The sequence below is a fragment of the Leptosomus discolor genome, chromosome 3, assembly GCF_034619465.1.
Source record: "Leptosomus discolor isolate bLepDis1 chromosome 3, bLepDis1.hap2, whole genome shotgun sequence".
Classification (NCBI taxonomy): domain Eukaryota; kingdom Metazoa; phylum Chordata; class Aves; order Leptosomiformes; family Leptosomidae; genus Leptosomus; species Leptosomus discolor.
The window spans coordinates 6,216,452-6,287,809 of NC_141393.1; the positions used below are offsets into that span (position 1 = coordinate 6,216,452).

At 48.7% G+C, this 71,358-nt stretch overlaps 1 protein-coding gene across 1 annotated transcript; it reads right to left on the minus strand.

Moving 5' to 3' along the window:
• Positions 1–23,550: 23,550 nt before the first annotated feature.
• On the minus strand, positions 23,551–41,470 carry LOC104340002 (potassium channel, subfamily K, member 16). The gene is made up of 5 exons (XM_086463396.1): positions 41,276–41,470; positions 38,739–38,859; positions 35,952–36,118; positions 30,557–30,725; positions 23,551–23,879 (listed from the first exon to the last, which is right to left on the minus strand). The coding sequence occupies exons 1-5, from the start codon at positions 41,468–41,470 to the stop codon at positions 23,551–23,553; spliced, it is 981 nt and encodes a 326-aa protein (XP_086319522.1).
• Between the last annotated feature and the right edge of the window lie 29,888 nt (positions 41,471–71,358).

The window sequence follows — 71,358 nt, forward strand, 5'->3', positions numbered from 1 at the left end:
CTGCTCACTGGAGAATGTTTTTAAAGGGATTTCCTGTAGAGGAATAAAAGATGTTTGGGAAATATTTTTTGAAGCTTGAAAACAAAAATTTTAAGTTTCAGTTCCTGCCATGATCTTTATAAGTCTTTCATCAAGTGTTTAGGGGACTGGTAAAGGATGCAGGAAGTGGGCTGAGGAAGAGAAAAGATCATAAAAACACAAATATTTCTCCTGGAAGCACGGTGTGGCTTTATATATGTAGCAAGCTAAGGGGCTCTTCTTATAGCATGGTGTACTCAATCAATCCTGCACCCGTTATGGTCATGCTGGGTGCCAAAATTAGTGTTGAGGGAGCTGGAACCGGTGTTTTCTATGTCAGAGGTGGCACTTGCATCATCTTCAGCCCTGGCAGTGTCTTTTCTCACTAAAACTTAGTGTTGACTCTGGAGATTAGATGAGATCTCCCAGCCTGTGGCATGTCTGGTGACAGACGTTTCTTCGGGTCTGTGCTTTCTGCTTGGATTTCGTTTGCTAACATCAAACAGCTCATCTTTGGTGTTTTCCTAAATGTTACCTTGCTTCTTTTTCTGTGATATTACCCTTCTAAAGAATGCTGTTCCCCAGATCTGCCCCAGTTCTGAAGCAAATTGCATTTCTTGGGGTTTGGGGCATGCAAGAAAATGTATTTGGTATACTACCGTGCAGTTCCTCCATCTCTGTGCCCATTGTTAGGGTCAGAACGAGAAGAGACTAGTGGGATGCCAGTGTCTTGTATCATTCTCTCTGCCATCCTGTGGTCTGAATCAAGGGCAGCCTTGCTGAAACCATTTTCCATGGGGCCCTCACCTCAGAAAAGGGATTATTTGGTGGTAAACTTCATTTCCTACCATTAATTTCAGTGACAGTAAAGCACAAGAACTCAGCTGGGAGTCTCTGTTATCACTACTATTTAGTCACCAGCACCAGCTGAGAAACTGGCCCATGGTTTCATTTTCTCCAGACTGACACAGAAGCCTAAAAACTTCAGCTGCAAAGACACCTTCAGAGCCATCACTTGGTTGATAGCACTAAGTATATCTTCTGCTTAGACCTGCATATTTCACCTGTCTGCTTCCCATGGAAAGCTTTGCAAGTGGCTTCCTAAGATGAAAAAAACCAGTGTTATTTTCCTCCCATTGCACGTAGACTCAGATACTATTGTTCCTTTTGACCTGATTCCCTGCCTCCTGATCAACAAGCCAACATTTTAGCTAGTGGCCCTTTCCAAAATGTTTTCCTGGCCACTAGAGATTATGTAATTTACTCTAACAATTGCCCTGGTAAGAGCAGAAATAGGCAGTGTGGTCCCAGCCCCGTGCAGTGCAGACGCATGGATAACTCCATGGTTACATCTGGGTAAAGCTTTGCTGGGTATAGACCTATGTGCCGGCCCCCAAAGTGGGAACATCTTCTCTGCGACTGAGTTGCACTTAAGACTTTTTCACGTGTAAGTTTTATTCTGGATGCCTGCTGCTTAAAAATATGATGGCACGATAGCAAAGCCCACACTCTTCCACATATTTTGACTAGTTGCCTCAAAACATCCTGTGATAGATTCAGGCTGTGTTTTACACCCACGTCATCCCCATTCTCTTGTACATTTTCTTTCACTGGCTTTCTGAAGCAAGGTTGTGAGCTCCCTAACTCCTCGGAGACAAATCAGAGGTCAGAGTCTGCATTGCTGCTCCCGAGTGGCATGGAAAAGGAGAAAGCCCCAACTGTTCACTGCCCTATGGGACAGCCCCTGTGTAGCTTCGAAAAACTCCATTTGCCAAGAGGATAAAGCAACTTCATACTGAATTTGATGGAAAACATAATTGATCGGTGTAGGAGGTGATTGAAAACTCCCCCTCAAGCTCTTCGTACAGGGTTTGGAGAGGCATATCACTGTTGGGTGCTGTCCTGCATATTCCTGGCCATGAAGCCTGTTTTTTCCCCAGACCTGAGTGTCAGCTGAAGGGAGACTTTCAGAAACAGACACTTCAGGGCTGTGCCAACTACATAGCTGCTGCTTACCTTATTGATGCTTTGTACTGAGATTTAAATTCTTTTTGAAAGATTGCAATTTAAGCATCAGTTTTATTGTAGCTGCAGAGATTTCTTAATAACTTCCTGTCAAGTACAAAATGCAAGTTAATTTCTGATCCTAAAGAAGTGCTGTGACAAAAGCAGTTTTAATGACAATGTTTGGTACAGCCAAGCCCCAAGCCAGTCTGCTCCTGCAGGTCAATATGCACAGCTCATGCTCCTGTAACTGCAGCCCCGATGCCCTTCACCCCCTAAAAGCAGCACTGTAATTCCCACATGATTGGAAAAAGTCAAGCCAAGCTAAGAAAGGTTTTGTTTCACTTGAATCTTGGAGTGATAGATTTGGCCTATTGGTTTCAGAAAGTGAAAATGTGATCCCGCCCCAGGTGACAGCTTTTAGGAATATGCCTCACAGCTTCATAGAGTGACTTGCTTCAGCAACCTACGTTTCTCCACGTGCGCACTTGTCTCTGCCTGCCGTGGTATTAATAACACCTTCGTTTTCACAGTGCGTACACCAAGACAGCAAGACATCGTCCCAGAAGCCAAACATCTCTTATGATTCATAAAAGAGTTAACAGGCGATCCTGCGCCTCGAAGGGAGACCTTTGCTACACATTTTTAACGGCCTGGGCTCTTGGTAGGTGAAAGGAAAGTTCCAAGCAATAATTCAGGTTTAAAATACTGTCTCAGTGCCAAGTAATCAAACTAGTTTTAAGTGAAACAATTAGCAAGCATTAGAAAGGCAGCTATTTCCTGCTTGAAGGTGGTAAACTCTGTGTCTCTTATTATGATTTCTCTAGGGATGTGAATAATGGGCTATGGGTTTTTTTGGGGGGGGAGTGAGGGGCTTTTTTTGCATGTGTGGAAATACTGGCAATGTCCTAACTCATTGCCAATTTACTAGACACGAATGACGATGAAGGTGGAACAAAGTCCTTACTCTTTTCTAGTGGCTTGAGCAAGAGGTGGTTTTCTCATTAGTTGCTTAAACACAGGTTTCCCATTGTCAGTTCAGGCTTGCTGCCTCACCAGGTCACCATCTTTGGGACCAGGCTAGCGCTGGTGGCTGGAATGAGCAGATTGGGCAAAATCTGGTCATTCTGATGCATTTGCTACATTTTGCTGGGGGCCTGATGAAATGCAGGTGGGGACCACATCCCCCTGAAGGAGAGGTTTTCTCTTTGAAACCAGTTTGATTTTTTTCTTCCCAAGGGAGCTCTCAGAGCCCGCATTTCCAAGGTCTGCAGCAGTGGGGTGGCTCCTGGTGGGTGCAGCTGAGTCAGCAGTCTGTTTTAACCTAAGTGGATGCTTTTGGAGCCTATCTGCCACTTGTCCTAATTTCCTGCACTTTACTTTGTAATGGAGAACCACCCTGGAGAGCCAGATCAGGTCTCTCGCCCATCTTCCTCAGTGCCTCTCTCCTCCACCACAGCTTTATAAACTTGTATCCACATCTAAGGCTCCTTGGATTAATAAGAAATTCCCCTGTTGGCTCTGCTGGGCTTTGAAAAAGGCCTTGGGGGCTTCAAGTGAACAGACATGCAGCCAAATAAATGTGAGAAGCAAGGCTAACACCTTGCAAAAATGCCTGAGGTGCAGGAACATGTCCCTGAAGGCTCAGCATTGCATGGGGTAAAACCACAGCCCCAAAGGGAAACCTCTGCGGGACATGGGAGGTCCAGAAGCAGACACCCCACAACTGTTTCATTGCAATTTATTCTTCTTGTTTCGACTTTGGGGAAAACCCCCACTTTTTCTAAGTGAGAAGCATGAACATTATGAAATACTAAAACAAGTTTGCTTTCTATGGTTTATGTTCCTTCCCCACCAAATCCAGGCAGGATGGCAACAGGCTAGAAAGCCTGGAAACCAAATTCTTCAACAGAGTTTCAGATTTGTGTAAGCACATGCCCTTATCTAGTACCAAGTCTGATGAGACTGGTTTTATTTTAACAAACTTGGATCAGAAATTTGATCAGATGGCAGTTTGTGCTAGCACCAGCTGAAACCTGTACTGGTAGAATTATTGCGGAGTATAAGAGAAAAGGAAAGCACACAAAAAACCTGGAATCTTACTTCAGCTTAAAGAAACAATGGGAAGTTTGGCAGAAAATGTGGAATTATGCCCTTTTTAAAAAGTCTTGGGTTTTTGGGTCCACAGGAAGCAGAGGGATAAGGTCCAGAGGGAGAAGGTCCCCCTCCCATCCCCTGGATTTTCAACCAATTTGTTCTTAATTCTTTCTCTGAACATATAAGACAACTCAGGCTTTTCTGACAGGGCATCTAGACACTGAAGATAACCACAACTGTGCTTAAACTAATGGATTTTCTGGCTGAATGCTGGCATAAAGAGCAGAGAAGAGGAAGAAACAGTGTCCCCAACATGTAGGACCTTAATCCAGATAGGTATTGGCAAAAGAAAGTCCTGTTTTGGAAAAGAGGGAAGCTAATTATCTCCTTTCCATCTGACAACTCAGCTAATGGGTCAATTGGCTGGTCAAAAAGCCCCTTGCCCGCTCTTTATTATTATCGTGGCATCTGTGCAAAACTTGGCGTTTGGCACAGCTTTGATTTTCACACTCGGGTTTTTCTGGTGGAGGCATGAATGCCTCTACAGCAAACTAGGCACCATCCTAGTAGGCTTGAACTCATAGAGAAACAGGCCACAGGTTGAAAACTATTAGGCTGCAGCTGATAGCCTAGATGTGATAGCTTCCATCAGAAGACCCAGCACTCATTTTTTTTAGAGCTTCTCGAGCCCAGCCTGCTTCAGATGGGAATTTTGCTGTGTGTCTCTGGTCAGGTCAGACTCCTCAGAGATGGGCACTAATTGCGTGCTGCTGGTCGCCTCAGTCCCCAGCTTATGACCCTCTTCTGCCAAACACGAGGGTGAAGCTCTCATGATTGCAGATGCAGTCAAAGGGGACCTGTACTGCGACCATGTAAAGTGCTATGGAAATAAGTACTCTGAAAAATCAAGCCTTGTGCATTCTCAAATTAGTAGATGCTTTTAAAAATGTTGACCTTCCTATCTCTGCAATTCCGTTCCCCGTCTCTGAAAACAGGGATAATAGTATCATTTCGTGGCACAGGGCTCTGCTGAAGATAACATCCATTAGTGCTGGTGAGGTTTTCACTCTCAAAGAGAGAGTGCTTCACAGGAAAGCTCAGCCCAGGATTTGAAAGATAAACAAGTGAATGAGGACGAGAGGCTGTTGTGATGAACAGGGAGAGAAATATGCAACGACCACCTCGTTTGGGGATGTGGATCATGACGTATGGAGCAAAGCGGGGTCTGATGGAGGGCAGAGGAACAGGTCTATGATCATGTCTTTCTAGACCACGTTACGGCATATGCAGAGGAGACTAAATCAAAGTGGATGGCATTGTGTGTGTGGGCATGTGTGTGTGCGTGCATGCACACGTATACACGTGCAGGATCTAATTTTAAATTAACAGCTGAGGTGAGGCAGTAATTTTTAATGGTGAGATTCACAGGAATGGGTGTGAAGTTGAGAGTAACTGAAATCTATACTTATCAATAAATAAAATAAAATAAGGGCATTTTCTAATCATGCTGTGGGAAGATCCTCTGCTGCCATGAAAGCCATCAGAACGACAAAAAGACAACCCATGGTAGCCACAAAATCTTAAGGCACCACATTGCAGCGCAGGGCAGACTCCCAGGCATTTCAGGATGATAATAACCAGGGTGGCTAAGGCAAACCTCAAAGGCTCAGGACTTCACCAGGCACCAAGATCCTTCCAGGGTGTCCACCCACTTGTCTGGACCAGGAGACCCTCCTGCCCTGGCCGTGCACTGCCATCTGCCCGTGTCTGGGGTCTCCACTGCTTCCTGATCAACGGCTGCCTGGCTGCCCTTTAGCTGGGACCTGCTCAATGTTAAGGTGGTATTTATTTGTTGTTTCTGCAGCCAGATCTCTTCAGGGCTGGGATTTGAAAGGCAGAGAAACGGTTGTGCTGCGCAGCTGGTGGGGTGGTAACCTCTGGCCGGCTGGATGGGGCAGCTGGAGCCGAGAGAGGGTTATAAACCTTTGATGGGGGAGGAATGGTCACTGCAGGCGTTGGGATGTGTAACACAAGCTGCTCCCGCAATATCTAATTGTTTCCGCATCAGGGTTCGAAGGCGGAACAGCAAGATTTGCTTCTTACAGCGTATGTCTTGCTAGCAACTCTCCAAACTCTCCTCACTCCTGCCCCGTCCCCAGTACAAATGTCTCTTTATAGGTATTTTGTTTCCAATCTGAGCATCTAAACTTCTTTGAATATCCTGCTCGAGTTCCCTCGTTTGAAGACTGAATCCTCTATATCCTCTATTTACTCCATTTTCTTTCAGACAGGCCTGATTGCTGCTTGAAATATTCCCATTACATCCGACTGATCAAGATTTTTCACAGTGGAGCACAGTGCATTCACCCGGAGTGTATCCACCTGACTTCAGCAGTGCTGCATTATTAGCTTGGGAAGCTGTGACCTTGAAGGCTTTATATTTAATTTATTTCAACATTCCAGTCATAGAGATGTTTGCTCTGATTAGACCCAGTAAATTACCCTCCAAAGATGAATTGTCAGGGGATTTTATTCTGTTTTTTTCTGCCCATTCTCACACTACTCAGAATGAGCCCTGGTACATAGTTGTCTGTGTCTGGATAGCTTAAATGACTCCTTTTCAACAGCACAGGTCTCTAAACAGTTTACAGTGAGTTTTCCTGAATGACTGGTAATCATGTATACGCCATTTATGGTGTCACCCAGTGGTTAATTTGACGATAAAAACTTTTCAATAATTAAATAAATCACACATTACTTACAGTTTTGGCCGGTGATTAGCAAATACATAAAAGATCCATGGGGATATCCATATCTGCACCTCAAATAAGGCACAAGCAGCCATTCTCTTGCGTTCTGGGAAGGAGAGGATCTTTCTTATCAATTTAGGAAAAGGAGACATACAAATAATGAATGAACAACAGAAGGTCTGAATGAAAGTCCACAAATGCTGGCTTTCTAGAATTAAGTATCTTGCTTTATATAGTCTACTTTTGCAGTGACCATGGCTTCTGTAGATGAATAACATTGCTTGCAGCAATGTTCGGTATTCTGGTAATAAAAAAATGGGAATTTGGTCTTTGTGTGTGAACTTGAGTCACACTGACCAGCCAGGAGAAGAGCTGAGTCAAATCTTTAATATTTTCTGGTTCCGTATGAGCAAGAAGTGCACTTTTTCTGCAACATTTTTCCACCAGAGATAGTAGCAAGTACTTGCAAGCAATTGAGTTACAGGAGCTTAATTCTTTATCACTTTTGCCCTAGCAAGAAGGCTTGTGCAACTCTGAGCCAAATGCAAATATAAAGTAAAGCGTATTAGCTCCAGTCACCCTGCAGGGACGTTTTGTTTTGCATTTGCAGGAGGCTAAAAGTCTGCACATGGATAGTCACTGCAGCTCGCTTTGTTAGCAGTAACTTTTGCTGAGCTTCCCTAATTTGTTCACCTGCAGCTACATGAATATATCCTTAGGGAAGAGATGGTTATATCAGTATTTAGGAAAGGGCTTTTTCCAGAATGACTCATCTTAAAGGCTAAAAATAAGGGTAGATGCACGCTTCTGAAGGTATTTTTTTTTCTCCTTGGGGGACATCTTTTCTTCGAGCAGGAGCCATAGCATGTGTAGAGGCCAGGTCTATGCTGGTGTGCTTATGATTCCCAGCAGAGCAGTCAAAAAGCCTGTTAGGACAAGTGTTCACTCTGCAGGATCCAGGGCCGTGCTACCTTACCTGTCGCCTGCTGAGCTTCCTGCAGGCTCCTCAGCTTCACCTCACATCTGGAACAGTGACGAATATTGCCTGCTCCCCTGCACCTCTGTCCTGGCGTGCTTCCAGCACTGAGCTTGGGGACTTCATCAGGAGCTTATTGCATTCGCAGGACAAGCTATCATTACAAAAAGCATTATTTTATACAATATCTCTGCAGCTCCATGAGAAGTTTTTCCCCCACAAACTCATTTTCTATTTTGGACAAGGCTGGAAATGACGGGAGCTGGTGGCTCCCTGTTTTCCTGCAGTGTTTTGGATAGTCCTTCCCAACTCTGAGGGAAGGAAGGCTGGATTTTTTTTGGTTTTATACTGAGGACTGGAAATTGTGATTTAATCCTTGAACTGTGTAAATAAAATTCTAAATGCAGAATTACTGGAAAAGACACGGGGGCTACTTCAGTCAGGAAATAGCTTCATCAAATGTTTTTTGGATCAAAACTGCTCGAAGTCTATTTTACACTTTTCATATCCAAAAAGAAGTGTTGCAATAAATGAGGATGCATAATTATTTGAACTCTAGCATAAAACGCTAACATAACATTCTCTTGCACCATTAGCTCTGTTTCTTTGGGGTATGTATAGCTACAGGCAATTCAGAGCTTTGGCAGGTCAGGGTAACATTTGCTTAAAACATGTTTAAGCCTGGGCTCCAGTGACCTCACTAACCAAATAGATGAAGCTAAAAATAAACGTGAGATGTTGTAGACACACAGGAGCCCCTGTTCCCCCAACTGTTTGCAAAAGGAAGACACTGATTCTCTTGGTTTCAGTTTGTCGTTGGAGATAAGAGCTCACATCAGACAGTTTGGGTGGGGGGTCCTTTGGTCTCATTTTCTCAGACAGCAAATACTGCATAGAGATCCTCCAGAAATCCCTCCTGCTCTCTGCATTCCCATTCCCCAAATACTTCAGGCCCTTACGTTTTTATGGCTAGATAATGAGGCCAGACCAAATCTGTCATCTGATCTCTCTGCTAATGTAGCAGACAGTTTTTCAATCCCCGCTTAAGCCGATTTTACTTAACTGTGACCTCTGCAGCCGATGAGAGCTGAAACAAAACTTCAGTTCAGGTCCTAGGTTTTGGACAATATGTGACATTTATTCTCTACAAGTCCATTTGAAAATCCATATAATTAGCAAGTCAAGATGCTGAATTCAGGGTAACAATAAATTACCTTAAGCAAATAATTAGCTTCGATCACAGAAGTGGAATTTCGTATTCACAAAAAATTTGAGAATCAAATGGAGCCGGTACAGAAAGATTCCAATAGACAGCAGACAGTTGTCAGTTTTCCCGTGTAACATGGACATAAAATGGTTTCAACAAAGGTTTGGATGTGCTGTGCAGCGGCTCATGAAGATGGTCCTCCATGAGTCTAGATGAATCCGATTCTTCTGAAGCGACAGGAAGCAGAGGTGGGTGATGGTAGCTGGTCATGAAGGTGAGAAACCTTCGTGCTGACATAGCCAGAGTTGGCTCCTTTCGTCATCGCTCCGAGATGAGACTGTGAGGCACGTTTCTGTAGGCTAGTGGAGCACTGGGAGACTTTGCACTGGTTGGTGCAGGCAGACCCAGGCCACTTGCAGCACTGAAGGTGTAACTGGGACACCTAACCAGGCTGAACTTCCCCTAAGAAAGTCCCATATGCATCCAGCCACACCATGACAGTTAACATTGGCATGGGTCTGCACAGACATGACCACCTCTGCAATGTGTCATGTTGCGGGAGTAGAATGTACCTGTTGTCCCTTCCCCTCATAATTAGACGCGGCCTTTTAATAACGAGGCTGTCAGATGCCAAGGGATCTGGGTCCTGTGGGCTGGGCAGGGAGATCGGCCATGCCCACCGCAGCACCATTCCCCAGATAGAGGTGATTTCCCCCTTTTCTTTTTTGGAAGGGGATTGGAGCGGGGTGGGGGAAGGGCAGGGTTCTTTAGGGAGTATTTTAAATGATTTTTCCTGCTGGCAGAAGGGGAGGAAAGGCTTCCAGACTGAGACCTGACCTTTCGCGTGCTGCGGCACTGGCTCCCAGAGAGGCCCGTTGAATTCTTCCCTAATGAGGAAGAACTTTGTTTTTGTGCTGTGGCTGAGTTCACTGAGAACAGACCCGTTTTCCTGCCGATCAGCTGGAAAACTTCCTCTTTTGGGGCTCACATGGGCTCCTCTGGCTGACAGCTCATCCTATCCCCCTGTGTTCAGGGAGCCCACTGCACACCAGCCTATGGGACCTTCTGACCAGGAGTGGCTTGGTCTCTTCAGCACTTTTCCCGTGGGTGACCCCAAGGTCCTCCACAGCCAGCAGTCATTTCAGGGAGGTCCAAGAGATCTGACTAAACCCCGAAGCCCTTGCGTAAATCTGATCTGCCTCTAACATTTCTTAAAAGAGCCTCACAGCCACAGCTAGTCCCAGTGGAAGGAGAGTTTGGGATGTGCAGACAGATCTTTTCCTCCAGGAAAGGAAGAGATGTCTCCACTGCTTGTTCCCTGCCCTGTGCCCCAACCCCCCCTTTATACAGCCAATTCCCTTTGCTTTCCACTGTACCTAACATCCCCTTATCGCTCCATCCCTCTTTCCTTGCCCTAGAGCTGGCAGCTATTGAGGAAGATGAAGGAAAACTGCACATTTCAGCAGAAGGGAAAAACGTGGTTTCCCTTCCTGGCTCCACACTGAAATGCAACTCCGCTTCTTTTTACCCTTTGCTCTCCTATATTCATGTTCGATTAACTTTACAGGCTAACCACAGTGTCAGTTCAGCTCTGTCCAGATCTGTAACACAGGTGTGTAAAGAAAACCCCCAAATATGTCCCTTTTTGTAATTAAAAAAAAAAAAAAAAAAAAAAAAAAAAAGAAGAAAAAAGACTAATGTGTCAGCTGCAACAAGGGGAAAGGGAAACTGTTGGAGCTGGGGAGTGAAGGATGAAAAGAGTTTCCATCAGGGATACCCTGGGATGCAGGGAAGGTGAGAAGGGAGAGGATAGGGCTGAGGACACTTGACAAAAGGGAGACGGGAGAGGAGGTTCAGTCTCCCATTTGCTCCCTGCTTGTGGGGCTCAGCAAGGAAGGGCTGGAGTTTGAGATTCGCACTTAAAACTTTGCTTCCTTGGCCTCGAGTCCCAGTTCTGCTTTTGGCCAAATCACTGAGCCTGGCTGCATCCCGTCTGCTAGAGAGTATTCACTGCATGGATTGCACACAAATAGCTGCATTCACAGCCCCGAAGGGCTTGAGCACAGCAGCACCAGTGACTGCGTGCACACCAAAATCTACCATACACCTTTTTCTTTGCCCTGTTTGTGAAGAACAAGGCTGAACCGTGTTTGCTATATCGCAGCACCTCTGAGGGGGCTGACACATTTCACCAAGCAGGTACAAATAATTGCTTTATGCTGCACAAAGGCAGCTGAGGGCCAGAGACTGGCTGTTAAAATGTTTGCGGTGACACTGTGCTAGGCTCTGTGATGGGAATTCACCTTCATGTAATTAATTCTGAGGCTCTGTCACTGAATCTAGTTCTCCTCAGATAAAACCGGTGTTAAATAGGCTCAAAAACTTGCCATGTCAGTCCGCTTTGTACTTGAGAGGAGACATGTACCTCAGGGTAGGGGGAAGGGAGGGAAGGCAAATATACTGATGACTGAGAGACACTAAGATATGCTGGTAATGGGGCCAGCCAAGAACCAGAGAGAGAATAAATAAACATAATTTGGTAGTGACACTCTGTCTGGCATTGTACTGCGGTCTGCTAAGATTTCTTTTTTTAAAGGATGCAGTAATTTAGTGAAAGCAATATGGTGAAAGTGCTCTGTTATTATCGATTAGCTTTGATCCATAAATTGCTGCTGAGCTCCTTGAAAATGCATGAGATAAGGACAGCCATGCAGGATAGACTGGGGCTGGATCCGGACTGATGTACAGGTCTCGATGGTTCTACCACCACAAAATGTGACCTTAAAGTCAACTTGAGTGGGAGTGAAGAGGCTTTTACTAGTCTGTGGTGGGTCTTGGCTGGGTATAAAGCCAATGAAACTGGCCGTACTCAAGCTTTTCAGGTCCTCCTGGTTTAGGGAGACTGTTGGGATGCAGTGACAGGGAAGCCTGTTCGAAGGTGTCTCAGGATGTGTGTGAAGTAAGCCCTGTGGAGATGGCGCGGGATCTGGGAGATGGAGGGGGAGCAGAGACAGCCCAGATTGGTGGCTAGCAGAGCCTGATGCAATGTGTCCCGTCATGAATGATCATGAGCACTGGGCTTCACCAGTCTCCTAAGGCACCCTTTCTATCCCACATTTGCTGCTGGTTTTACGTGAGATGCTAAACCCATAAGTGGGCTGCAACCCCTATGGGAAATATGCTGAAACGTTATCCTTTGTGACGCTCTCTCTATGCAAGGTTTCTTTGCAAGCTTAAGCTGGGCAGCGTCATCAGGAATGCTTGTTCCCACGGACAAATTTGAGCATCTGAGCCCTGTTTGGAGGAATTTTGACTAGATCACTTTCTGAGCAGTCAAACAGCTACGTTTCATAGGGCCCTAGCCCCTAAACAGTGTAAAACACTCATCTCCTCTGTGCAATTCTTGCTGGCCTGACTTCACAAAACATGGTTATGTCTCAGCATTGCAAGGATTATTGCGTGTTTCTGAATACACAGCTTAGATCCCTCAGACACAGATTTCCTATGGCTGTTAAGCCACTGGCACCATGCATAGGGCTGGTAGCAAAGAGTGGACTCATGCAAGGATCTTTTTGTGTAGGGACAGGCTTCCACAGAGCCTGAAACTGGCAAATGCATTCCAAGTTGCCAGCAAGTCTTTGCTGCCTTTGCCTGACAATCCTCTAAGCAAGCACATACTCAACCTCTGGTGATTCATGGCTGACATTTTTTTGCATCAGGGATCAGATGTGGTCAGATTTGGCAAAGCCAATGACATTTTGCCACCTGTCAGATGCATACTGTAAGGCTGGAGCTTCTTCAAAGAAGCTGTGCAAGGACTAGAGTAACCCCTTCTTATAGTTTGATTGTAGAAGGGAAGAAGCTTATTTTAAGCATCTAGTCTTGCAACGATCTCCAGTGTGTTCCAAGGCTGACCAGGGAAGTCATGAGCTTTTCTTTGGACCACCACTGCTATCTTATTGGTCTTTGTGGATAGCACACTTGCTAAGCTCTTTCTCACAGCACCAGGACCTTTTGCAGATGGTGCTGGAGCTCTCTTGACTCATCCTCCCACTGAAGTCTGCACCCACCTGGCTCCAAGTCAGTTACATGTTGCCCACCCAAACTGCCACTGTTTCTTCAGGATCAGACCATGCATGCTGGTCTCCAAGGGCTTAGATCCAAACCCTAGAAGTGTCCATGGAGAAATTCCTGTTTGTTTCAGCTTTGGACCTGGTGCCAAGTTCTCAGCACTGTGCTGAGTATGAGCCAGGATCCTGCTGGAGGCACTATCTGATGCAGGACTATGTCACCACTTCAGATTCCCTGTCTTCAGCTTTTAAAACCCAAACCAAGTATTTCATTCATCTCCCTATGGTTGTTCAAGAACACAAGATGGGAAGATGCTTCCCTGGATCATCAAGGCTAATCCCCTGCTCTCTCTGGCAACCATGCCATTCAAATCCTTGCATAAACCTCAGTTTTGGCGGTAATAAGACTGTTTGGCCCTTTAAACCATGGCTAGTGTCACATGCATGTTGCATCCTTTTTCTGCCCAATATGCAAGTGTGTTGTAGAGTCTTTTCTAGCAGAGTTTGGCTGCTGTCATTATCAGCTCACACCTTCTACTCCCATCCCATCTGTGCCTGGCACTATTTTCATGCATAATACATCGATCATCTGCAGCCTGGTGGGGGGGAAATCATCACTTCAAGTCACTTGTCTGAATTCAAGCCACATCTGAGCTGTTTCCTTTGCTGAATCCCATATCTATAGTCTGATATAGCGGGGGGAGGGAAACCAGCCAGAAGATCTCAGGCTCCTTCTGTCTACAAGGACTCCAAAGCAAATATTGCTTGCATTTATAAGCCTTTGAGAGCCTTATAGGCCACAGTGAAAGCTGATGGAAATCCATGCAAGTCTGATGCACCCTTGCAGCAATGCCAGCTGACACTAGGCAAAGGATAAGGGCTGTGCGTGTTTGCATATCTTGGCTTTTCACAATGCAAAGGATCAGGCTCTCCTGTTTTGCAGATTGTCTGCGACCCCATGAACATTTACCAATTTTTCAAGCATGCTACTCTGAATTTACACCAGCATTACTGGGAAGAGTACTAGTGTTTTATCCTGGAACACAGATCTTCAAAGACTAATGCACACTTAACAAACTTGATTTTGAAGTCTCTCAGGAAGGCTTTGAAAACAAAGGCTCAAATTCCAACGTAAGTAGAAAGTCCTTGGATCCTAGTGGTGAAAGCTTCCTACCAGAATTATTCCCAGAGGCAGTATAGACTTTGCATTTTGCCTCATCTAAATGCATTAGGAGAAGTATTAAATTTCACATGTGCTGCATGTTGATGTAATTCTCTTGACATGTCTGTTTGCACCATTATGAAATAAGGGATTTCCTTTCCCTTTCTTTCCACATTTGCCCTGCTCTCTAGGGATCTCAAGGATATGATCCATTGGCATACAAGGATTATGCCTTTTACACAGAGGACTTTAAAAAAGCTTCGTCATTGTGCTAACAGAGGTCTCAGAACAACATCCTGCATTAGCAGTGCTTGACTTAACTGACAACCTATGACTGGAAGAGATCCATTAATCTTCTCTGTCACGATCCCTCCAAGCACCCCTGGCCCCGCTCAAGCTTTGCTATGTGCAGCTCTGCTCTTGCGGTGAACACTTTGTTGCAGGAGGACCTTGAGGGTCTTCATGTGAAAACAACACCTCTGTGCCCTATAAGACTTGGGGAACCTGGCATCTTCTTCGTTAATATTTTTTTTCTGATCTGGTGTTAAGAAGGAGTAAGTGTTTAAATAAACAGTCCCTGAATCTCCTCCCAGTTATCTGCAGGTGCAAGGTTAGGCTGGAGGATGCTCTCTGCTACCTGAGTCTCTTTCGGGTCTCACACCTCTGCTGCCTCAGTGCTTGGTGTCAGGGGGCCGTGCTGCTGTACTTGTGACTTTATTCTGCGTCACAGCTCCACACTGTGACAAGGACAATGTAAACGCCTGTTTTGAGCAGAATGTAGGGCCTTTTCCTTCCCTATACATTTTGAATGCATTTAAATCTTGTGGGCTGTAAGGAGAGGGCAGAGTTCAGGGGAAGAAGAGGCAGAGATGGGATTTTTTAAGCCCTCTTTTTTTTTTTTTTTTTCCTAATAGGCAAATAGACATTGTTAAAAGAGCGGCATGAAATGAACTTAACAGACCAAGAGGAATAGAGAAGACAACCAATTTCTTGATCATTTAATATCAAACTTACTACATAGACTTGAGGGCATGCTGCCTTACACCAACTGGGGGATCCAACCCGTGCTCATGTTCTCAGATCCTTTATCCAGGGCTGATTGCTGTGTTCATCAGCTGCATGGCACGCAGGAATGTGTACTGGAAGAGATAAACGTGCATATGGTTAGAAAATGTACTGGAGAACACGCCTTGCTTTCACCTTCATGTAAAGTTGTCAGCAAGGAGCCTGTTATTCTTAAGACCAAAAGTTATATAAAAGTGTACATGTACATATATATATATATATATATAGGTGATGAGTACCTACATGCACAGAAGCACACATGTGGTCTGCATCAGTCTAATGTACGTTAAAAACACTTACATGCCTGGCTACAAGCTACATCCTTCGCTTTTGTCTGTGAACTGAGCACCTTTTCCAGGTGAATAGGAAACCCTCCTGTCCGTCTGTCTGTCTGTCCCGGGCAGGAAAGCAGTGACCGCAGGAGAGTGTTTCTGGAAGTTAAAGCTTCCAAGCGGGGTTTTTCTGCACCGTTTGCTCTATGTCTCTCTCTTGCTTGGGTCGATGCTGACACCTGGAGGTTACACCATGGCAGTGTGTGCGCACAGTTATTTCTACGTGGCTTTTTGCTCATCTTCGTGGTTGCGTTTTAAAAGAAGCCCCTTTTGGCTATCCTGCTATGCCAGGGTAATTTGACGGTGGGATATGCCTAATTGTCTGGATATGTTTGCTGAAATCCTGTGACTGATTTGGGTAGCATTTAGCATGTTTGCTCTGGTTCCCTCTGTTAGTGACATCTGCCTGTGACATGGTCAGTAGACATGAGCACAGACTTGAATAAGGCAGGTCTGGATACAAGACAAGCCATGATCTGACCAAGTTTAAAAGCCAGGGGAAAATAAATTAGGCTTCCAAATGATAGAAAGTGACTTAGTGTCTCAGCTGATGGACTTCTGGACATTGCTGGTATTCACGAGGAGGGCTGCACCTATGATGCAGGCTGTGTTACACTGCTGACCCCCAAAATGAGCTGCCATCCATAATCCCATAGTGTTCTGCATGTCCTTCTCTGTGCCACCTCTCCTCGCCATGCTGTCACCATATATGATGGATGGTCCTGGTGGTGGAGTGACAACATTTCTGTAACTCACTTCTCTGCTTTTTGGCATCTGTGAGGCTTTGGGGTTTTTAGCATGAGGTTGCCATTCTCTGCTTTTGCCCATGAATCACATTAATTGAGAAAACTCTGTGCCAAAGCAAGGCTCTTTATATGGAAATTTCCAGTCATGCTTTTAACTTCCCAGAAGTGTAGCTGAAAGGCACCCTGGCTGCTACACCAAAGCCCTACCCACTTTGGTATGGTTTATTACTGTTTATTGCTACAAATACCAGTATGCAAATTGTCATACACCAGAAATTATGCTTCTCCCTTAACATTTGCATCCTAAGAGGATGTTTTCCACCTTCACTGGTCGGTTTGCCAAGGCAGGCTGAGCCCCCACAGAGGGCTGCAGGATGATGACTGGGAAGTGTTGTTACCAAACCCCAGCTCTACAAATGCACCATGTTTGAGCAGAGAGCTTGTATTCAGGCTTTTGCTCAGAGACCTACTGCAAGCCAAGAATAGATTTTTACAAACACTGCTGAGAATTCCTCTTTTTTGTTTCCTCCTGGCAAGTTTTGGCTATTTGGCATCACCAAATTGTGCTACCATTGCTGCTATTACACTCAACTTCTAAGCACTTTGTAGACCTTACTGCTGGGCCATGCGTCTCTAGGAGCTGCCAAAGCATTTCTGGAATTTTAGTGAGCTCTGCTGCATCCATTCTTCATTCCATCACCAACATGAGGACTGTAATGAAGGAAGAAATAAGGAGGAAAACGAAGACATGAAAAAAAAATCTGTTAAAAAAAATTTATGTATTGGAATTTTATACTGGCAATTGAGAAACTGTCCAAAGTTCTGCAGAGACAGGCATTTAATCTCTGATTTATATCTACTTTTGGGCGATATAGATACCCTGACCCCAACATTTCTGTTGTGACAGACTTGCACAACAGAGATGCTGAATAGCTCCTGCATGTCTTGTGAAGAGGCAGACTGCTTGAATAGGGAGAATTGTAGCCTAGCCCTATACTGGGCTTCTTGCATCTTTCTTGTTCCAAGACAGTGTGTATTATATTTTGAGATGGATGCTGGACTTTTGAAGTTAAGAATAGACAGATCTCTACTCGGGTTTCATCCTTGGTTACTAGTAAATGTCTAAAGCCATTTCAAATTAAATAATCTTTGAAAGCACTCAATGAGTCATTTAAATGAACAGAACTGTGAATTCTGGGGGATTTTCGGCAAAAATTCTGACTTACATTCTTTTCTGGTCTTGATGCATGAATTTCTCCATGCTTTGCTATGATGAACAATCACCTTCTACTTTGAGAAGCTGGATTCACCTCAAGCCACATTTGTTCTTTGAGAGGATCAGCATCTTTCTGGCTAATCCTTCTCAAGGAAGCCATTAACTTACATTGTAAGATGTACCTCCCTTCATTTTCCAATGAAGCATGCTTGTTATTATTATTGTTCTGCTTATCAGTGTATCTCTCTTTCTGGAGATGTATCATTTCATGCTTCGGCAACTCGCCACAAAAGTGCAGCTATGGTTTCCCACCACATATGTGAGAATAACTGAAAGAGAAATTTGGAAAGTCTTTATTCAGGAGACATGTCTCCTAAATCATGTTGAACCAGTAATTAAATGGATTCAATAATTGCCCTAACTTTAACTCAGCAAAATGAGCCTTTCCAAACCTCTGGTAGAGAGTTACCCTAATCAAGTCCAGAAGTCCTCATGATAGAAAATGCCGAATTTTCTAGGCCAATTCGGAGCTGTTTGAGTTCATGTCCTGAGGTGGAGTTGAGGCTGGCTGTGGGGATGCAAGAGCATGGACAAGATTCCCTGGGAGGGCAGGATTTTTTCTTCCCCACAACTTTTTAGCCCCAGAATAGCTAAATATTGACTTTGCTAGCGTGGAACCAGCAATGTTGTCCCAGGCTGGTCCTCAGCCGCACGTGCCAGGGATCCCGCTTCCTTACAGTGTGAGAGCTGGTGTAAGACCGCTCAAGAAATCTTCAAGACCACTTTGAATCCTGTTGGAATGGTACAAGGGGACTTGGCTGACAGCAAAATCTGATTTTTTTGTTTCTTCAGATGCAATTGTGAGGGATGGAGAACAGGCCTTTGGAGAGTGATTAGTTCTGTTTGTTAAACCAGTTCTGAGCTGGATCCAGTGCCTTTTGGTCACGAGTCAGGCGAGAAAGCACATGTCCAAGTGTGATAGAGTGGAAAATAGCATGTGTGTGGCCCATGTTTAGTAATTTCTGTAGAAAAATTATCCCACTGGCTATATGATATTACATTAGTCAAGCTGTTCCACTGCTTTGAGTAATCTCTCTTCTTCCAGAAAAAACCTAATCTCTCCAAATGAACTGGCTATTAATTGAAGGAGACCTCAAAAGATCCCTAAACAATCCAATATACTAATTAAAGATAGATCAAAGTGCAGTTTCTCCTCTCTGGAGGCAACTGAACTACTGAGAGGCTTCTTTCTGAGGGAAGGATAATTCCTCATGGCATTTCCTTGGTTTCAAGTGCAGAAATGCACACTGTTTGCTAGCTGGCAGCAAAGACGTGGGTGATGTATGGGGAGCAGCCCAGACTGAATGCAGGAACATGCTGCTGACATTTGATCCAAGATAATATATTTCATGATCATACTCCTGGAGTTTTTCAGCAACTGGTTTAATGTATGGGAAAGTATTTGGCTTGCCTTGGAAATGTTTCCCATTTGAAAACAAGCTGCAGTGGGAGAGCTGGCAGTTGCACAGGAGGCTGGTCCATGAAGATTGGATGTCTCTGAGCGGTGCAGTGGGGCTGGGTCACAGCGGGGGCTTTTGAACAGCTCCCGGGAAAGGCTCCAGGCTGTACAGATCTGTCGATGGAGATCCCCTCCGCCTGGTCTCTGGAGGATTGCTGTCGCCTCGCCACTTGGCAGAACAGGGTTTGGGGAATGGATTTTATTCCTGTTTTCTGTCCCTTGGGCAAGGAGAATGTGCAGAAGAAGAGGCAGAACCTGGCTTACACTCATGAATTAAAAGTCTTGGGACCATTTTAAATCTCCAGCTGTGGAGGAGAAGCTCTGTTCTAACTTTGCTCTTAATTCAAGATTATTTTTCTTAACCTCAACCACTACAGAACTACTAGCTGGGATTAATTTATTAGTAAGCAATACCAGGACACCTGGTCCTAGTTGAGAAAGCACCAGACCAGGTGTTTGCCAAAGGTCTCATGCATAAGCTCAGGTGATACACTTAATTTTCTCTGGGGCCCCTACTATCTGCACAGAAAATAACAGCTCCCCCTTTCAAAGGTGATGCAAGGCCAAGATCTGCTGTGATATTGCTGTGCTCAGAGGATGATAATGCTAGAAGGCTGCTTGCTCCAGCCCTGGAGAGATTGGTTGCTGTGCCTAAGCCCTTCTGGAGACAGCTTTATTGTTCAGTGTTAGCATGAGGAACAATATCGCATCCGAAATGTTCCTGTCCCACCCTGGCTTGCAGCTTTCCTGGGCTTTTCCCTTGGCTTTCCCAGAGGAGAGGACCACACACCCTTTGGGGCTGGTTCTTCCGTGTGTCTGCAGCTTCTATCTCTACCGCTCGGCTGCATGAGGCACTGCCTGCCCTTGACGCTGCCGCAGAGTGGGCTAGCTTGTCCTGGCCCCAAAGCCTGCATCCAAACCTGCCATTTTGCAGATTTTTTCTGGACCAATCCTTTTCCTCGTGGGACAGCAGGTGAATGTGTGCCTAGGTCCTGCAGTAGACATTATGCAGGGGAAGCTGGTGCATGGAGTACACGATAGGCGCTGTGAGTGCTGCCAGTGAGGGTCCTTCACGTGATGGTTTGGTGACAGAAAGCTGTCACATCCCCGGCTGACCTCCACAAAGCTGTTTCAATGTGGGTACAAGGCAGGATCCCTGGCTGGACCAGTTCTGGGTGCCCATCCCCATCTCTTTCTTGAGAATGAGGCACTTTTTAGCCATTAGCAAGCTCCTGTGAACTGCATAAAAATACAGGATGGCTTCCTCTGGTTCACATTGACAAAGCTGCTGCCCTGGGACTTGCACTGGGCGAGGCTGTACCAGCTCCATCAGATGAACTGCACATCAGGAGGTAGAGTAACACCGCCCGAACTTGGCAGAAATGCAAAGGGAGGGAGTCTGCTGCTCACAGCCACGAGAGGGCGTGAGAAGCAAAGCTGAGACCCCTCTCCAAAAGGCCTCCCTGCAGGTATGAGGATTTGTGAATGGATAGCCCTCTTTCTTAAGGCAGTTATCCGAATTTCTCCTGAGAGCTTTTATGGGGTTTTTTACGCTTGCGGATGTGTTTTCTCTGTTCCCAGGCTGACATCTACAGCTGAAGGGACACCTCAACTCTTGGCACCTGCAGGAGGACAGCCTACGACAGCTGTTCCCGGCTCATCTTTCCCGCATCCGCTGGCCCTGGGTAAGTTGTTCGGTCCCTTTGTGCCTTGTCTGGAGGGGCACATCCTTACCTGGGGAATGTGGCAAAAGGGGATGAATTAAAAGGCGAATTGCCTGCACCCTATGGCAATAATTGCACAGGGCAGATCGACTTCTGGAAATGGGAAGTGTTCGGTTTTCGTGGCTTGTTTTTAAACACCCACCAGTGTGAAGGACAAAGAATTTGTCCTGTTTTACTCAAAGAGGCACTGCCTGGCTCTGTGCTTGCTGCTTATAGTTAGAGTCCACGGGCCATCTCTCTTGCCCTTCTGAAATGCCTAAACAACCATCCTCGATTTCTCTGTGTTGCAATGGGACATTACCAGCTTGTTTCAGGGATGGGTTGTGTTATTTGTCATGACAGGGAGCAAGCAGGAGACTGGGAACAAGTTGAAGAAAACCCTTCAGAGGTATGTTGATTTCAGGATGCTCTTTGGAGGCTCTTATTTCTCCCCAGCAATAGAGAGAGCAAATAGACATGCGTTATGCTGGTGCAGAGGCCCTGCCTGCCACCTTGGAGCTGGGGGGCACCAAACACCAGGACCAGGCTTGGAAGGAACTATGGGAGGCTGTGCAAAATGGCCATCGCATCCCAAGGCAGGACCACCTCCCCCTAAATCAGCCCTGACAGTACCTCTGTTAGGTTGGGGATGGGCTTAACAGTCCTTGTAGGAAGGGCTGGGAAAAGACAGAAGAGAAAAATCGTTGCCTGGAAAATAATAATGTGAGTCAAAGCTTGGTGAGAGGAGAACACAGAGAAGTGAAGAGATCCCTGCCTGGGAGCATCCAACTGCTTTCTCTGCCTGGCTATGGTGTTTTGTAACAGCAATAGTGTCATGGCTTGCACAAGGACCACTGTGTCCTACGATACTCCTGCCTCCTTCCCCTGATTTTGGTGAGTTCTTGTTTCTTCTGCCTCAGAAAGGTTTACTGAGAGTGAGACATATTAGGTGAGAAGTCAGCCTTGAGGGCAACACTGGAAAGTAATTTGGGGAGGGAAAGAAAGTACGTATTTGGTCAGGTCTACATGCCAGGTCTTGAACCAGAAGAGCTGTTTTGGCAAGAAGTGTGGTTTTGTTCGACTGAAATAATTATGAATTCAACTTCAAGGCTGATTGCATCTTTATGGCCTAAAATTGCTTTATAGCTGTAATTTATTCTCCCTTTCATACAGGAATAGCTCTGGCAAAGGCTGGTCTTGCTATAACTAACACCCAGAGGGTGAGCTGAGAACAATTATTCAGTCTGACAAAATAGGAACTTGAGGAGATCATGAAAACCTGTCAAGCGACACCTTCAGCACCATCAAAGGGAGGCACTTTGTGTACAGAACCTGTGGACGGCCTTGGGTGGGTCCTGTGGGTGCTGATTAGAGTTCAGCATTTGGGCAAGTGCACGGACTTTGAAGTACAGAGACTCCACCTATTGTTTGGGTAGCCTTTGAGCTACCAACTATTGGAAGAGGAATTGCACCCCAGCACAGGAGCATGGCAGAGCTGCCTCATTCTTACACTGTTTGGAGATGTATGCTAGTATTCATGGTCAGAGACAGGATATTGGACTAGACTGACTTTTAGTGTAACCATATACACCCATGGGACTTTTCACCTCTATGACTGTGTCTACCACAGCTGCTTTGCCAGCACTTCAGGGTAGGGTTTTCATGCAGTCTTGTCACACACAAGGCACCTGAGATGTACCTCGAGCCTTTAAAGGCCAGGGTCTTCACCCAGGGATGGCCTGCATGCCAGGAGGTACAGCTGAAACACGGTGCCCAGATATGACATCCTTTTTTCACCTGGTTGAAGATAAGGCTGCACTGTTTAGGCAACACTTGCACTTGGAAAGCTACCTTAGCACAGCACAAAAGAATCGTTTTTAAATTACTTTATATCTGCTATGGAATACAAACATAGCAGCAAGGCTCTGATGAAGTGAGGACTCCTCCATTCAAACCAGTCTCTGTTCTTATAAAATGCTTATAGAATAAGGTTATTATAAAATTTGCATTAAAGACATGGGTTTATATGTTCTTTATAAACACCATCAGAAAGGTTTTTCAAAGCCACAGGGATAAAAGGTGAAATTGCCTTTATTCATTTTAGTATTAAACAGGAAGAGGTAGACTTAATAATATCTAACATGCTAACCTTTTTCTAACCCTATCCCTTCCTGTCCATTATATGCTTTCTGAACTGAGTCCAGGTCTTGTCCTTTAAACATGTCTTTCATATCATGATAGCTTATCTAATATGATGGCTCAAATCAGGCATCTATTCAGTTATACACCCTTATTTTTCCTTCCAAAGGTGTTATGAAATGCCTCAGAAAAGCTTGCGCATGTCAGTTCCTGGAAGAGATGTGATTTCTTGCAAGCAGCAAAATCTAAATACAACCAGCAAGCTCTACCATGCCCCTCCTCTGCATTTTTGTGGAAGCATTTTAAAAACTCCTTGTAAAACAAGTGCACTTCTCAGGTTGTTAGCACAACCTAGCTGCAAATTGAGGAGCAAATTTCTTACCATTAATATTGGGGCTTTGCAGAACTGTAAGTCTTGAGTTCTGAAAGGTCATATCTCAGCAAAAGGTAGGAGAAATTTTATTTCCATGTGAATTTCTTCAGAATAATTCACTAGCAACTATCCAATGAAGAATTCAATTCTCAGTTGTTATGGCAATAGCTTTGCTATAAGAAAAAAACATTTTTTTCATTTTTTGTGTGTTCAGAATCTGCTGCTACTGACTCCATTTTCTGTGCATCCCCTCCAGCACATGGTGGTAGTAGTTCTTCTTCTGGAATAAATTGAGCAGGCCAGCATCTTCTTTGTTGGCTTGCTGCATTGTCCTTGCTCACCTTTCCAATTTGATGGAGATCCTTGACAATTATTTTTTCAGTATCTTCTAGTACTGCTGTCAATAAATTAAATAGGAGAGCAATCCAGGCAAGGCCGAAAAGAATCCAAATGGCCACCAGTGTTCGGTAGTAGGAGAAGTAATTCCTGCCAGGCTGTTTACCTGAAGATAAGGGAAGAGAAAGAAGAAGAAAATTAGCACGGTAAAATTGCTTTGCCTGTGCAAAGTGGCCCCACCTAATGAATTTATCAACGTGGTTTATGTTGAGTACTTTAAGGTGACTTTTTCATTGTGATGGAGTCTCTCACCTCTCCAGCATTAGGTTAAGGCTGGGCAAGTCTCTTGTTGTCGCAATAAACTGCTATATGCTAGCACAAACACACTGGCCTGTAAAAAAACATACACTGGGATTGAGGTGAATTAGCAGCGGAGCAAGGTATTTTTTTCCCCTCATAGCATATTAATCCCAGTTCAACCTCTGCATCTACAGGTAAAAGCAACGATGTGGCAAGTAGTGTAAAACTGTATTGTATTATCTTGAAAATATTCCCAAACTCCCAAAGCACAAAAAGCAGAGCACAGTGGGCCACTATAACCACATGGCTATTACTACCTAGGTTATTGTAATTCTGTGTATTTCCATAAAGTGCGATTATAACCTAATAAATATTTGCTTTAAATTACAGGTACCTTTGATCACAAAAAGAGAGTAGTTGCAATTTCTACTTTACTTTTTAATGGCTTCAGGAGCTTCCTCCATTAACAAATGAGGTGACTGATGAGAGCTCACTGACACATGCCAAGGATACAACTTTCTGTGTTGGAAACCAGTGGACTGAAACACATTTCATGCAGTCCAAACCTCTTAGCATCAGCCAGTATCACACACGCTTTTCTGCATGGATGATTTCATTTGTTTCTTCAGACATCAGCAATCCACCACCGACACACAGAGAGCATTTGCTCCTACTGCACTTAGTCCCACACGTTATCATCATGATACAGCTGATATGGCCCCAGCATCTGCAGGAAATCTTGGTGACATTGCTTATTGAGTGCTATTGGTCACTGTCAAGGGTGACTCCACATAGTAGATAACACAGCATGGACAGGGCCATCACCACAAACCTGGTGGATAATTTCCCATTGTGAAGGTGCCCAGAAGGAGCCAGGATGCTGGCAACTCTCTTCAAGTCCTGCAGTGTTCTGTACTGCATAGATCAATGTGCAGGATTTTTGTACTTCATCATGCAAGAGCTCTGGAAATGGGGCAGGAGTGGGCTGGTTTGTCCTCATGGGTAGATAGCCAACAGCTGTTTCTTTTTCTTCTGCTGGGGTTGAGTTGGCAGAGGTGATGCTACAGAGCATCTCCTTTTGTGCTCTTATCTGAAGTTCATGATGTGAGGTTGACAAAGACACTAGTAATATCTCTGCAATGCTAACTCAAACCTGGACTTTAGCAGGTCATAAATTCAGCCTACAGCCCAAGGGGAGTTTCACCCTAGAAGTATCACCTATGTGTACATGTATTACAATCAGTTAAATCCAGACTGCCATCTTCCTAGGATGTCTGCCTACCCAAACCATGCTTTGTCTCATGCTTGAAGTACAACAGCTACAATTAGTTTTGAATTACTAAAATGCAAATAAACTCCAACTTGTTCTGTTCCACCTGGCCAGCACAAATCCATTTGTCATCTGTAATCAATTCTAAATGCATAATACTCAGAGCAGTCATTGATTCTGCTTGTTTCATTGTGAAGGTGTGAGGCATTAAACTTATCTTCATTTTATCACCCTTATTTAAGGCCAATTGAGATAAATACTGCAGGGAAAAATATTTCAGCTCCAGTTAAGTCATCCTAGTGAAGATGAAATCACAGCACCAAAAGTCCTATCTGTTTGTTATTTTTTAACTGTATTTGTAAAATAATATGGCTGCAGAGGAGGAAAGTGCTATGGAGGTAGTGGTTTTCAGGCTGTGATTTGTGTTGTTATTGTAAAACACACTTAAAATTTAACAAGGGAAGAGAATGCACCAGTTTGATGTTCACTTTTTCTCCTGCATGGCACCAGCCACTCTCCGCCTTCCTGTATTCCATGTTGATGAAGTTTGAGGTGCTCAGTATTACACATAGCAGGATTATCAGTCCTATAGATGGTTAGGAAAGAAATGCCTGTGTCCTATTGCTCTCCATTGCAGTGACAAAAGTTGGCCCCAGCTGGAGAAAACAGTGAGGAAGGAGGCCATTGCTCTGTGATACAGATGCCTCGTGGGTGCCTGAGCTCTGTGTGGTGTTCATGGCAATACTGTTTAACCACTGTTGGAGACTGTCCTGGTTTGGGCTATACCAGAACTAATTCTGTTTTAGTGCTTTAACTTTTCAGTTAAGCCTCCTCTAACTAACGGCACTTTCTGAAACAGCAGCATGTTTTTCCAGACAGTGATTGCTCCCAGCAGTGATAACCCCTGATGTTCATAGTCGGTACCAAGGAATGGGATGCAGAGAGGCCCTTGCTGATCCTTGTTCTTGTAGCGACCAAGGTCACTGCTGAATCTTGTACTGCGTGTTGGGGTGCCGGGAGTGAAAAGGGTCACAAGCACGAAAAAGGTCGCACCTGCAGGGAGGAGCGAACTGGACAGGTGACCCAAACCTGACCCACAGAGTGTTCCATTCCATGGACGTCATATTCAGTGTAAAGCTGAGGGATCACGAGGGTCAATCTCTTCTTCGATGGCCAACATCCGAGGAGGACTCTGTCTGTTCTTCTGTCGTTGATCCCAATCTCTGCACCCCTGAATCCAGTGCCTGAGTCCAGCTCCTGCATCCGGTTCCTGTCTGCTGCCCAGTCCAGCCTGGGACTGTCCCAGTGCCAGCCCTGCAGCGTGGTGATGATGTATCGTCATCAGGGTGGAGGGAGTTGGGTTCAGTATTGGTTTTGGATCTATTTGTATATATTTGTACATATTGTATCTATTTCATTATTTCCTTGTTCTTATCATTATCTTTTCTTTTACTGTTACTGTTACATTAAAGCTGTTTTAGTTTTATTTTCCAAACCATAAAGTCTCTCTCCCTTGTTCTCTCTCCTTTTCCCTTTTGGGAGGGGAGAGGAGTTAACAGAGAGCATCTGTCATTTGTTAGTGGCCGGCCCAGCCTCAAATCGTGACAGATTTATTGGCGCCCAATGTGGGGCAACAACGGGAGCTCCAATAAATTACCTGAATAGCACAAACTCCCTCCTGCTTTTGAAAAAAGCAGATTTTTTTCTTTTGAGATTCTCAAATGGTTGAAAATTAAAACAAAGAGCTCACAAGATGATGGGGTTCTTAAGTTTAATACCACAGGGTTCTGTACTAGAGTTTTGTCTAGAATTAAGTGCTGTGATATTGCCTCATCTGCTGTGTGCGCTGAATTATTGTTTACTTGTTGTTAGCGTTATCTTGTGGATTATCCAGTCTGAGCGCTGGGCAAAAATTACCACTACACTACGGTGCTTATCGCTTCTTTATGCTGGGATAAATTGGCTAGTGAATTTACCCAGGTACACCTTGCGTTACATAGTAGATTCTGTTATTAGTTACACTTTTGGTCACATCTGTGGAAATTATACTGCTCCCTTCTATAACAAGTGGAGTCTATCAGATTATGAGGTTCCTGGATTTGATTATCATTATCAGAATATCATGATTTTATATATCGTCCTTTTACTATCGATTCTCCTGAATGTGTTTCAGGGGGTGTGGTGTTATGTTAAATTTCGGTGTAGGTATAAGTCTTGTTCAGCCACAAGCACTGCTGCTGCTCCAGCTCCCACAAGCACTGCTGCTGCTCCCACAGCAAGTGCTGCCGCTGCCCAAACTCCGACAGCGAGCACTGGCACTACTCCAACTCCGGCGAGCTCCGCAGCTACACCGATAAGTACTAAGGCTCCCACTCAATCTCTAGCAGCACAAGTTGCCCCTGTGTCCAGAAGGAAACATACAAAGAAATCAGATTGCTCAGGGAAGGATGAGGAAGATCCAGGAGAGGGTCCTTCTAAAGCCCCACCAGCAGATGTACAGCAGTCAGAATCGGAAGAGGAGGATAAGGCCCCTGTGACTGGGAAAAAACACCTTAAAAAGTCAGATTGCCCAGTGACAGATAATGACAAGGGTCCTTCTAAAACAAAGCCATCAGAGGGGGAGGAGTCAGAGAGACAGGAAAGCAAACCTTTCTCTAGGAAAGATCGGCGTAATGTAAGAACGGACTTTAGTCGTCATGAAGGAGAGCCTATTACCAGCTGGCTGCTCCGATGCTGGGATAATGAGGCCGACACCATAGAGCTGGATGGTAGAGAAGCGAGGGAATTGGGATCCCTGGCTAAGAATGGAGGCATTGACAAGGCATCATCAGTGTATTCCCATACATTGTCAATGATGGTCTTGGGAGGAGATGCCGAGACTGTGAATGAGGTGGCTAACAAAGTGCAGCAGTATGAGGACAGTCTCTCTGGTCCCATGAAGGCCTGCGTCTCAGCTGTGGCTAAGGAAATATCTAAGCAAATTGAAAGAGCATATGAGAAACTGTCTAAGAAAGAGGATAAATCCTATTCTTCTCCTGAATGGACTCATGTTGAAGCCATTAGGAGAAGATGCTATACTACAAGGCCAGCCTGAAAGGAACAGTACATGTCCCACGGTACCATGTGGTCTTTCCTGCATGAGTACGGAGAGGACATGAGTAAATGGGATGCTAAACCTACTTTTGCCTTGCGGGCTCAAGTACCTAGGTTACAAGGTAGAACAAGCAAAAGAGAAAGTTCTTCTACCAGAGCGATTTCTCCAGTGAATAAAAACCCGTTTGTTGACGAGTACTGTGCTAAAAATTAGAGGAGCCCTGCCTCCAGCCAGGTGGAGGGGATGGACAACCGACTTTATTGGACTGTGTGGATCCAATAGCCTGGCACGTTAGAACCACAGAAATATAAAGTCTTTGTAGATACTGATGCACAATGCATCCTAGTGCCATTGAATCGTAAAGGAACACAAGCTGTTACTATTGCTGGAGTGACAGGAGGATCTCAAGAACTGACGGTTGTGGAGGCTGAAGTGAGCCTAACTGGGGACAAATGGGAGAAGTACCCTATAGTGACTGGTCCTGATGCTCTGTGCATCCTTGGCATAGACTTTTTAAAGAGAGGGTACTTTAAAGACCCAAAAGGTTGTTAGTGGGGTTTTGGTATAGCACCAATAGAGGCTAAAGTACTATCAGCTTCATTCCCTAACCTTTCAGAGGAGTCCACTGCTGTGGGACAGTTGAAGGTGGAAGATCAACAGGTGCCAACTGCTACCAAAACAGTGCATCAACGACAATATTGTACCAGCCAAGACTCACTGATTCCCATTTCTAAGCTGATTTGTGAACTTGAGTGTAAAAAGGTGGTTAACAAGGCTCATTCACCCAAACCAAGACAGAGACAAAGAAACTTTCTCTGGATTATGTGAAAAGGGGAATTTCAGGGGACACTGGTTTCCTGTGCTTTGTAGCAAGAGGGAGCTGTTAGCTGGCTAGGATCACTCAGGGAAATGTGGCCTAATCAACTCATTGCCATTGCATGAATTAACCATCAGCCAGGCTACAAGATCATTACAATCACTAAACTCATGCAAACAAGTAAAGACATCAACTGGATCATCAAAGCACTACCTAGCCCCTTTAGCAGACTCAGAAAAATTAAGGTCAGCAGGGAACATCAGACAGTGTCAGGAAAAGCTCGTGGGCTGCCTCTGCCAAAGTCCTCAGCTTGATATAAAAAATCTTTCAAACACATAGCAAGGCTGCCAGCCAGTATCCAAGGCCTTGCATCTCTGCAAGGCTTGAGATCCTAGGGTTCACTGTGTGGTGGATGTCTGTCCACTGGAAAGGCACATGAGGCTTCCACATTCTCTGTAGGGACAGCATTGGTACTCAAGTACTAGCTGCAGAGCTTCCTTCTCATACACCCACTGCAGAGATGTTCAGGCTGGCAAGATGCTGGCAGGACAGGTTGTTGTAGAGAAATCTTTGATACTCCTTGGAGCCCAGGTGTTTGCTTGCTTCTTCTGTGGACACTGATTTGGCTCCTGGTGATCATTTTGGAGTTCCTCTGGAAGCTTATTCTACGGAGAGTGTATTTTGGTCAGCAGATCCATGGAAGGGTTTCAAGAAGCACTCCAGCACGCTGGAGTGTGTCTTGAACAGTCTGTCTTCAGGGGAAATCCTAAGCTCTGGCTTCTGAAGACAGAAAGCCTCCAGTGATGCATAGGAGACTAAGGAAGGCCACTTTCACAGCTATACATATATTTAAGCCCCACTTCTCATAGAGTTAGTAGATTTCCCCACTTTCTCATGACTGGGATGTCCACCTCTCAGTCTGTGGTATAAAATCTTATATTCTGAAACAAGACCACTGATTTCTTTATTCTACACTTTGAAACCTAAGTCTTAGCTGGCTAAAGCAGGGATACATGCCTTATTTTGCATGACTGTCGCAAACTGTTCCCTTCTGGTATATGCAAATTCCTAAGCTCCTTGAATTCTCTCCCTACACTTCCCTTTCCCTCCCCAAAATACTTGGCTGCTTTGCACCCCAAAGCATCACTTTTCATTATAATTAGACAATTTTGTGCTTTTGTCAGCATATACAACCCAGAGAATTGAGTATTTCCCCCAGAACTGCACAAGGCAAAGACTAGTCAAAGACTCAGACAGAAGATTTGTCTCTGCAGTACTTTGGTGACCTGTGCAGTCAGCTCATGGTAATTACAGTCATAACCCTGGCACTTTGCTGTGTCTCCTCCATGAAATCAACCTTACCTACTACATAATCTCCAAAGCCGATGGTGCTGAGAGTGATAAATGCGAAGTAAATTCCTTCGCTGTAGGACCAGCCCTCCATTATCTGGAAGAAGAGTGACGGCAAGCACAGAAAAACTAGGATCCCAGTTGCCAAGAAGAACAAAAGTGTTAGAAATTTTATCTTCTTCTGAAAAAGAAGGAAACCAATTCAATTATAATCATGATTTGACACACTAGCAGGCCACATATAATGGTGGATATTCAAAATCTGTGGCTATCTAGAAATATCTACTAGGACCACAGGAACTGAAGGATTAGTATTGACTGCTCTTCCTCTAAAACTAGCCTTGCTTTGAAGCAGGGGGAAGCCATGTATTATGGATGCTGTATGTCCACAGTAGCCCTGGGAGATGTAGTCTTTTATCTGATTATATCAATCTCCAATGACCATGAGTATAGGAGGAATTCCTATCCAATGACTTTAACTGGAGTCAGACTATTTCCACTTTTCACCAGACAGTTTCACTCATGGTTTATATGTATTCAGGTGTGGCACCTGAAGAACATTCAAATTTGCCTGGGAAAACGGACTTTTAAAAAAATATTTACAACATTTCTGACAGTACTATCTCCAAGAGTCTTGGTTGTTGACCTTATTTCTCATTGCATCAGTGCCACAACTTGGCTCCTACCCAGTGGATACCTTACTACAAGAAGACTTTTAACAAATGAGCTTCTAACGAAGAAGTGCCTGGACAGTGACTTTTGAACCATCGTAATTCCCAGCAGTCACAAAGAAGCCTTGACTGCAGAATAAGACTTTCTATACATTAAGGTTTATCAGCCAGACACAAATATAGTATATGTATAGAATTTTATAAGTCCAGATTGCCTGGAAAGTAATGGCAACTATTGGATAATTTTCATGCCTTGATGCATTGCACACATGCTTGAGTCTATATCTGACCAAGCCCTATGTTTTGTTTCAGTTTGCCAGACATGGGGAGAAATTTAGCAAGGCTTGTCTGTAGCATTCATACATTGTCCTGAAAGAGAATTGCAGTAGGAGGCACAGAAAAGCTATTCTCACTTCCTCAGTAGTGGTGAGAGAAGGGGAGGAGATGCAAATAACTTGGGCCATAACCAGGCGAGACACATCTTGTCTCTAGCCCTTTATAGATGCCTCCTCAGCTTTCAGCAACTGGGCTCAAATGGACAATTTCAGACTGATGTTTCCTTTCTGTCAAAGTCAAGGGAGGAGAGGTGTGGGAGCGTAGCTCGCTGAAAACAGGCATGGAATGCTAGAGGGCCTGCACAAGGAAAACTCTGTTGAACAGTTTGTCTAAACTAACATAGTAGGCCTCAAGGACACTTCGACCTTGAGGGTCAGAATAGAAGAATTAGAAGCTAACATCCATATGAGGCAGAACGCATTAGTATTAATAGTAAAGTGATAGGTAGAAGCAGATGACTGATGTATGTGTAGCACAACTGGAGTTTATGAAAAACTGCAAGTCATGATGACTTTGGAAAATTACGCTATATAAGAAAGTGCATCTGCACAATAAAATGAGTTTCCTGATATAACTCATATTGAGTCTTTTGTGGATTCTCCAAACTCCCGTCTCCGCAAGTGGCGCCCGAACAGGGACCCGAAGAATGAGCAGGACTCACGTTCAGGGAAATTAAGGAAAAAGCTCGCCTCTTCAGCAGAGTTGGAGCTCAGCGGAGAAAAGGAGATAAGAAAACAGGCGGTCCATCAGGGAAAGCCGGAGAAAAAGAAAGCAGGCAGCCCGTCAGGGAAAGCTGGAGAAAAAGAAACTCGACACCGCGGTAAGATAATGGAAAAAGAAGTAACTTTATCACTATTGAAAAGCTTTCTGGGAAAGCTGGGTGTGAATATTGGAAAAAAAGACTTTAATATCGCTTTATACTTGGGGATATGTAAAAGGACATTTCTCGGACTCAAGCACATTGTTTGATGTGTCCGAGTGGCGTAGATGTGGGGACTCGTTATGGGATGCAGTTATTGATAAGGACCGAACGGCAGAAAGGCTGGGGGCGCCGTGGCGGGAAGTAACTAACTGTTTGAAAAAGTATAAAATGGAACTATCGGTGGTGGCTGCCGCCATGAAACGACTTAATGCGGTCGACAGTTCGTTGGTATTTACGAAACCCCAGATGTCTCCTGGGTCTCAGGTCTTCCCGCCTGCGCCGCCGTTTTTCCCCCCGCGATGGGCAGTGCCCTGCAGTGGGGCCGAGCGCACCGCCGGAGGAAAAGCAGTGACTCACGTAGTTACCAGGCAGGAGGAGAGAAAAGGAAGGTGCGCGCCTCGTCGTGAAACGACTACGGAATCTCACCCTGATCAGACACAGACCGCGAGTTCGGGGGCTAGAGGGGCCTCCGCGGGGACGGCACCCTCGGAGGAGGAGGTGCGCCATCATGGCGCCGACCCGATTGCAGTAACAAGGGACTCGGCGGAGAACGCAGAAAAACCACAGAGGGCGTGGGCAAAGAAAAGGGACAAGTACGTGAACCAGTAGAATCCCGCCTTTATCCCAACGTCACAATGACCCGCCTACAGAAAGACTCTCTTTCTCCAGGGATCACGTCAAAACAAAAGCAGAAAGAGGAACTGTTTGATGAAGTCCTACAGCAACTCATAAACAAACTATCGGAACTCAATACTGCAGCGGACAGCAACAAGAAGAATCCAGAAAACACTGCAACTCACAATCCTTTTGCTGTACCATCATCACTACCAGTGCCTTTGTCGCAAATGCCTGTGCCAACTACTTCATTTTCAAATACACTATTAAATGAACAAGAAGCAGGATGAAGATGGAAAGGAGTGATTCGTGATGCCCTAATTGAAGGAAATTTTCTTCGTTCTGCCTTTCCTATCGTTACAGATCAGGCAGGAGGTAGAAAATGGGAACCATTTGATTGGAAAATCCTTGAAAAAGCACGTTTAGCAGTATCACAATATGGGTTTCAATCTAGTTATACTCAGCAATTATTACAATCTATTTTTACAGCAGATGTTTTATTACCACTTGATTCACAACAGATTGCTAACATTCTTTTGTCCCCTTCTCAGCAGCTTATGTTCTCCAAGGCCTGGCAACAACTCTGTGACCAGGAGGCTGCATGACCAAGGCAGCAAGGGGATCCATTGTACGGGGTACAAGCACAGATGCTAACAGGCCAAGGTCCTTTTGCGAGCGTGGCTTTACAACAAGGTTTTATAGGAGAGGTATTACAATTGTCACAGCAGTTAGCTTACCAAGCAATAATTTCAATCAGGGAACCAGGAAAGGTATATTCCTTTGCCAATATTAAGCAGGGTCCACAAGAAAGTTTTCCTTCTTTTATTGATCATTTATATCAGGTTATTAGAAGTCATCCAGATTTGGATGAGGGAATGAAGGAAAAGGTTTTTAAAATGTTTGCCTTTGAGAATGCTAATGATACAACAAAAAAAGCTTTAAGTACCCTACCCAGAGATGCACAAGTAGCTGATATGCTTGAAGTTATAGAACGCACCAATGGTACCGCGTTCTTACTTGCTGCTGCTGTATACAGTGCTGTTCAACCCCTCATAGATAGAAAGGAGGGAGGCAAGCAATAGAGATGTTTCAATTACGGGACAATGGGTGACTTTATAAGCCAAGGTAAACTCATTTCAGTCCCTCTGTAAATCAAACTTCCGCAGGTACACGGCGTACCAAATTCTAATCGCGCTGTAGGTTTGTGCTTGCCAGGCAAGTTTAAAAAGTGCTTAATTTTTCAGTCATTACAATAGGGTCAAAGCAGGTCCTTGTTTTAAAACTATTTTTTAAACTGTCTTATGATCTGTATGTGTCTGGTCAAAAAGAAAGCTTCATAATGTTATTTTTATTCAGGATGTTAGCTGCCTGTAAAATATGAGACATTTTATCTAAAGCAGGCAAAGAAATTCAGGATTCATTTACAGGTTGCCTATAAAGTGGTGTAATTTGAAAAGCAGTATTCATTATGAAAGAGCTCTCAAGTTCCTTGTAAAGATAATCTAAAAAAAAAAAAAAAAAAAAAAAAAAGGCAAGCAAATAGAGAAATTAGCTTGCTGGTCAGAAAAGCAGTCGAATGTGACTATGCAAATACTAGAACAGATGCTATTAGATCAAAATAGCTTAAGAGATGCGGTCTTGCAGATCCATGCAGCTATTCATTTCTTGCTTCTAGCACAAGATCACGGGTGTGAAGATGTCCAAGGGATGTGTTGCTTCAACCTGAGCGATCATGGAGAATCGATTCATCAGCAGTTGCGGTGGCTGAGGGAGCACAGCCAAAAGATTCAGAAGGATACGAATTTGTTCGACTCATGGCTGCAAACATCTTTGGAAATCTCTCCCCTTGGTTATTAGGCTTAATCAAAGAAGGCATACAATGGCTTATTATAATTATAATGCTATTGCTAGGGTTAGGCTTTGTATGGAATTTGCTGCAGAAAGGCATATCGAGTCTTGTTCGCAGAGTTTTATTTGTGCAAAAGGAAAAAGGGGGAATTGTGGGAGCTCGCTGAAAACAGGCATGGAATGCTAGAGGGCCTGCACAGGGAAAACTGTTGAACAGTTTGTCTAAACTAACATAGTAGGCCTCAAGGACACTTCAACCTTGAGGGTCAGAATAGAAGAATTAGAAGCTAACATCCGTATGAGGCGGAACACATTAGTATTAATAGTAAAGTGATAGGTAGAAGCAGATGACTGATGTATGTGTAGCACAACTGGAGTTTATGAAAAACTGCAAGTCATGATGACTTTGGAAAATTATGCTATATAAGAAAGTGCATCTGCACACTAAAATGAGTTTCCTGATATAACTCATATTGAGTCTTTTGTGGATTCTCCAAACTCCCGTCTCCGCAGAGAGGGATTAAAGGACTGCATAATGAATAAAGAGGGGTGACACACTAGGCATTGAGTCAATGTCCACTGAAACCTCTACAGCTCACCTGCTTTTTACAGCTTTTTGCAGCTCACCTGCTTTTTGCTGCCTCAAGATGAGATGCTTAATAAACTCTCTCTTCACTGGTTATAAAGGCAGACAGGTAATTCCCTAGACTGTTAGCTCCTGAGACAAGTGTCCAGAGAAGTGGGATGAGGCGCCCACTCTCTCCATTGATTGCTGAGGAGGGCTGGATGTCTGCCATTTAGATGGGTAGACAAAATGAATCCCTTTCTGAATAGCTCCTCTATGGTTGCCTTGTCTGTTTAGTTCTGCAAGTGAAGAATATTTCTTTCCCTCTCCTATCCCAACATCTAACAGCATGAGATTAAATATAATAGAGGACAATGTCAGCATATATCTACAGAGAAAAAACCCTAGAAACGGGCATATAACTGTGCCCGAGCAAGTAAAATCAATTACCTTTCTCATTCCTTTCTCATACAGGAATTTCCCCAGCTTTTTACACAGCAGTGAGAGCATCTTACCGACACGGTGCAGAAAAACAATATTCAGAGGGATTCCAAACAGAGCAAAAAAGACACAGAAGATCTGGCCCCCAGCAGTTTTAGGACGTAGCGTGCCATAGCCTATGAAAAAAGATGGGTTAGAGGAGATAGTCCATGGTCACATTCACACCTACCCCCAACCTGGACTGCCTTTGACCCCAAAAGATGTCACTAGCACTTCTCAGTCCATTTGAACTCTTTTTCCTCTGAAAAAGGCAGTAAACAGACGAAGTGATTCATGCTCTATGTTTTGGGGATGCAAAGAGCACTGTGTACTCCCAACCCAGACGCAGTGGGAATGAAAGCACAATCTAAAAGCAGTTATGGGAATAACAGTCTGTCCTGTGACAAATACATGGAAAGATAGAAAACAGAAGCCTGGGGACCTGGAAGACATCAAGGCTGGAGTCCCAGGCTCTTTGCCATGTCAGAATCACATACAGCCATTTCTAGCTTCTTGTCGATCTGCCTGTGTGTTAGTGACCTCCCTGGCTAAATGCCCATAAGTGTGCATGTCCAGATACCGGCTGCAGTGCAGTGTCCATTAGAATAGACATCCTAATTAGTCCAGACCTTAGTGGTGGCTGATTTATCCACGCTAGAGAGATATTTGTCTTAAAGTCCAAAGAGGATTTAACGAAGCAGTGGACAATGGCTGCAGAACTCCAAACATGGTCTTTAATGGACTAGAGACTTTGTTGCTCTCAGACCCCATGACGTACATCCCTGAGTGCAACAGTCTCATACTTTGTGTATATGTTCTTAATTTACCGGTGACCCTGAGAAAAGGCACTTTCCTGAGCACAGTCCATCTCAAGGCATCCTTTACTTGGAAAATGCAACGTTTTCTTCGGGGAAAAAGACAAATAAAACAACTGTGTGATTTGTTGGCTACTAGGCCCCAAATGCTTGAGCTGTCTTGTACTCCCTGTTGCAGATATTCTATTTTCATGACAATACTCGGTGAAGTTTTGAAGTACCTGATTTACCTTCACAACAGACCTCTGCAGCGAAGGTGCAGAGAAACAGGCAAAGCTTCACTTTTCCTGAGTCAGCCTGTGTGCCTGTGCTGGTTTTGGCTGCGATAGAGTTAATTTTCTTCATGGCAGCAAGTACGGGGCTATGTTCTGGATTTGTGCTGGAAACAGTGTTGATAACACAGAGGTGCTTTCGTTATTGCTGAGCAGTGCTTGCACAGACTCAAGGCCTTTTCTGCTCCTCACACCACCCCACCAGCGAGTGGGCTAGGGGTGCACAAGAAGCTGCAGTGGGACACAGCTGGGGCAGCTGACCCCACCTGACCAAAGGGATATACCATACCGTATGGCGCCATGTTTAACATGTAAAGCTGGGGGAAGAAGAAGGAAGGGGGTGACATTCAGAGTTATGGTGTTCTGTCTTCCCAAGTAACTATTACACGTGATGGAGCCCCGGTCTCCTGGAGAAGGCTGAACACCTGCCTGCCAATGGGAAGTAGTGAATGAATTCCTTGTTTTGTTTGCTTGCGTGTGTGGCTTTTGCTTTACTTATTAAACTGTCTTTATGTCAACCCACACTTTTTCTCATTTTTACTCTTCTGATTCTCTCCCCCATCCCACTGACAGGGGGGACTGAGCAAGCAACTGGGTGGTGTTTAGTTGCTGTCTCAGGTTAAGCCACGACACTGCCTCACTAGGGAAACAAACTTGACAGGAAGCGATGGATTTGTTTGGCAGAGAAATGCTGTGGTGAAAAAATACAGTAATACAGGTGGTGGCAAGGAGTGGATTGGCTAGTAGCAGGGTGCTGGCAAACTAGAGAACCTTTATCGATATGTGAATGTTGTTGTAACCTTGGAACATTTGTCATTGATGCGATGGGTCAGAAGCCTTTCTTCTGCAGCAGGAGGTCTCCACATGGGATCATGCAACACCTACACACCTGCCATGGTGCTAGGACACCACTGGGGCCATTGTGACATGTCACACCCACGGATCAGTGGAGCAGCTATGCCTAGGGTGTAGTGGGAGTAAGGCCTCAGCTTCATTCGGCAAAACATAGATTTGACTTTCACTGCATGAGTGTGAAGCAGGAGACAAGAACATGGATTTTATACTTAAATTTGGCAGTCCTGCACTTTTTGGGAGGCATATTTGAGAGAAAGGGAGAGGCAGGCAGGGCCAGGCAGCCCCTGAAAAGATCAGAACAACTTGAAGCAGCAGTGTAAAGGTCTCAGCATTTGCTCTGCCCCCTTCCCATTTTTTTTTTCTCCTAGAGTATTACTAATTCGGTATGTGCACTAACAGCCCACCACAGGTTATTGAGATAGTGTCCATGCCCCAGCAGAGTTCACCTCTTTCCTACCATTCTTTTATGCTTCTCAGCACTCTCATATTTAAAGTCTATTTGATGCTAGAATAAACACCAGCAAAATTTATCCCCCACCCACAACTGGCAGCAAAGCAAACATTTTAACAGATGGCTTGAAAAGAAGAGACAAGTGGGAAATAATATGAAAGGCCACTGGTATTTCACAAGCCAAAATAATGCACAAAGAGCTGTGCAGTGATGAGGTCTCAGGACCAAGTCTGTTGCTGCTTACCAGCTCATGAAGGGCTGGAGTTTTTATCCCTGAAAGTATTATCTGTTCAAGTCCTAATAATCAGCCATAATAAGCATCACACACACACAAACACACATACATGGAAAGAATTAGACGTACCTATAGTGGAGACAACTGTGCCTGCAAAGAAGAAGGAGTTACTGAAATCCCAGTTGCTGTCTTCAATCTGTGATTCATTTCCAACAGGGTATACTCCATTCTGAATGGCTTCAGTCAGGTTCTGGGAGGGAAAGCAGTTTGGTATCAACCTGTCTGCTTTTCTCAAGTACTTACTGCAAGAACACTACAGATTTAGCTAACTCCTGCTCCTTTCCTGTGAATACCACTGACCAGTCCTCAGCAATACTCTGACACTATTCACACCTTTACCTCCAAGGCTGGGTAGCAGCCAGTCAGTGTTTTTTGAGTCTTAGTCTTTTGCACTGTTTATGCTGACTGCTCTAGTGGGTGTTAGAACTTGTTTCTTTTAGCATGATCGAGGACCTCAATTCTTTTAGGCTAAGTATTTTGGAAAAAATGATCCTACAGATGACAGAGTAAGACAGCCCACTGGCTTAAGTGATGGGGTGGCTGGTTGCTGGTTTTGAGTTTGCGCTTGAGAGGGCCGTGGTGAATCCAAGATCTAATCACCCACCTGTATGCAGGTGCACTAAGCAGTGACTGTGATCCTTCCCAGGAGGGCATCAGTGAGTTATAGCAGGGTACACATGACATACACAGACAATTTCATTTTAAGGCTGTATTCTGATTAGCGTCACAGAGTTAAATTCAAAGAAAGTCCATTAATATGCAAAGCGTTACTCTTGCTGCCACCACAATCAGAATTCAGCCTGACATGCATGCTCTTCTCCAAACTGCATGCATGAATACACATGCACATATTTACAATGAGATAGCCAAGCCCCTTTGAGATGAGGTTAGATGAACAGCAGTCAGAGATGGTTTGGGTTGAGTTGAGACTGCCCTGCCATAGGGGGCTTGACTAGATATTTCTCCCAAGTGCCTCCCTCCCTACCATAGAACCATAGAATCATTTTGGTTGGAAAGGACCTTAACATCATCAAGTCCAACCATTAAGCTAACACACATAAACCCACCACTAAACCATGTCCCTAAGCACCACATCTATACGTCTTTTGAACACCTCCAGGGATGGTGACTCCACCACCTCCCTGGGCAGCCTGTTCCAATGCCTGACAACCCTTTCAGTAAAGAAATTTTTCATAATATCCAATCTAAATCTCCCCTGGAGCAATTGGAGGCCATTGCCTCTTGTCCTGTCATTAGTTACTTGGGAGAAAAGACGAACACCAGCCTCACTACAACTTCCTTTTAGGCAGCTGTAGAGAGCGATAAGGTCTCCTCTCAGCCTCCTCTTCACTAGGCTAAACAATCCCAGTTTCCTCAGGCGCTCCTCATAAGATATGTTTTCCAGATCCTTCACCAGCTTCGTTGTCCTTCTCTGGACATTTTCAGACTCTTCTCTTCTTCCTTGGTTTTAATCCTCAGTGCTGTTATTTTCTTTAAAATTAAAAAAAAAAAAAAATAAAAAAGAACCAACAGTAACCAGCTGTCCCTGCCTTTATCAGAGAACATCGGACCAGACATCAGGAAGGAAGGCTGGTTTGAACAGAAACAGCCTAGATGATAGAATCCAGGGCTGAGCCCTGCCAGAGGCAAGACACAAGCTGGAATAAATGGCACCAGAAAAGATTTTTCCCCCGCCGCTTCCTCCTTCACTATCTTTTTTGCTGGTGTCCCAGAAAATCAAGGCTAACAGAAATCATTCCACAGCCCTTGCATAAAGATTTCACTGTCTTGAAAAGTTCCTCTTTTTTTTCTCCTCCTCTACCCACAAAAAAACAATCCAAGGTGAAGAAGGTGCATGCATATGTGAACTGGAGGCCGGAGCATTGGTTGTATTATTAGAAATACCAGTTCTTCCCCTCCTTTCTCTATCGTTTAACTGGCCCATTAAGAGCCTCATTAGTTTGCCATGCAGAAATGCTTACAGCAAGGCTATTTGCACTCCCCATTTTCTTCTGCATTGTAGCAGATAGAGCTAGGAAACACCAAAGTTGAAGAGATAACTGTACTCATTCTCAGATTCTTGTGCTGTGACAACAAACTCCTTTGCCTTGGCCGGGCTACCCGTTTTACTTCTGCAGCATCCTCAAAAATTAAACCCTGACTATGGTACCCTCCTTGTAGTGATCTGGGTTCCTTTTTTTTTCATTTCAGTCCTTGTTCTATTGTTCCTTTGTGCTATCTGTTACACTGTTGTAAGTGGCAACCATCCCCATTCATTTCAGACAGCCTCATTTTCCTGCCATGCCACCCCTTATAGATGAGCACAGCCCCACTAAAAGCCAAATCAACAGGAGGCAAGACCCCAAAGAATCAGGACATTGCAGGATGGGGACTGTTAATAGCTAACACACAGGTTTTGACAAGCTACACAAGCTGTATACACTACTATCAGTGTGACCTGCCTGCTTAGACCAGAGGGTGGGCTTGGGGTTTGCTAAAATCAGTAGGAATGCAGTGAAAGTTATTGGTGTAGAAAGGCTGAGTAGGAAACAACATCTGATGGGGAAATAGGAGAGAGAAAGGGCTTCCGCAGGGCTGGCACTTACCTTCATAAACTGCTCCATCTCTGCCACTGTGAGGCGGGTAAAGTTCTGCAGAAAAGCCTCCTTCATCTGGGCAGCTGCTATTTTCTCCTGCTGCTCAGCAGTCCTCTCCAGCGCCTGGAACACGGCTGCACCCACTAGCAAGTAGATGAAGTAGCCAGCCACCAGCAAACCCGTCTGCAGCTTGCCACTGCACATGGCCTTCAGTGGGATACAGCAAGGGACGGGGAGTGAAAGGTGGCAATTGGTAAATTGCTTGTGCTCCTGGGAAGCCTCCCCCAGGCAGGAAGAGCCCTCCCAGCTCTGATTTCCTCTGGGACCCTGCGCTGACAGGGACAACAAGCTGCCAAATACATTCACAGGGAAGTTAGGAAAAAAACTCCACAAAACAAACCCAACCCCCCCCAAAAAACTTTCCATGCTCTGGGCTGCATGCTGTTTAGGGATTTCCTCTTGTCTGTGAAACTCTGCCTTGCTGAGTTCTCAGGAAAAGTGGGTCAGGATGTGAGGAGCTGGCAGGTGGCCATTGCCTGGTCAAGAGGCTCTGGGGACAGGTGAGGAGAGCCTGCAAAGGGCCCACAGGGGAGCTTGCTTGGAAAAACATTCTTTTCCCTCCTCTGCCTCCTGCTAACTCCTAGAAATGGACTCCAGGGCAAGCCCAAATGACCCCAGAAGCCCCTTCTGGCCCTGTGTTCAGGGGCAGCTTTAGGGAAATGCAGCTGGGCTGCTCTCCTGGGCTTCACTTTTCCGCTTGCAGCAGAGAGTAGGGTCATGCAGCTCTGCATGGCCACAACAGCTTGCAGCAAAACCTTGGTCATAGAGGCAAATGGCTGCAGGCTGCATATGTACCAGGCCTGGACAAGTTGTTCTGCCAACATTTCCTATGCAGTATCCAAGAGAGGACATTACAGTGTCGCTGGGTGCACAATTGGATGGATAAAAAATGGATATGCCACCACATTCATAGAATCATAAAAAACTTTTAGGTTGAAAAAACCCGTTACGATCATTGAGTCCAACTGTTAACCCAGCACTGCCAAGTCCACCACTAAACCATGTCACTAAGCACCACGTCTACACGTCTTTTAAATACCTCCAGGGATGATGACCTGGCACATGGCCTTGTTGAACATCATACAGTCGGCCTTGGCTCATTGAGCCAGTCTGTCCAGATCCCTCTGTAAAGCCTTTCTACCCTCAAGCACACCAACTGTTCTGCCCAACTCAATGTCATCTGCAAACTTACTGAGCGTGCACTCGACCCTCTTGTCCAGATCACTGCTAAAAATATTAAAGATATTCAGAGGTCAAAGGTTAATGGGTTGTACTTTGCCTTGTGTAGTGTAGCACTGCAGGAGTCTTCCCTGAGGTCTGTCCTGTTAAACATCTTTATATGTCACCTGGAGGAGGTGACAGAATGCACTCTCATCAAGTTTGCAAGTAACAGGAAATTGAGAGGACCAGGGTATGTGCTTGTAGGCAGGGCTGTCACCTACTAAGGCTGGAGGAATGGGCCAACAGGGACTTTATAAAATTTGACAATGCAAAGTCATGCCCCTGGGACAGTGGAACGCCTTGCAAAGGTACAGGCTGAGGACTGCCTCACTGGTGGATCAATTCTGGGAAAAAGAACCTGAGGGTCCGAGAGGTTGCACAGTTTCCATCCTTGGAGATTTTCTAACACCCAGCTGGATAAAACCATGAGCAATCTGTTCTGACCTCAGAGCTGATGTTGCTTTGAGCAGAAGGTTGGACTAGAAACCTCCTGAGTTTTCCTGTGATGTCATGAAAGACTTCATTATAGAGAAGTCCTTTTGGAATCAGTACACAGATGCTTTGTTTGCTGAGGCCCAGAGATCCAGTCTAGGCAAAATCCCCATGAATGTCAGAGGCATGTCAGCCTTTACAACCTTTAGGATTAAACCTGTAGGTTTTGAGGTTCTTTCTACAGTTTTAGGGCATACCAAGAGGTTGGCACAGTGTTGTCATCTGACATGATATACTGGGCCTGACTAGGACAGAGTTAATTTTCTTCATAGCAGCTCATATGCCACTGTGTTCTGGATTTTTGACCAAAACACTGCTGGTAACGCATTAATAGTCTAGATTTGCCGAACAGCATTTGCACAGCATCAAGGCTTTCTCTGTTTCTCACTCTGTCACCCTAGTGAATAGATGGAGTTTGTGCAATACGTTGGGAGGGGACACAACCAGGCAGATTAGCTGAACTAACAAAAGAGATATTCCATACCACGTAATGTTATGCTCAGCAATAAAAGGGAAAAGAGGGGGCTTTAAGGGGATTAGCCATCTTTTGCTTGGGAACTGGCTGGACAATGGTCTATCCACAGAAATTGGTGAGTGATTGCTTTGCATCACTTGTTTTGTTTTCTTCCCTCTCCTTCCACTTATCCTTCACTTATTAAACCATTTCCTTGTTTGATTATTTGTTTTATCTTGACCCCCAAGTTTTCTTGGTTTTATTTTTCCTTTCCTCTTCCCCTGTCCCACTGCGGGTGGGGGGAGAAGTGAGTGAGCAGCTGCGTGTTGCTTATCTGCTCACCAGGGTTAACCCACAACACATGCCCTGCCTGTTTGTTTCTCAGTGGCAGGAACAGTGGATGACCCTAAGGGTCTGCATGTGTCAATGAATTCCTAGGCTCTATTTTTTTCTGACATGACCAGATGATGAGTATAGAAGAGTGCTTTGCAGACAGTCACTAATGCTTCTGATTCTGAGTCTGCCTGGATTGGTTCCCTAATCACTCCCTGGAGTGTTTCCCTTAGGAGAGGACTCCACTCAGTGGCTGAAAATCTTTGTGCCTTTCCAAGAGTCTGATCATGTTGGTTTCCCACAACAGAAAACTAATACCAAGGCCTGCCCACTGCCCCCATCCAAGGAGCAAGGCAGGCCTGAAGATCCTCAGCAGGATCAATCACACCTGCAGATCATCAAGCAGGTTCATGGTGGTGAGGCAAGATGAGTACAAGCCAGGAAGTCAACCTGGAGCCCAGAGTCATGTCCAGGGATGGCCAGGCAGGGCTGTAAGGACAGGGTCGGGCGTAGGACGGGCTGCCATGTTGGCCCACTGCAGGGCCTGGCTTGTCAGGGCCACGGCCAGGCCGGGCAAGGCCGGGGGAAGCTGGAGACTGGCAACATACAGTGTCCTTGTGACAGGGACTGACAGCCCTGGTTTGGGCTAGAGGGGCATCCTGGGCCATGGACAGCTGGAGGGAAGTCCTGGCAGGCTGGTCAGGGCACTGGTAATCATGGAGGCAGTGTGTCTTGTAAGGCAGTTAATTAATACTTTTTGTTCTTAAGCTAGGAGAGACCCATGATGCAGTTAGGGGACCAGGGAAAGGGAAGCAATGCAGACTTCTCGCACCTGCATTATTTACTCAGTCCATTGCAGGGAAACCCACGTAGCGAGATCCGATGGTAATGGAGGGCAGGGAGCATTTCCTTCCCACAACATGATGCACTGGGACAGGGTTTTCTTACTCCAAGTCCTGCTCTCGCTCCTTCCCACTCCCATCATACCCACAGTCCAGCCATTTCCTTTTCCTATGTTATGGCGTTAGCTATCTTGCTGCATCCTTATGCATCCTGAGTCCTTAGGCAGATGATAACGCAAAATTAATTTCAGCTTAATGGAAAACGTTATCAGTTGCCATGGAAATACCTTACCATGTGATTGTGATTGTATTTCCTGTTGTGCTTAGAGCTAAAACCATTAGATGACCCTCTTTTTTACACTTTCTTACAGTTCTCCTATAAATATCTGTTACTCATAACTGCGGTCAGAACATTTAGTCTTCTAACATGGGTCATTTTGGGTTTTATGCCAGGCTATTAAACACATACGCTAACGCTTTCTTCTAACGGAAGTCCTCAGACTTCCTGGTTTGTTATTTAGGATCTGCAAAGCCAAATTCCCATGTATAACTACCAGCTCTCAAGGAAAAGGCCTGATTTCCATCAGTGAAGAAAATGCTGAAGCTCGTCTCTTGTCTTTGCTATCTGGCTAATAGTGAGATAAGAGCTCTAGCATGCAGGAGCTAAGGGCTGCCCAGCATGGAAAACTGCCCAAGTGCTCGGTGCCTCCTGGCCACAGTGTTAGCAGCTGTAAACAGCACCTCCTTTTGTTCAGTGATATATCTGCCATCACTAAGAGCTCATTTGGGGATCTGTGCTGGCTCTTTCTTTGGTCATCATGTACATTTGGGATTCACGTAATGCAGTTTTTCTACAAGCTCATCTACACTGTTGTCACCATTAAAGAAAAGACTCCCCCCTCATCATCAGCAGTGCCTTCTCCAACAACCTTTGGACAATGATTTTGTTACTGGTAGCTCCACCTGAAGACCTCCAGAGCAATGGAAACATGAGCACCATAAGGTCTTTCGCCTGCACAACAAGGTCACCAAGGCCATTTGATCCTCACTGTCACAACCAGAGCAACATAGAGAATTTGAGTTGGGAGAGACCTCTTGAGGTCTTTAGTCTAGCCCCCTACTCAAAGCAGGGCTAACACCAAAGTTAGGACATGTCTCTCAGGGCTTGTCCAGCTGAACATTTAATGTTGCCAAAGAAGGAGATTGCCCACTCTCTCTGGCTACCTCTTCCAGGGCTAATCTCCTCTCATGGCATACTTCCCTTGGTGCAATGTGTGACCATTGCCTTACATTCTTTCACTGTGCACCTCTGAGAAAAGACAGGCTCTGGGTAGTGGAAGACAGTAATTAGATAGAATTTAGAATCATAGAATGCATTGGGTTGGAAGGGACCTTTAAAGGTCATCTAGTCCAACTCCCCTGCAGTGAGCAGGAACATCTTTAGCTGGATCAGGTTGCCCAGAGCCCCATCAAACCTGATCTTTAATGTCTCCAGGGATGGGGCCTCCACCACCTCTCTGGGCAAACTGTTCCAGTGCCTTTACCACCCTTATAGTAAAGATCTCCCTCAGCCTTCCTTCTTGGAGAGGTGTGGTGCTGGACAGCTGTGGTGTGGTGCAGTGTATGGGGTGTCATCCTGCTACTTGTTGACAGAGTTTGTGGCATCAGCCTGTCGCCAAGCCAGGGCACCCACCTCTTGAAATCAATTGCCCCCAGAGCAGCTTCCACACACAGACAAGGACAGTATAACCTATGGAATCCTCTCTAGACATCGTGCTGTCCTTAACCACCCCTGCATGTAGGCGCACTTTTTGGTATGCTTACTCAGGGCCACTGGTGTGGCTTGCGGGCTCACCTGCAACTGTGACCTGGCTATTACTCAGTTCCAGGCATGGATGAATCTATGTACTGTCTGAAGCACTTGTTTCATTGTGAACTTTCCTTACAATTGTGAGCTTGCAACATGAGCATCCCTCCTGCCTACACACTCTTGGAATTTAAAGGTCCTCACAATTGCACAGAAAACCAGACAACCAGACAAAACCGTTCTTCTTATGCAGTCTGCTCCTGACAGCCCTCCTTCCTCGGCATCTTGGGTCTCCCAGGAACTAGCCCCGGACTACGCTAATTCCCTTCTTGAGAGGAACTGTGTCTCTGTAGCATGTCAGCCAAGGGACTCAGGGAAAGGTGACAAATTGGCAGCAAGCTGCCAGTGCTGCCAGGCAGGTCCTGCAGCATGGTCTTGGGCAAGCAACAGCTGCTGGCTGGGGCACTGCAGGAACCCAGGGGCTGTACAGTGGGTGTTTAGCTGTGCCTGAACACAACTGGGATGGAGAACCTGCAGCATCTGGCTATCCATGACAGTTATCCTCGGAGTCAGAAAACAGACTGTCCTGGTTTGAGCTAAACTAGAACTAATTCTGTTCAGTGATTTTACTTTTTAGCTAAGTCTCTTCTAAGCAATTGCACTATCTGAAGTCAACAGCATGTTTTTCCACAGTGATAGCGCTTGATGTTTATAGTTAGTACCAAGGAACAGTATGCAGAAAGGCTCTTGTTTATACTTGTTCCTACAGCAACCAAGGTCACTGCTGAATCCTGTATCCCATGTTCTGGTGCTCTAAGTGAAAGGGGTTGTAACGAAGTAAAAGGTTATACCTATGGGGAGGAGTGAGCCGGATGGGTGACCCAAAGCTGACCAACTAAATATTCCATCCCATATATGTCATATTCACTTTAAAGCTAAGGGATCACAAGGGTTAAGCTCTCTTCCTCAATGGCTGACATCTGAGGAGGACTCTGTCAGTTCTTCTGTCTCTGATCCAACTCTGCGTGTTCCTGTATCCAGTTTCTGTCTGCTGCTGAGTCCAGCCCGGGACTGCCCCAGTGCCAGCCCTGCAGCATCAGTGGTGATGTATCGTTATGAAGAGGGTTGGATTCAGTATCGGTTTCGTGTATATTTGTATATATTTTATCATTTTCTTATTAGCATTATTATCTTTTTGTTGTTATTGTTTCATTAAAGCTGCTTTGGTTTTCTTTTCCAAACAATAAGTCTCGTCCTTATTCTCTTTTCCCTTTCGGGGTAGGGCGGGGGGTTAATATGGAGCATCTGTCATTTGTGGCTGGCCAAGCCCTAACAAGTGACACAGACTGGTTAAGAAAAATTTTTAATAATGCTGCTGTGACAAGAGTTGTCAGTGGCTCAGGATTTTTACAGAATAAGAAAAAGTGAAAATTAAGTCCTTTTAAAGTAGAGACTGCAGAAGGGTAAGCAGCTCCGAGGTAATGACAGGAAATTGCCAAAGACCACGGAAAACCTGGAGCCTCTTGGAATATGAAGCTTAATGGAAAATGTCATAATAAGTTAATAAGATGAAAGTTCTTTGGCCTGGGTCACTGGCAAGCCTGACTTTGTGGTAACAACCTCTTGGGATGAAGAGGGCTAAGCAGATTGCACTGTCTTCACGGTCTCAATCAGTCCTGGCCATTCTCCTTTGTCTCACTCATGCTCAGCCTTGTCCCTTGATGAAAAGAACTTGGAAAGAGGAACCTGCTAGATAAAGATTATAATCAGTGCAGAAGCTCAAAAGTAAAAAAGAGGGAAACAAAGCCCCAAGAAACAAGAAACAGGTTCAAGAGGAGAGAAAAACAATCTGTCATTAACTGTAGCTCAAAGATGAAGTGACGTGAAGAACTAAGAGTGTCCTGCTCTTTGGGCTCTGGTGGCGGCTGAGGAAAAGAAGCCGTTAGCCAGCCAGCAGCAGCAAGGACGCAGTTCCAGAAACATGTGCTCCCGAGTGTTCCCTGGGATGCGGGTGGAGAATCTGCCTGTCGCAGGCACTCCCCAGGGAGCTGCGACCCCAGAAGTGGTCATGCTAGACCTGGAGAAGATGGTGCTCTATCGGCAGTGGGAGTTGCCCATGGGGAAATCTCCACCCACACGCCCTCATCACCCTTGGGAAGCGTCTATTTGGAAGCAATGTCCTCTCACGGTGGCACAGCAGGAAGAGAGATCCTGCCACGGACAGGCGCCATCCCAACACCACTCACCCATTGGTGTTATGAAGGCACCGAGAGCCCATCCGCCCTCGCCAAACGCACAGAGGCCAGCGCCAAGGGAGCCGATTCCATCTCACGGGGTGGGATCTCAAGGAGCCAAGCATCCACGCCTCACGTCACCCAATTTCATGTTTGGGAAGGGTTGGGGGGGGCTTCTGTCTGCTTTGTAAAGGGAGACCCTGGGAGCCCTGTCCTGCCGGGTGCCCCTGCACGTTGCGGGTGTTGGGGCTACGGCTGCCAGCGGCAGCTGTGAGTCACTGAACCGGGGTGGGGCCGAAGGCTGGGGCTGGCCGCTGGGTGTGTCTGTGATGCGCTCCAGTGCCTGTGACATCAGAGGTGACGTCACAATGGGGGCAGCTATAAAGCCGCCAGCAGGCAGCGCTGCCCCAGTAGCGCTTGGAAGAGCGGAGACTGCACAGGCGGGAGGAGGCCGGGCTGAACAAGGGCTGAGGCAGATACGCGGCCCCATGGGGTGCTTCTCACCCTGGATCAAGGGCAAAGACACTGGCAAGGAGTGCCCTGGGCAGGGCACGGTGCCGCTGCTGCTGGGGCTCAGCACACCTCTTGAAAACGTACTGGTCTTGATGTCTCCCAGCTGCCTCGCCCCCTCTCCTACCTGCCCCAGCTCCCCCTCTGGCTCCTGTCCCCTCTCTCCCCATCACCACCTCCCACCCCTCTCCCAGCCCCACTGAACCCCTTCTCTCCCTCCTCCTGCAGGCCATGGCTGACAGAAACTTCCTCACCCTGCTTCTGCTACTCATCCATCAGCTGATGATGGTCAGCAATGTGCTGGATGAGACCATCCCGGAGTGCATGCAGCAGCGTATGGACCTGCTGAGCCAGGAGATGACTCAGCTGCTACAGGAGCTGGAGCAGTGGAGCCGGGAGCGGAAGATCCGGGAGAGGAAGATCCAGGAGCAGAGTGGCACGGTCTGGACAGCCCGGCTCTTGGCAGCCTTGCAGCAATGGCAGTTGTGGGTGACTGCTGGAGTGCTGGTCCTACTCTTTGGGCTCTGCTGGTGGTGCAGGAAAAGGAGTCCCTGCAGCCCGTCGAGACCAGTGGCGGCCCAGAAGTTTGCCTGCAGACTGTGGAGGGCCCCAGGCCAGACGAGCAGGGACTGGCCCGAAGCAGACTATGACTTCGTCTGCGCTGGAGCAGCCTGGCACTGGGAGGACTGATGCTCGCAGGGGCGACCCCCGCTGGGGCAGTTGGTGGGGAGCTGCGGCCCCACGGGAAGGGCTCATGTTGGAGCAGATGCATTAGGGCTGTCTGCAGTGAGAGGGACACCGTGATGGGGCAGGGGAGGACTGCGAGGACCTGAGGATGAAGGAGCAGCAGGGAATTCTTGTGCTGGACGGACTGTCACCCCCATTGCCTGCCCCCCTGCGCTGTTAGCGGAGCTGAGCCCAGGAAGACCAGAGGGGCAGCGGGGGAAGGTGTGTTGTGTTGAAGATATATGGTTGTATCTCTCATTCTCCTTGATGGTGGTGGTTGTTTTGTAGTGAATGTGTGTCGTCATCCCCAAGTTGAGTCTGTTTTTTGCCCATGACCATAATTGGTGAGTGAGCCCTCCCTGTCCTTTGTCTTGACCCTCCAGCCCTTTTGGTTGCATTTTTTCCTCCCCATCCCTCAGGGAATGGGGCAGGGGTGAGCGAGCAGCTGTGTGGTGCTTTTGGAGCCAGCTGGGTAGGCTCAAAACAAGACACTGGCACATCCCCCTGTATTGCTACCACTCCCCACAGTGTGACCTTGTGTGCCAGCAGCCCTCAGCACATCCCCTTGCCCAGCCACTGCTTTGCCCCCCAGAGGAGAGAAATGGGGCTGAACCGGCTGGCCATCAGCCCTTCTTAATGATGCTGATCTTTGGCTGAAGTACCCTGCTCGCTGTGTGCAGCAAGGCTTGGGGAATACCACAAGTCTTGCCCAGGAATCAAGACCCACCTGATTGCTGCCCAGCTGGGGAAGGCAGGCACTGCACTCGCAGGGCTTCGCCTTTAATGTAGCAGTCAATCTTTGCACTTAACCACCAGGGCAATGGCTCAGTCAAACACAGATCTTGTTCCACAGCGTCAGGCAGGGCTGACGGAATCACAGAATACCAGGTTGGAAGGGACCTCAAGGATCATCTGGTCCAACCTTTCTTGGCAAAGGCATGATCTACACAAGATGGCCCAGCACCCTGTCCAGCTGAATCTTGAAAGTGTCCAATACTGGGGAATCCACCACTTCCCTGGGGAGATTATTCCAAGGCTTGTCGTTCTCATTGTGAAAAATTTTCCTCTGGTGTCTCATCAAAATCAACCATCACCCCTCATCTTTTCCATATGACTCCCTGTCTTTGTAGTCACCTTTTAAAGACTGCAACATGGTGATAAGGTCTCCTCTAAGCCTTCTTTTCTCAAGCCTCAGCAACCACTTGTCTGGACCGTAATGCATTGGTTTCTCTAGGAGGAAGCTGTGGGGGGCCCTATCGAAAGCCTTGGAGAAATCCAGGGGGACAACGTCCACCACTTGCCCCACATTAACCGAGTAGGTTACTTTGTCACAGAAGGTCATCAGCTTTGTCAAGCATGATTTTTAACTGGTGAGCCTGTGCTGGCTTTTCCCAATCACGTGCTCCATTTGAATTGTGATAGGCCCAAGGAGGATTCATTCCATAACTTTCCCAGGGATTGAAGTAACACTGATGGGCCTGTAATTTTCTGGATCCTCCTTTAAGCCCTCCGTGTAGATGGGGCTGACATCAGCCTTCTTCCAGTCGTCTGGGACGGACGTCGCCCGATCTCCATGACTCCTCAAAGATTACAGAGACCAGACTCACAATGATATCAGCCAGCTCCCTTAACATCCTCGGGAGGATAATGCCTGGGCCCATCAATTTGTGGGGGTCAAGCTCCTGGAACACGAGGGCCGTGGGTCCGCATTTGCATCCAGCCGGATTTTTGTTCCCAAGGCCTGGGACCCAGCAGTACTGGCAAAGACGGAGGTGAAGAGTGTTGAGAACTGTCTTTTCAGCATCGTTGGTGACAAATTCACCTCTCCCGTTTAACAGTGGACTAATATTTTCCTTCTGTTTCTGCTTGTTGTTTACATACCTGAAGAACCCTTTCTTGCCGTTTTTGACATCTCTGGCCAATTGCAACTCTAGATGAGCTTTTGCTTTTCTAACTGCACATCTGCACACACTGGCAGTGCCCTTGTAGTTCTCAACAGGTATCTGTCCACTTTTCCACCTCTGATACGCTTCTCTGTTGGTTTTGAGCAGACTCAGAAGCTCGCCGTTAAGCCAAGGGGGTCTCTTGCTCCACCTACTTCCCTTGCCTTTTAAGGGGATGAACCGTTTTTGTGCTTCCAGGAGACTGTTCTTGAACAACTCCCAGCACTCACCAACTCCTTTATCCTCCATGGAAGCTTCCCATGGAATCCCTCCCAACTCTATCACTTGTTGCTTCTGCCTGTGGTTTCTAATGTTATGTTTAATTCTCTTGCAATGCAGCCAGCAGCAGTGGGGTGGGTGGGGGGGTGTGAAATATTCCTCTCTCACCTCCAGTATTGTTGAGAGAGTTGTCCCATCCAGACAGAAAGGGAAGATAATTGAACAGCACATGGAATTAGCAGGCAGTGGGAAATTAGACTGCCTGGCTTCAGGTTGATTCGAACTGACATGACAATCATCCATCAGGTAGATATCATTGCCGAACAATGGTTAGAAATCTGATAAATGTGATTAAAGTTTGCAAGGAGATGAGAGTAAATTGAATTGAAGTACAGATGTGGTGCTTGGAGGTCATTCCCTGGCACACCAACAAAGGCTGTTGCAATTTTACCCGGTTGTACATTCCTGTATCATACAATCCCAGAACCGTTCAGGTGGGAAAAGACCTTGGAGATCATCAAGTCGTTCAACCATCAACCCTACTCTACCAAGTACCCTCCTAAACCATACCTCCAAGCACCACACCTAAGTGACCTTTAAACCCATGAAGGGATGGTGACTCCACCACCTCCCTTGGGCAGCCTAGTCCGACGTCTGAGCACCCTTTCAGTGAAAATATTTTTCCTAATGTCCAGCCTAAACCTACCCCGGTGCGGCTTGAGGCCGTTCCTTCTTGTGCTATCATTAATTACCCGTGAGAAGAGGCTAGCACCTCCCTCTCTACAATGTCCTCTCAGGTAGTTCTAGAGAGCAAGAAGGTCTCCCCGCAGCCTCCTCTTCCCTAAAGAGCCCCTGTTCCCTCAGCCGCTCTTCATAAGACTTATTCTCTAGGCCTTTCCCCAGCTTCACTACCCTTCTCTGCACTCTCCCCAGCACCTCAACGTCCTTCTTGTACTGAGGTGCCCACAACTGAACACACTACTCCAGCGGTGGCCTCACCAATGCCGAGCAGAGGGGGGCGATCACCTCCCTACTCCTGCTGGCCAGCCTATTCCTAATACAAGCCAGGGTGCCGTTGGCTTTTTTGGCCACCTGGCCACACCGCTGACTCAGATTCAGCCGCTTGTCAATCAGTACCCCCAGGTCCTTCTCTGCCAGGCAGCTTCCCAGCCACTCTTCCCCAAGCCTGCGCAGTGGCAGGGGGTTGTTGTGGCCCAAGGGCAGGACCCGGCACTTTGCCTTCTTGAAGCTCATACAGTTGGCCTCGGCCCATTGATGCAGCCTGTCCAAGTCCCTCTGCTCTACAGCCTCCCTACCCTCAAGCAGATCAACACTCCCACCTCACTTGGGGTCTTCTGCAAACTTACGAAGGGTGCATTCTATCCCTTCGTCAAGATCATTCACCTGACCTCACACCGCAGGGGAAAAATGGCGAGAATACGAGACGAGGAAAGGAAAGGGAAAACCCTGCGCAGCAGCCCTCTGCCAGGAGCGGCAGCGTCCTCCTCTCAACGGTCTCGTCAGCTGTCGCAACAGCCGCTGAAGACCACAGGGATGATTTGCACACTGCTTTCCCTTCACACTCCCACCACCATGGTGGCCATTTCACATGGGCCAAGAAACTCCCTGGCAACTCTGGCTGAGCAGGGACCAAGTGAGAGGCACCGCTGATGTGTCCCCGAGTGTTCCCTGTCATCCGTGGGGGGAGAATCTGCCTGTCGCAGGCACTCCCCAGGGAGCTGCGACCCCAGAAGTGGTCATGCTAGACCTGGAGAAGATGGTGCTCTATCGGCAGTGGGAGTTGCCCATGGGGAAATCTCCACCCAAACGCCCTCATCACTCTTGGGAAGCATCTATTTGGAAGCAATGTCCTCTCACGGTGGCACAGCAGGAAGAGAGATCCTGCCACGGACAGGTGCCATCCCACCACCACTCACCCATTTGTGTTATGAAGGCACCGAGAGCCCATCCGCCCTCGCCAAACGCACAGAGGCCAGCGCCAAGGGAGTCGATTCCATCTCACGGGGTGGGATCTCAAGGAGCCAAGCATCCACGCCTCACGTCACCCAATTTCATGTTTGGGAAGGGTTGGGGGGGGCTTCTGTCTGCTTTGTAAAGGGAGACCCTGGGAGCCCTGTCCTGCCGGGTGCCCCTGCACTTTGCGGGTGTCGGGGCTACGGCTGCCAGCGGCAGCTGTGAGTCACTGAACCGGGGTGGGGCCGAAGGCTGGGGCTGGCCGCTGGGTGTGCCTGTGATGCGCTCCGGTGCCTGTGACATCAGAGGTGACGTCACAATGGGGGCAGCTATAAAGCCGCCAGCAGGCAGCGCTGCCCCAGTAGCGCTTGGAAGAGCGAAGACTGCACAGGCGGGAGGAGGCCGGGCTGAACAAGGGCTGAGGCAGATACGCGGCCCCAGGGGGTGCTTCTCACCCTGCATCGAGGGCCCAGACACTGGCAAGGAGTGCCTTGGGCAGGGCACGGTGCTGCTTCTGCTGGGGCTCAGCACACCTCTTGAACACGTACTGGTCTTGATGTCTCCCAGCTGCCTCGCCCCCTCTCCTACCTGCCCCCAGCTCCCCCTCTGGCTCCTGTCCCCTCTCTCCCCATCACCACCTCCCTCCCTCCCCCTCTCCCAGCCCCACTGAACCCCTTCTCTCCCTCCTCCTGCAGGACATGGCTGACAGAAACTTCCTCACCCTGCTTGTGCTACTCATCCAGCAGCTGCTGCTTGTCAGCGATGAGCTGGATGAGACCACCCAGAATCACATCCAGGAACGTATGGAGCTGCTGAGCCTGGAGATGACTCGGCTATTACAGGACATGCAGAAGTGGAATCTGGAGCGGAGGATCCAGGAGCAGAGTGGCACGGCCTGGACAGCCCTGCTCTTGGCAGCCTTACAGAAATGGCAGTTTTGGGTGATCGCTGGACTGGTGGTCCTGCTCTTTGTGCTCTGCTGGTGGCCAGGGAGTCCCTGCATCCCATGGTTAGAAGCGGCGGCCCGGAGGTTGGCCTCCAGACTGTGGAGGACCCCAGACCGGAGGAGGAGGGACCAGGCCATACGCAGGCTGAGCGTCCAAGTGCAGTTCTGGTAGTGTCGATCGGGCTACGGATGTAGCTCCTTGAAGAGGCTTCAAGAAGGTCCCTGGTCTCCAGTTTCGGACCTGTGAACATCTCTTTATGACGAAAAGAAGCCGTTGATTGTATCTCCTTGTTCTGTTTGCTTTTGTGAGAGAAGGAAAATGGGAAACAGACAACCCTGCAGACAGCCAGGTCAGTGAGGAAGTAGAGGGGGTGGTGTGCCAGTGCAGGGATTCCCCTGCGGCCTGTGGTGGGGTGATGGGCTGAGTGCCTGCAGCCCATGGCGATCAGTGGCGGCCCAGAGGTTGGCCTGCAGCCTGTGGAGGGCCCCAGGCCAGACGAGCAGGGACTGGCCCGAAGCAGACTATGACTCCGTCTGCGCTGGAGCAGCCTGTCACTGGAAGACCTGTGGCTCACAGGGGGGACACCCACTGGGGCGGTTGGTGGCGAGCTGCAGCCCCTCGGGAAGGGCTCGTGTTTGAGCAGATGCAGGAGGGCTGTCTGCAGTGAGAGGGGCACCGCGGTGGGGCAGGGGAGCACTACGAGGACCTGAGGATGAAGGAGCAGCAGGGAATTCTTGTGCTGGACTGACTGTCACCCCCATTGCCTGCCCCCCTGCGTTGTTAGCGGAGCTGAGCCCAGGAAGACCGGAGGGGCAGCGGGGGAAGGTGTGTTGTGTTGAAGATATATGGTTGTATCTCTCATTCTCCTTGATGGTGGTGGTTGTTTTGTAGTGAATGTGTGTTGTCATCCCCAAGTTGAGTCTGTTTTTTGCCCATGACCATAATTGGTGAGTGAGCCCTCCCTGTCCTTTGTCTTGACCCTCCAGCCCTTTTGGTTGCATTTTTTCCTCCCCATCCCTCAGGGGATGGGGCAGAGGTGAGCGAGCGGCTGTGTGGTGCTTTTGGAGCCAGCTGGGTAGGCTCAAACCACGACACTGGCACATCCCCTTGTATTGCTACCACTCCCCACAGTGTGACCTTGTGTGCCAGCAGCCCTCAGCACATCCCCTTGCCCGGCCACTGCTTTGCCCCCCAGAGGAGAGAAATGGGGCTGAACCGGCTGGCCATCAGCCCTTCTTAATGATGCTGATCTTTGGCTGAAGCACCCTGCTCGCTGCGTGCAGCAAGGCTTGGGGAACACCACAAGTCTTGCCCAGGAATCAAGACCCACCTGATTGCTGCCCAGCTGGGGAAGGCAGGCACTGCACTCGCAGGGCTTCGCCTTTAATGTAGCAGTCAATCTTTGCACTTAACCACCAAGGCAATAGCTCAGTCAAACACAGATCTTGTTCCACAGCATCAGGCAGGACTGACGGAATCACAGAATACCAGGTTGGAAGGGACCTCAAGGATCATCTGGTCCAACCTTTCTTGGCAAAGGCATGATCTAGACAAGATGGCCCAGCGCCCTGTCCAGCTGAATCTTGAAAGTGTCCAATACTGGGGAATCCACCACTTCCCTCTGGAGATTATTCCAAGGCTGATTGTTCTCATTGTGAAAAATTTTCCTCTGGCGTCTCATCAAAATCAGCCATCACCCCTCATCTTTTCCATATGACTCCCTGTCTTTGTAGTCACCTTTTAAATACTGCAACATGGTGATAAGGTCTCCCCTAAGCCTTCTTTTCTCAAGCCTCAGCAACCACTTGTCTGGACCGTAATGCATTGGTTTCTCTAGGAGGAAGCTGTGGGGGGCCCTATCGAAAGCCTTGGAGAAATCCAGGGGGACAACGTCCACCACTTGCCCCACATTAACCGAGTAGGTTACTTTGTCACAGAAGGTCATCAGCTTTGTCAAGCATGATTTTTAACTGGTGAGCCTGTGCTGGCTTTTCCCAATCACGTGCTCCATTTGAATTGTGATAGGCCCAAGGAGGATTCATTCCATAACTTTCCCAGGGATTGAAGTAACACTGATGGGCCTGTAATTTTCTGGATCCTCCTTTAAGCCCTCCGTGTAGATGGGGCTGACATCAGCCTTCTTCCAGTCGTCTGGGACGGACGTCGCCCGATCTCCATGACTCCTCAAAGATTACAGAGACCAGACTCACAATGATATCAGCCAGCTCCCTTAACATCCTCGGGAGGATAATGCCTGGGCCCATCAATTTGTGGGGGTCAAGCTCCTGGAACACGAGGGCCGTGGGTCCGCATTTGCATCCAGCCGGATTTTTGTTCCCAAGGCCTGGGACCCAGCAGTACTGGCAAAGACGGAGGTGAAGAGTGTTGAGAACTGTCTTTTCAGCATCGTTGGTGACAAATTCACCTCTCCCGTTTAACAGTGGACTAATATTTTCCTTCTGTTTCTGCTTGTTGTTTACATACCTGAAGAACCCTTTCTTGCCGTTTTTGACATCTCTGGCCAATTGCAACTCTAGATGAGCTTTTGCTTTTCTAACTGCACATCTGCACACGCTGGCAGTGCCCTTGTAGTTCTCAACAGGTATCTGTCCACTTTTCCACCTCTGATACGCTTCTCTGTTGGTTTTGAGCAGACTCAGAAGCTTGCCGTTAAGCCAAGGGGGTCTCTTGCTCCACCTACTTCCCTTGCCTTTTAAGGGGATGAATTGTTTTTGTGCTTCCAGGAGACTGTTCTTGAACAACTCCCAGCACTCACCAACTCCTTTATCCTCCATGGAAGCTTCCCATGGAATCCCTCCCAACTCTATCACTTGTTGCTTCTGCCTGTGGTTTCTAATGTTATGTTTAATTCTCTTGCAATGCAGCCAGCAGCAGTGGGGTGGGTGGGGGTGGGTGGGTGGGGGGGGTGTGAAATGTTCCTCTCTCACCTCCAGTATTGTTGAGAGAGTTGTCCCATCCAGACAGAAAGGGAAGATAATTGAACAGCACATGGAATTAGCAGGCAGTGGGAAATTAGACTGCCTGGCTTCAGGTTGATTCGAACTGACATGACAATCATCCATCAGGTAGATATCATTGCCGAACAATGGTTAGAAATCTGATAAATGTGATTAAAGTTTGCAAGGAGATGAGAGTAAATTGAATTGAAGTACAGATGTGGTGCTTGGAGGTCATTCCCTGGCACACCAACAAAGGCTGTTGCAATTTTACCCGGTTGTACATTCCTGTATCATACAATCCCAGAACCGTTCAGGTGGGAAAAGACCTTGGAGATCATCAAGTCGTTCAACCATCAACCCTACTCTACCAAGTACCCTCCTAAACCATACCTCCAAGCACCACATCTAAGTGACCTTTAAACCCATGAAGGGATGGTGACTCCACCACCTCCCTTGGGCAGCCTAGTCCGATGTCTGAGCACCCTTTCAGTGAAAATATTTTTCCTAATGTCCAGCCTAAACCTACCCTGGTGCGGCTTGAGGCCGTTCCTTCTTGTGCTATCATTAATTACCCGTGAGAAGAGGCTAGCACCTCCCTCTCTACAATGTCCTCTCAGGTAGTTCTAGAGAGCAAGAAGGTCTCCCCGCAGCCTCCTCTTCCCTAAAGAGCCCCTGTTCCCTCAGCCGCTCTTCACAAGACTTATTCTCTAGGCCTTTCCCCAGCTTCACTACCCTTCTCTGCACTCTCCCCAGCACCTCAACGTCCTTCTTGTACTGAGGTGCCCACAACTGAACACACTACTCCAGCGGTGGCCTCACCAATGCCGAGCAGAGGGGGGCGATCACCTCCCTACTCCTGCTGGCCAGCCTATTCCTAATACAAGCCAGGGTGCCGTTGGCTTTTTTGGCCACCTGGCCACACCGCTGACTCAGATTCAGCCGCTTGTCAATCAGTACCCCCAGGTCCTTCTCTGCCGGGCAGCTTCCCAGCCACTCTTCCCCAAGCCTGCGCAGTGGCAGGGGGTTGTTGTGGCCCAAGGGCAGGACCCGGCACTTTGCCTTCTTGAAGCTCATACAGTTGGCCTCGGCCCATTGATGCAGCCTGTCCAAGTCCCTCTGCTCTACAGCCTCCCTACCCTCAAGCAGATCAACACTCCCACCTCACTTGGGGTCTTCTGCAAACTTACGAAGGGTGCATTCTATCCCTTCGTCAAGATCATTCACCTGACCTCACACCGCAGGGGAAAAATGGCGAGAATACGAGACGAGGAAAGGAAAGGGAAAACCCTGCGCAGCAGCCCTCTGCCAGGAGCGGCAGCGTCTTCCTCTCAACGGTCTCGTCAGCTGTCGCAGCAGCCGCTGAAGACCACAGGGATGATTTGCACACTGCTTTCCCTTCACACTCCCACCACCATGGTGGCCATTTCACATGGGCCAAGAAACTCCCTGGCAACTCTGGCTGAGCAGGGACCAAGTGAGAGGCACCGCTGATGTGTCCCCGAGTGTTCCCTGTCATCCGCGGGGGGAGAATCTGCCTGTCGCAGGCACTCCCCAGGGAGCTGCGACCCCAGAAGTGGTCATGCTAGACCTGGAGAAGATGTGCTCTATCGGCAGTGGGAGTTGCCCCTGGGGAAATCTCCACCCAAACGCCCTCATCACTCTTGGGAAGCATCTATTTGGAAGCAATGTCCTCTCACGGTGGCACAGCAGGAAGAGAGATCCTGCCACGGACAGGCGCCATCCCAACACCACTCACCCATTGGTGTTATGAAGGCACCGAGAGCCCATCCGCCCTCGCCAAACGCACAGAGGCCAGTGCCAAGGGAGTCGATTCCATCTCACGGGGTGGGATCTCAAGGAGCCAAGCATCCACGCCTCACGTCACCCAATTTCATGTTTGGGAAGGGTTGGGGGGGGCTTCTGTCTGCTTTGTAAAGGGAGACCCTGGGAGCCCTGTCCTGCCGGGTGCCCCTGCACTTTGCGGGTGTTGGGGCTACGGCTGCCAGCGGCAGCTGTGAGTCACTGAACCGGGGTGGGGCCGAAGGCTGGGGCTGCCCGCTGGGTGTGCCTGTGATGCGCTCCGGTGCCTGTGACATCAGAGGTGACGTCACAATGGGGGCAGCTATAAAGCCGCCAGCAGGCAGCGCTGCCCCAGTAGCGCTTGGAAGAGCGGAGACTGCACAGGCGGGAGGAGGCCGGGCTGAACAAGGGCTGAGGCAGATACGCGGCCCCAGGGGGTGCTTCTCACCCTGCATCGAGGGCCCAGACACTGGCAAGGAGTGCCCTGGGCAGGGCACGGTGCCGCTGCTGCTGGGGCTCAGCATACCTCTTGAACACGTACTGGTCTTGATGTCTCCCAGCTGCCTCGCCCCCTCTCCTACCTGCCCCCAGCTCCCCCTCTGGCTCCTGTCCCCTCTCTCCCCATCACCACCTCCCTCCCTCCCCCTCTCCCAGCCCCACTGAACCCCTTCTCTCCCTCCTCCTGCAGGACATGGCTGACAGAAACTTCCTCACCCTGCTTGTGCTACTCATCCAGCAGCTGCTGATGGTCAGCGATGAGCTGGATGAGACCACCCAGCAGCGCATGCAGCAGCGTATGGACCTGCTGAGCCAGGAGATTACTCGGCTGCTGCAGGAGCTGGAGCAGTGGAGGCAGATGCGGAGGATCCAGGAGCAGAGTGGCACGGCCTGGACAGACCTGCTCTGGGCAGCCTTGCAGCAATGGCAGTTGTGGGCAATCGCTGGAGTGCTGGTCCTGCTCTTTGGGCTCTGCTGGTGGCTCAGGAAAAGGAGCCATCAAGCAGCCAGCAGCAACAAGAGGGGCAGCTCTTGCAACAAAGGGGTTAAGAAGGATCAGCAAGAATAAAAAGCCAGTGTTGCACTGGACACGGGCACAACTTAGGCCAAGATCCTCTCTTTTGTTTATGACAGTCGAGGAGCTGGTGGATGAACAATCTGGTCTCTGGGCATCCTGTGCGTATCCCAGCTGGGCTGGCTTCTAGCTGTGGTAACATCCCATAAGGGTGAGTGTCTACTCAACAGGCTCACTGGCTGTGGTGTTTTGGTGTCTGGCAGAGTTTTGGGGTGGTTTTGGTAGTGGGGAGGGGGCTACAGATGTAGGTCCTTGAAGAGGCTTCCAGAACGTCCCCTGGCTCCAATTTTGGACCTGTGAAGAAGGCTTTACGAGTGAAAGAAGCCATTGATTGCATCTCTTTGTTCTGTTTGCATTGGTGAGGGAAGGGAGATGGGAGACAGACAACCCTGCAGACAGCCAGGTCAGTGAGGAAGGAAAGGGAGTGGTGTGCCAGTGCAGGGATTCCCCTGCGGCCTGTGTTGGGGTGGCGGCTGAGTCCCTGCAGCCCATGGCGATCAGCGGCGGCCCAGAGGTTGGCCTGCAGCCTGCGGAGGGCCTCAGGCCGGAGGAGCAGGGACCGGGCCCGAAGCAGGCCGTGACTCCGACCGTGGTTTTGGTAGTGGGGAGGAGGCTATGGATGTATCACCTGAAGAGGCTTCAAGAAGGTCCCCAGGCTCCAATTTCAGACCCGCCACTGGGCAAGGCCAGATCAAGAGCGCCTCTGTGAAGAACATGCCTCCCAGCTGCCTCGCCCCCTCTCCTACCTGCCCCCAGCTCCCCCTCTGGCTCCTGTCCCCTCTCTCCTCATCACCACCTCCCTCCCTCCCCCTCTCCCAGCCCCACTGAACCCCTTCTCTCCCTCCTCCTGCAGGACATGGCTGACAGAAACTTCCTCACCCTGCTTGTGCTACTCATCCAGCAGCTGCTGATGGTCAGCGATGAGCTGGATGAGACCACCCAGCAGCGCATGCAGCAGCGTATGGACCTGCTGAGCCAGGAGATGACTCGGCTGTTATGGGACATGCACAAGTGGAGGCAGGAGCGGAGGATCCAGGAGCAGAGTGGCACGGCCTGGACAGACCTGCTCTTGGCAGCCTTGCAGCAATGGCAGTTGTGGGCGATTGCTGGAGTGCTGGTCCTGCTCTTTGGGCTCTGCTGGTGGCTCAGGAAAAGGAGCCATCAAGCAGCCATCAGCAACAAGAGGGGCAGCTCTGGCAACAAAGGGGACAAGAAGGAGCAGCAAGAATAAAAAGCCAGTGTTGCACTGGACACGGGCACAACTTAGGCCAAGATCCTCTCTTTTGTTTATGACAGTCGAGGAGCTGGTGGATGAACAATCTGGTCTCTGGGCATCCTGTGCGTATCCCAGCTGGGCTGGCTTCTAGATGTGTTAACATCTCATAAGGGTGAGTTTCTGCTCAACAGGCTCACTGGCTGTGGTGTTTTGGTGTCTGGCAGAGTTTTGGGGTGGTTTTGGTAGTGGGGAGGGGGCTACAGATGTAGGTCCTTGAAGAGGCTTCCAGAACGTCCCCTGGCTCCAATTTTGGACCTGTGAAGAAGGCTTTACGAGTGAAAGAAGCCATTGATTGCATCTCTTTGTTCTGTTTGCATTGGTGAGGGAAGGGAGATGGGAGACAGACAACCCTGCAGACAGCCAGGTCAGTGAGGAAGGAAAGGGAGTGGTGTGCCAGTGCAGGGATTCCCCTGCGGCCTGTGGTGGGGTGGCGGCTGAGCCTCTGCAGCCCATGGAGATCAGCGGCGGCCCAGAGGTTGGCCTGCAGCCTGCGGAGGGCCCCAGGCCGGAGGAGCAGGGACCGGGCCCGAAGCAGGCCGTGACTCCGACCGTGGTTTTGGTAGTGGGGAGGAGGCTATGGATGTATCACCTGAAGAGGCTTCAAGAAGGTCCCCAGGCTCCAATTTCAGACCCGCCACTGGGCAAGGCCAGATCAAGAGCGCCTCTGTGAAGAACATGCCTCCCAGCTGCCTCGCCCCCTCTCCTACCTGCCCCCAGCTCCCCCTCTGGCTCCTGTCCCCTCTCTCCTCATCACCACCTCCCTCCCTCCCCCTCTCCCAGCCCCACTGAACCCCTTCTCTCCCTCCTCCTGCAGGACATGGCTGACAGAAACTTCCTCACCCTGCTTGTGCTACTCATCCAGCAGCTGCTGATGGTCAGCGATGAGCTGGATGAGACCACCCAGCAGCGCATGCAGCAGCGTATGGACCTGCTGAGCCAGGAGATGACTCGGCTGTTATGGGACATGCACAAGTGGAGGCAGGAGCGGAGGATCCAGGAGCAGAGTGGCACGGCCTGGACAGACCTGCTCTTGGCAGCCTTGCAGCAATGGCAGTTGTGGGCGATTGCTGGAGTGCTGGTCCTGCTCTTTGGGCTCTGCTGGTGGCTCAGGAAAAGGAGCCATCAAGCAGCCATCAGCAACAAGAGGGGCAGCTCTGGCAACAAAGGGGACAAGAAGGAGCAGCAAGAATAAAAAGCCAGTGTTGCACTGGACACGGGCACAACTTAGGCCAAGATCCTCTCTTTTGTTTATGACAGTCGAGGAGCTGGTGGATGAACAATCTGGTCTCTGGGCATCCTGTGCGTATCCCAGCTGGGCTGGCTTCTAGATGTGTTAACATCTCATAAGGGTGAGTTTCTGCTCAACAGGCTCACTGGCTGTGGTGTTTTGGTGTCTGGCAGAGTTTTGGGGTGGTTTTGGTAGTGGGGAGGGGGCTACAGATGTAGGTCCTTGAAGAGGCTTCCAGAACGTCCCCTGGCTCCAATTTTGGACCTGTGAAGAAGGCTTTACGAGTGAAAGAAGCCATTGATTGCATCTCTTTGTTCTGTTTGCATTGGTGAGGGAAGGGAGATGGGAGACAGACAACCCTGCAGACAGCCAGGTCAGTGAGGAAGGAAAGGGAGTGGTGTGCCAGTGCAGGGATTCCCCTGCGGCCTGTGGTGGGGTGGCGGCTGAGTCCCTGCAGCCCATGGCGATCAGCGGCGGCCCAGAGGTTGGCCTGCAGCCTGCGGAGGGCCCCAGGCCGGAGGAGCAGGGACCGGGCCCGAAGCAGGCCGTGACTCCGACCGTGGTTTTGGTAGTGGGGAGGAGGCTATGGATGTATCACCTGAAGAGGCTTCAAGAAGGTCCCCAGGCTCCAATTTCAGACCCGCCACTGGGCAAGGCCAGATCAAGAGCGCCTCTGTGAAGAACATGCCTCCCAGCTGCCTCGCCCCCTCTCCTACCTGCCCCCAGCTCCCCCTCTGGCTCCTGTCCCCTCTCTCCTCATCACCACCTCCCTCCCTCCCCCTCTCCCAGCCCCACTGAACCCCTTCTCTCCCTCCTCCTGCAGGACATGGCTGACAGAAACTTCCTCACCCTGCTTGTGCTACTCATCCAGCAGCTGCTGATGGTCAGCGATGAGCTGGATGAGACCACCCAGCAGCGCATGCAGCAGCGTATGGACCTGCTGAGCCAGGAGATGACTCGGCTGTTATGGGACATGCACAAGTGGAGGCAGGAGCGGAGGATCCAGGAGCAGAGTGGCACGGCCTGGACAGCCCGGCTCTTGGCAGCCTTGCAGCAATGGCTGTTGTGGGCGATTGCTGGAGTGCTGGTCCTGCTCTTTGGGCTCTGCTGGTGGTGCAGGAAAAGGAGTCCCTGCATCCCATGGATAGCAGCGGTGGCCCGGAGGTTGGCCTCCAGACTGTGGAGGGCCCCAGACCGGAGGAGGAGGGACAAGGCCATACGCAGGCTGAGCGTCCAAGTGCAGTTCTGGTAGTGGGGAGGGGGCTACGGATGTAGATCCTTGAAGAGTCTTCAAGAAGGTCCCAGGACTCCAATTTCAGACCTGTGAACATCACTTTATGAGGAAAAGAAGCCGTTGATTGCGTCTCCTTGTTCTGTTTCCATTTGTGAGAGAAGGGAAATGGGAAACAGACAGCCCTGCAGACAGCCAGGTCAGTGAGGAAGTAGAGGAGGTGGTGTGCCGGTGCAGGGATTCCCCTGCGGCCTGTGGTGGGGTGATGGGCTGAGTCCCTGCAGCCCATGGCGATCAGCGGCGGCCCAGAGGTTGGCCTGCAGCCTGCGGAGGGCCCCAGGCCGGAGGAGCAGGGACCGGGCCCAAAGCAGGCCGTGACTTTGACCGTGGTTTTGGTAGTGGGGAGGAGGCTATGGATGTATCACCTGAAGAGGCTTCATGAAGGTCCCCAGGCTCCAATTTCAGACCCGCCTCTGGGCAAGGCCAGATCAAGAGCGCCTCTGTGAAGAACATGCCTCCCAGCTGCCTCGCCCCCTCTCCTACCTGCCCCCAGCTCCCCCTCTGGCTCCTGTCCCCTCTCTCCTCATCACCACCTCCCTCCCTCCCCCTCTCCCAGCCCCACTGAACCCCTTCTCTCCCTCCTCCTGCAGGACATGGCTGACAGAAACTTCCTCACCCTGCTTGTGCTACTCATCCAGCAGCTGCTGATGGTCAGCGATGAGCTGGATGAGACCACCCAGCAGCGCATGCAGCAGCGTATGGACCTGCTGAGCCAGGAGATGACTCGGCTGTTATGGGACATGCACAAGTGGAGGCAGGAGCGGAGGATCCAGGAGCAGAGTGGCACGGCCTGGACAGCCCGGCTCTTGGCAGCCTTGCAGCAATGGCAGTTGTGGGCGATCACTGGAGTGCTGGTCCTGCTCTTTGGGCTCTGCTGATGGCCAAGGAGTCCCTGCATCCCATGGTTAGCAGCGGCGGCCCGGAGGTTGGCCTCCAGACTGTGGAGGGCCCCAGACCGGAGGAGGAGGGACCAGGCCATACGCAGGCTGAGCGTCCAAGTGCAGTTTTTGTAGTGTGGAGGGGGCTACGGATGCAGCTCCTTGAAGAGGCTTAAAGAAGGTCCCTGGTCTCCAGTTTCAGACCTGTGAACATCTCTTTATGAGGAAAAGAATCCGTTGATTGTGTCTCCTTGTTCTGTTTGCTTTTGTGAGAGAAGGAAAATGGGAAACAGACAACCCTGCAGACAGCCAGGTCAGTGAGGACGTAGAGGGGGTGGTGTGCCAGTGCAGGGATTCCCCTGCGGCCTGTGGTGGGGTGATGGGCTGAGTGCCTGCAGCCCATGGAGATCAGCGGTGGCCCAGAGGTTGGCCTGCAGCCTGCGGAGGGCCCCAGGCCAGACGAGCAGGGACCCGCCCGAAGCAGGCCGTGACTTCGTCTGCGCTGGAGCAGCCTGGCACTGGGAGGACTGCGGCTCACAGCGGGGACACCCACTGGGGCGGTTGGTGGCGAGCTGCAGCCCCACGGGAAAGGCTCGTGTTGGAGCAGATGCAGGAGGGCTGTCTGCAGTGAGAGGGACACCGCGGTGGGGCAGGGGACCACTACAAGGACCTGAGGATGAAGGAGCAGCAGGGAATTCTTGTGCTGGACTGACTGTCACCCCCATTGCCTGCCCCCCTGCGCTGTTAGCGGAGCTGAGCCCAGGAAGACCGGAGGGGCAGCGGGGGAAGGTGTGTTGTGTTGAAGATATATGGTTGTATCTCTCATTCTCCTTGATGGTGGTGGTTGTTTTGTAGTGAATGTGTGTCGTCATCCCCAAGTTGAGTCTGTTTTTTGCCCATGACCATAATTGGTGAGTGAGCCCTCCCTGTCCTTTGTCTTGACCCTCCAGCCCTTTTGGTTGCATTTTTTCCTCCCCATCCCTCAGGGGATGGGGCAGGGGTGAGCGAGCGGCTTTGTGGTGCTTTTGGAGCCAGCTGGGTAGGCTCAAACCACGACACTGGCACATCCCCTTGTATTGCTACCACTCCCCACAGTGTGACCTTGTGTGCCAGCAGCCCTCAGCACATCCCCTTGCCCGGCCACTGCTTTGCCCCCCAGAGGAGAGAAATGGGGCTGAACCGGCTGGCCATCAGCCCTTCTTAATGATGCTGATCTTTGGCTGAAGCACCCTGCTCGCTGTGTGCAGCAAGGCTTGGGGAACACCACAAGTCTTGCCCAGGAATCAAGACCCACTTGATTGCTGCCCAGCTGGGGAAGGCAGGCACTGCACTCGCAGGGCTTCGCCTTTAATGTAGCAGTCAATCTTTGCGCTTAACCACCAGGGCAATAGCTCAGTCAAACACAGATCTTGTTCCACAGCATCAGGCAGGGCTGACGGAATCACAGAATACCAGGTTGGAAGGGACCTCAAGGATCATCTGGTCCAACCTTTCTTGGCAAAGGCATGATCTAGACAAGATGGCCCAGCGCCCTGTCCAGCTGAATCTTGAAAGTGTCCAATACTGGGGAATCCACCACTTCCCTCTGGAGATTATTCCAAGGCTGATTGTTCTCATTGTGAAAAATTTTCCTCTGGTGTCTCATCTTTTCCATATGACTCCCTGTCTTTGTAGTCACCTTTTAAAGACTGCAACATGGTGATAAGGTCTCCCCTAAGCCTTCTTTTCTCAAGCCTCAGCAACCACTTGTCTGGACCGTAATGCATTGGTTTCTCTAGGAGGAAGCTGTGGGGGGCCCTATCGAAAGCCTTGGAGAAATCCAGGGGGACAACGTCCACCACTTGCCCCACATTAACCGAGTAGGTTACTTTGTCACAGAAGGTCATCAGCTTTGTCAAGCATGATTTTTAACTGGTGAGCCTGTGCTGGCTTTTCCCAATCACGTGCTCCATTTGACTTGTGATAGGCCCAAGGAGGATTCATTCCATAACTTTCCCAGGGATTGAAGTAACACTGATGGGCCTGTAATTTTCTGGATCCTCCTTTAAGCCCTCCGTGTAGATGGGGCTGACATCAGCCTTCTTCCAGTCGTCTGGGACGGACGTCGCCCGATCTCCATGACTCCTCAAAGATTACAGAGACCAGACTCACAATGATATCAGCCAGCTCCCTTAACATCCTCGGGAGGATAATGCCTGGGCCCATCGATTTGTGGGGGTCAAGCTCCTGGAACACGAGGGCCGTGGGTCCGCATTTGCATCCAGCCGGATTTTTGTTCCCAAGGCCTGGGGCCCAGCAGTACTGGCAAAGACGGAGGTGAAGAGTGTTGAGAACTGTCTTTTCAGCATCGTTGGTGACAAATTCACCTCTCCCATTTAACAGTGGACCAATATTTTCCTTCTGTTTCTGCTTGTTGTTTACATACCTGAAGAACCCTTTCTTGCCGTTTTTGACATCTCTGGCCAATTGCAACTCTAGATGAGCTTTTGCTTTTCTAACTGCACATCTGCACACGCTGGCAGTGCCCTTGTAGTTCTCAACAGGTATCTGTCCACTTTTCCACCTCTGATACGCTTCTCTGTTGGTTTTGAGCAGACTCAGAAGCTCGCCGTTAAGCCAAGGGGGTCTCTTGCTCCACCTACTTCCCTTGCCTTTTAAAGGGATGAACCGTTTTTGTGCTTCCAGGAGACTGTTCTTGAACAACTCCCAGCACTCACCAACTCCTTTATCCTCCATGGAAGCTTCCCATGGAATCCCTCCCAACTCTATCACTTGTTGCTTCTGCCTGTGGTTTCTAATGTTATGTTTAATTCTCTTGCAATGCAGCCAGCAGCAGTGGGGTGGGTGGGGCTTGGGGGGGGGTGTGTGTGTGAAATGTTCCTCTCTCACCTCCAGTATTGTTGAGAGAGTTGTCCCATCCAGAGAGAAAGGGAAGATAATTGAACAGCACATGGAATTAGCAGGCAGTGGGAAATTAGACTGCCTGGCTTCAGGTTGATTCGAACTGACATGACAATCATCCATCAGGTAGATATCATTGCCGAACAACGGTTAGAAATCTGATAAATGTGATTAAAGTTTGCAAGGAGATGAGAGTAAATTGAATTGAAGTACAGATGTGGTGCTTGGAGGTCATTCCCTGGCACACCAACAAAGGCTGTTGCAATTTTACCCGGTTGTACATTCCTGTATCATACAATCCCAGAACCGTTCAGGTGGGAAAAGACCTTGGAGATCATCAAGTCGTTCAACCATCAACCCTACTCTACCAAGTACCCTCCTAAACCATACCTCCAAGCACCACACCTAAGTGACCTTTAAACCCATGAAGGGATGGTGACTCCACCACCTCCCTTGGGCAGCCTAGTCCAACGTCTGAGCACCCTTTCAGTGAAAATATTTTTCCTAATGTCCAGCCTAAACCTACCCCGGTGCGGCTTGAGGCCGTTCCTTCTTGTGCTATCATTAATTACCCGTGAGAAGAGGCTAGCACCTCCCTCTCTACAATGTCCTCTCAGGTAGTTCTAGAGAGCAAGAAGGTCTCCCCGCAGCCTCCTCTTCCCTAAAGAGCCCCTGTTCCCTCAGCCGCTCTTCACAAGACTTATTCTCTAGGCCTTTCCCCAGCTTCGCTGCCCTTCTCTGCACTCTCCCCAGCACCTCAACGTCCTTCTTGTACTGAGGTGCCCACAACTGAACACGCTACACCAGCGGTGGCCTCACCAATGCCGAGCAGAGGGGGGCGATCACCTCCCTACTCCTGCTGGCCAGCCTATTCCTAATACAAGCCAGGGTGCCGTTGGCTTTTTTGGCCACCTGGCCACACCGCTGACTCAGATTCAGCCGCTTGTCAATCAGTACCCCCAGGTCCTTCTCTGCCGGGCAGCTTCCCAGCCACTCTTCCCCAAGCCTGCGCAGTGGCAGGGGGTTGTTGTGGCCCAAGGGCAGGACCCGGCACTTTGCCTTCTTGAAGCTCATACAGTTGGCCTCGGCCCATTGATGCAGCCTGTCCAAGTCTCTCTGCTCTACAGCCTCCCTACCCTCAAGCAGATCAACACTCCCACCTCACTTGGGGTCTTCTGCAAACTTACGAAGGGTGCATTCTATCCCTTCGTCAAGATCATTCACCTGACCTCACACCGCAGGGGAAAAATGGTGAGAATACGAGACGAGGAAAGGAAAGGGAAAACCCTGCGCAGCAGCCCTCTGCCAGGAGCGGCAGCGTCCTCCTCTCAACGGTCTCGTCAGCTGTCGCAGCAGCCGCTGAAGACCACAGGGATGATTTGCACACTGCTTTCCCTTCACACTCCCACCACCATGGTGGCCATTTCACATGGGCCAAGAAACTCCCTGGCAACTCTGGCTGAGCAGGGACCAAGTGAGAGGCACCGCTGATGTGTCCCCGAGTGTTCCCTGGCATCCGGGGGGGAGAATCTGCCTGTCGCAGGCACTCCCCAGGGAGCTGCGACCCCAGAAGTGGTCATGCTAGACCTGGAGAAGATGGTGCTCTATCGGCAGTGGGAGTTGCCCCTGGGGAAATCTCCACCCACACGCCCTCATCACCCTTGGGAAGCGTCTATTTGGAAGCAATGTCCTCTCACGGTGGCACAGCAGGAAGAGAGATCCTGCCACGGACAGGCGCCATCCCAACACCACTCACCCATTGGTGTTATGAAGGCACCGAGAGCCCATCCGCCCTCGCCAAACGCACAGAGGCCAGCGCCAAGGGAGCCGATTCCATCTCACGGGGTGGGATCTCAAGGAGCCAAGCATCCACGCCTCACGTCACCCAATTTCATGTTTGGGAAGGGTTGGGGGGGGCTTCTGTCTGCTTTGTAAAGGGAGACCCTGGGAGCCCTGTCCTGCCGGGTGCCCCTGCACGTTGCGGGTGTCGGGGCTACGGCTGCCAGCGGCAGCTGTGAGTCACTGAACCGGGGTGGGGCCGAAGGCTGGGGCTGCCCGCTGGGTGTGTCTGTGATGCGCTCCGGTGCCTGTGACATCAGAGGTGACGTCACAATGGGGGCAGCTATAAAGCCGCCAGCAGGCAGCGCTGCCCCAGTAGCGCTTGGAAGAGCGGAGACTGCACAGGCGGGAGGAGGCCGGGCTGAACAAGGGCTGAGGCAGATACGCGGCCCCAGGGGGTGCTTCTCACCCTGCATCGAGGGCCCAGACACTGGCAAGGAGTGCCCTGGGCAGGGCACGGTGCCGCTGCTGCTGGGGCTCAGCACACCTCTTGAACACGTACTGGTCTTGATGTCTCCCAGCTGCCTCGCCCCCTCTCCTACCTGCCCCCAGCTCCCCCTCTGGCTCCTGTCCCCTCTCTCCCCATCACCACCTCCCTCCCTCCCCCTCTCCCAGCCCCACTGAACCCCTTCTCTCCCTCCTCCTGCAGGACATGGCTGAACGAAACTTGCTCACCCTGCTTGTGCTACTCATCCAGCAGCTGCTGATGGTCAGCGATGAGCTGGATGAGACCACCCAGCAGCGCATGCAGCAGCGTATGGACCTGCTGAGCCAGGAGATTACTCGGCTGCTGCAGGAGCTGGAGCAGTGGAGGCAGATGCGGAGGATCCAGGAGCAGAGTGGCACGGCCTGGACAGACCTGCTCTGGGCAGCCTTGCAGCAATGGCAGTTGTGGGCAATCGCTGGAGTGCTGGTCCTGCTCTTTGGGCTCTGCTGGTGGCTCAGGAAAAGGAGCCATCAAGCAGCCAGCAGCAACAAGAGGGGCAGCTCTTGCAACAAAGGGGTTAAGAAGGATCAGCAAGAATAAAAAGCCAGTGTTGCACTGGACACGGGCACAACTTAGGCCAAGATCCTCTCTTTTGTTT

Bases quoted from the DNA above. Each gene is read 5' to 3' on its own strand.
- LOC104340002 (XM_086463396.1), bottom strand. From the start codon at position 41,470: ATGTGCAGTGGCAAGCTGCAGACGGGTTTGCTGGTGGCTGGCTACTTC. The intron at 38,860-41,275 runs GTAAGTGCCAGC...TTTCCCTCCCAG, and splicing joins AGATGGAGCAGTTTATGAAG to AACCTGACTGAAGCCATTCA. The intron at 36,119-38,738 runs GTACGTCTAATT...CTTTTTTCATAG, and splicing joins CACAGTTGTCTCCACTATAG to GCTATGGCACGCTACGTCCT.